Below are 70,834 nucleotides of genomic sequence, written 5' to 3'. Positions count from 1 at the left end.
GCCCGCCCGGGGGCCACACGCCGGGGGAGATAAGCCGTTTGACACTCCGGGAGGTGACCCAGAGAGAAATGAGCAAGTGACAAGAACCAAACACTTGCCTGACACACAGAGTGTGGGTATCAGAGCCCCCCCGCCCAGCGCCACGGGAGGACTTCTGGGATTCGGTAATTTGGGTAGAAATGGGCATCTTGGCCGAGCATCTAACTGCAAATGTCACTCCGCTTTCAGACAACAACCGCCCTTGGAGCTCGTGTACAAGAGTCTCTGCTATTAGAGGCAGTTTTCCTCCCTTTCCAGAGACAGTCACATTGTACAAAAACCAACGAGTGCGTGACTGAATTACTCCTGTTGGCTTCTAACGTCGCGTGTCTCGGAGTCAGAGCTGATAAAACAGACATCAGTGATCACAGTCATGAAAAGAAAGCGGGCCGGGCGCGGTGGCTCACGCCTGTAATTCTAGCACTCTGGGAGGCCGAGGCAGGAGGATCGTTCGAGGTCAGGAGTTCGAGACCAGCCTGAGCAAGAGCCAGACCCTGTCTCTACTAAAAATAGAAAGAAATTATCTGGCCAACTAAAAATATATATAGAAAAAATTAGCAGGGCATGGTGGCACATGCCTGTAGTCCCAGCTACTCGGGAGGCTGAGGCAGGAGGATCGCTTGAGCCCAGGAGTTTGAGGTTGCTGTGAGCGAGGCTGACGCCACGGCACTCACTCTAGCCCAGGTGACAGAGTGAGACTCTGTCTCAAAAAAAAAAAAAGAAAAAAAAGAAAGCGTCCACAACGCTTCTGAATGTGGCTGTGAGGTGCAGTCCTGAAATTTCTGCTTTTGATTAAATTTTAATTCGGATACAGAGAAAGCCCCCTCAATAGCCGTCTTTTCACCGCTGAGCTCACCAGTTTGGAGACGCAGACGGAAGAAATGTGTATTTCTCTCCACCAGGCTCAGAACCGTGAAGGCTCAGCCCTGTGCCTGGTCCCAGCCTGGGCCCCCCACGTGCTGCCTGGGGAGGGGGGTCGGGCCCACCTGTGTAGAACTATTTTAAGGTCCCGCTGGGGGACAAGGGACAAATAAGACCGTGCCATGGTTTCTTCCAGTGGCTCGTGACATTATACAAGAGGCAAGAATGTCTGTGAGTGAGAACACTAATCCAAGAGAGACAACAATGCACTGTGACAAAGAGATGAATAAACTGCTTTGGAAGCAACAAAGAGAGATGAATTCCATCTTGGGGAATAAAGGGGGGTTATCAGGGAGGGCTGCATTGAAGAGGTGGCCTGAAAAGTCAATATAAATATTCCAACAGACACGTACAGGGGAAGAAAGACGCTCCGTGGTGAACGGCTGTGGCCTTGGCCACCCAACACTGTCCTCCTGTCTTCTGTGCCGGCACCTGAGTCTCCCTCGGGAAATCGCGGTTTCCGGACCCCGGAGTCCCACTCGACACAAACCTCACCACCCCCCCGACTCCCCGGAGTCAGGGACTGCGAGTGAGGCTGGGGAGGGACGGGAATCGGGGGTTTTTATGAGGAACGGGCTGGGTGCTCTGACAAACCAAAGGGAAATTAAAAGCCGTATGTTTTCAAATGCTCAACTCAGAAATTCGTCTACACAAAGTATCTGTTAATCCTCGAGAACTCATTGTCTGCTCTAATTTCCGCTCAGGCGGGATGGTTGGGGGTTGATTGCAAGTTCGTTTTGATGATACTGCTAAAAACTGTTTGAAAAACATCGTCTCTTCTCTTCACAAGACGGGTTATATCGGGCACCACGAAATCGTGATTACATTGCACTAATTTTAGCAAAGTCAGACATCTTCACGGGAGCGTTGCTCATACTTGCCAACCGCTGCTAACGGAGTCAAAGTGCACCAGATTCTGGACAAAAGGAGAAACGGTCAACGTCCCCCTGTCCCTGTGAATGAGCTGCCACTGCAGCTAGGACAAGAGTTGCAGAACGGTGCCGCCATTTTTGGTCCCCACCCCATCCGTCCCTCCAGCAAAGAACCCGTTTCCAAGGACCCGTGATGCAAACACCAGCCTGTCTCACCGACTGCTCCCCAAAACTGGAGTGGACCTGTTATTCCTCCTCCGTGATCCGCTTTGAAGCACCTCGCAATCCTGAAAAACCTGCTCTGATGTTCCCAGACAGCGATGCCCGCAAGCTCTTTGGGAATCTTAGTGGTGGCTGGACAGTGGGGAGGGTGGCTTGTTTGTTTGGTTAGTTTTTCTGTGTGCTAATTACTGAGGCCGCTGAGAAGTTTCTAGAGGAGTACGGACGACCTACCCTGTTTCTTACTCTTCTGATTCTTACTCTGTTTTTTTTTTCCTTTCTCCAATTTTCCATGTATTTGTGTCCCCTGACATCAAACAACATAGCGAAATAAGCCATGGTAAGAAAATGCTCCATCAAATGTCCTAGGAACTATGATAATTTAATGGAATTAAGGAGTCTTTTTGAGTACAGTAACTTTTTCTTTTTTAATTATAAAAAGAAAGTCATAACAAGGTAACAGAAGAAAAATACAGGGAAACTTGATCATATCTATGTTCCATTTCCTTAAAAACTGTTAGGCTGTGGGTACATAGGGCTTTATTATAATTTTATTTATTCTTTGCTCTGTGCTTACTCTTAACTGATTTGCTGTCAGGTAAAGAGACTCAAGTTGTAACGCTTTGCATTTTATCACGGCCTCTAGCCTGTGGCCTTCAAGTCCTGTATAAACATCAGATCAGACTACCAGCCAATACGGTGCGTGATCCATTCTACAGATATTTCCACCAGCCGAGAAGTATCCAATTCAATAGAAGAACGGAAGTCTCGACTTTTATCTTTCCTCCCCACGGGCAAAACTACAATGTCATTCCTTCCAACTTTTCACTTCTCCTGAAACCTAAAAGAACACCCGTGACTTGTGTTCAGCCAAAATCTGTGTTCGCAGAGAGATCCTAGGATTCAGACTGGATTCCAAATCTCAGCGAGAAAGAAAGAGGAAGACTTTGACCACATCCCTTAACTTCTCTGAGCCTCAGTTTCCTCATCTCTTAAATGGGGGTAATTCTATCCCATAGCTATTTTTCAGGGTTTATGCGAAGCTCAAATAAATGAAATAACGTGAAGCTCCTTTGTATTCTGCTAAACCAACACGACTTGCAGGGAACAGGGAGACTAAAAGCTAGATTCTAACATCACCTGTCAAAAGCCGGCGGGGCATTATCAACATTATTTTAAAGACACAAATTAAGACCAGAAGAGCGCATAGAATTTTCTACATTCCTTCAGCCAACCTGCAGCACCACCTGCTAAGAAATGGCCCTAGATATGTACAGCCAGTCCCCGAGGCCACACGCATTACATACGTGTGTGGCACTTATCGTACGCCCAGGGAGAGGCTGAATTCTCTATGAGACAGAAACACAGGAAGAAGAAACAGCCCCAGATATCAAGACTCCACTATCCTGTTAAACCCAATACAATTAACTTCATCAATTAATTAATCAACCAGCCCTTCGTGGAACACACTATTGATACATGGTCCCCTCCGCCAGGGTGCGGTAGGACGAACATGCCTGCTCTGTAGGAATTGGCTTCCATACTTTAAAAAATGGGGCCGGGCTTGGGGAGTATTTTAAGGCCAGCACCAGGAAGAGGCAGGAATCTCACTGGAGCTGAGAAATCGGCCCCACCTAAAGCAAACTGCAAGGCGAGTTGCACCCACAAAGCCCCCAGGACAGGATGGTCACACGTTCCTCACGCTGCAGCCTGGCTGCCCTGTTACCTCGTGAGGTACGACCAGGGAGACGGCTACTCTCCCAGCCCCGCCTGTCACCCTGTGGTCACCCGCCTGGCTCCGTCCGTCCCAGTCATCACTCGAGAGGGAAAATCTGACTAGTCGTGGTCATCGCCGGATCCGTGTTTGAGCAGAGTCCCTCTAACCCAGGAGCTGCCTCTGAGGTCCCCGCCGACCTATGCTGACGCCACGGCCCTCTAGCCCGGCAACAGAGCGAGACCCCGTCTCTACCAAAAATAGAAAGGAATTATCTGGACAGCTAAAAATATATAGGAAAAATTAGCCGGGCATGGTGGTGCATGCCTGTAGTCCCAGCTACTCGGGAGGCTGAGGCAGGAGGATCGCTCGAGCCCAGGAGTTTGAGGTTGCTGTGAGCAAGGCTGACGCCACGGCACTCTAGCCTGGGCAACAGAGCGAGACCCCGTCTCTACCAAAAATAGAAAGGAATTATCTGGACAACTAAAAATATATAGGAAAAGTTAGCCGGGCATGGTGGCGCATGCCTGTAGTCCCAGCTACTCGGGAGGCTGAGGCAGGAGGATCGCTTGAGCCCAGGAGTCTGAGGTTGCTGTGAGCGAGGCTGACGCCACGGCACTCACTCTAGCCTGGGCAACAGAGTGAGACTCTGTCTAAAAAAAGAAAGAAAAAGAATGAGTTTTTCATCCTCGCACAGCAAAACAACCCGGTGAGTCAGGGACGGTAGCAGTTCTCTGTGGCTGTGGCTGTGTCCAAGTCCCCGGACTCCACAAGCCTTTAGCTCAGAGGACGCTCCGGCCCCTGCCCCCTGCCCCCCGCACCGTCCCCACCTGGGACGCGGGGCTGCCCCCGAGGGCCTGGCTCGCCCGCTCTTCCCACCTGTCTGTACCCACACGCAGCCCACAGAGCCGTTTAGCTGCAAATGAAGCATTTATCCATTAATCCTCAGATGTCTGTGATCTAAAAAAAAATAAAAATAACAGAGAAGAAAATATCCTGAGGACGTCAGAGGGAGAGAAATGTGCAGAGCAGATGCCGCTACTTGTTTCTGTCCCTGTTTTATCTTTCAAAATACATAAAACATGAGTAACTAGGGAGAACTAGTTCCAGCTTTGGGTAAAATTTTTTTTTTTAAAAAAAGGGTGTTTTATAACTTGGGTCGAACTTCTTACATTTTAAGTTGTTTTGATACTCAACTTACTCCACGGCCTCGTAAAACTCTAGAGCGGGAACGGGCCGTAAGAGACGACTTATTCCAGTGCCTGGGCTTTGAGTTGGTGAAAGAGCATCCAGGCCAGAAAAAAAAATCTTTTCTGTTCTGTTTTAAGTTTAGAAACTCGCCCGCCTCCCTGCGAGAGGCCGCCGTCCCGTTCAGAAAGTCAAAATGTGCTTCCTAGGAACGAATGTTCATTGACTCATTTTATTCATTTAGTGATCACTGTCAGGTGGCAGGGACACAAAAACACGGTTCTGGAGCTGTGTGCACACGATTCGTGTCACAGAACAGTGAGGGACACGACGATAGAGCCACCCAGAAGGCCGTGGAGTTGGGGTAGGACCTACACCAGAAGGAGGAGCCCTGCTTTAGGGTGTAGCTCACTTTAGCTTAATTAACATAAATACATAAACAGGACAGTCTCTGTTTATCATGCTTTAGTTTTTGTTTTTTGTTTTTTTTTTTTTTGAGATAGAGTCTCGCTCTGTCACCCTGGCTAGAGTGGTGTCAGCCTCGCTCACAGCAACCTCCAACTCCTGGGCTCCAGCGATCCTCCTGCCTCAGCCTCCCGAGTAGCTGTGACTACAGGCATGCGCCACCATGCCCGGCTAATTTTTCCTATATATTCTTAGTTGTCCAGATCATTCCTTTCTATTTTTTTTGGTGGAGACAGGGTCTCACTCTTGCTCAGGCTGGTCTTGAACTCCTGACCTCGAGCGATCCTCCTGCCTCGGCCTCCCAGAGTGCTAGGATTACAGGCGTGAGCCACCTCGCCCGGCCCATACTTTAGCTTTGAAAGGATCCTCACGACAGCTTCCTCATTCATTCTTACAGCAGCCACGTGAGGTAGGTCCTTTTGTCATGTCTGATTTATACACGTGGACATGAGGCCTGGATTTTCAAAAGCAGCAGGTGACTAAATGGGGGGCCAGATTCAAGTCTCGAGACTCCAGGTCCCTTGCTGTCTTCTCTCCTTGACGTCGCCTTTCAAAGCATAAGCTAAGGTTACGCAGCGTCTCTGTTGTCAGGCGCGGTGGTGTGTTTGCCTGAGGGAAAGGGAGTTGGTACAGAGACGAGTAAACCTTCAAGAAACTCATAGGCTAAGAGAAAAAGAACCATATGACCACACAGAAAGATAAAGCCTTTTTTTTTTTTTGGCAAAACTAAGTGCACCAGATAAGTGAAGCAGACGACGATCAGTACAGGAGTCCGGGAAGGGAGAGATGCCCAGATTCTGGGCTGGCTTGTCGTGGTCACAAGTAGAATGAACTTGGCCCTGAGCTGTACAGATGGAGAGCAAGACCCTGCTGCTTGGGAGCGGGGGCCAAATAAGAAAAGACACAGGGAAACATTAATTGTGCATGATGTTGGTTAGAAATGTGGGTTGTGGAGTCAGACAGATGGGTTTGAGTGCCAGCACGGTCCTTATTTGGGACTTTGTCACTCTTTAGTGACTTTCAGCAATTCACTTAACCCCTCCAGACCATACAAACACTACATGAAATCGTGCACATAAAGCATTTATCGTACGACCTGGTAGACACTAATTCTCAACAAGCCGTGGAGATGACGGTGGTGGTCATTATATCACTGCCCATCATCACCACCAACCCCCACCTTCTCAGACACCCCAGGGAGGGTCCCTTAGGCCAGAGAGGGGTGGCCTAACACCGTCACCTGCCACGCACAGCCTGGGCTAGTCTACACCACCTTCCTCTTCCCTTCAGCCCCTCTCACAGAACAACTCTTTCCACAAAATTGCCTTTCTTCCAGGCTCTCCATTTTCCAGAACTTTCTGTAGAATTCACACCCCCTGGAAAGGACAGACCTTCTTCCCGAGGACCCGGACGCTGCCGGCCACGTTTCCCAGGGAGACCCCCAGGAGATGGGAGTCAAGGGGGCTCGAGCGGTTGTCTTCTCTCCCCTGGAGGTTCTCTCTCTCGGTCTGCTATTACTTACTGCATAACTCTGGGCTGTGTTATTAACAATCAAAGGCTTTGGGGGACCCAGATGCCATGAAACAGACATGGAAAGAAAAGAATGGAAAGCCAAAAATGAAGTTCCCCAGCTGAAATCTGTGAAAGAGGCGATGTTTCTATTTAGAGTCCCACCACCTCCTGGCCAAGCCTCCACATACTCTTCTCCTCCCCCGGCCCATGTTCGCTCCATCCGCCTCCTGGTCTCCAACCAGTGGTCCGCTAATCCCACCCCGCCCTCCAGGAGGGGCCATCGGCGTGCCCTAAGGGGCCACGGGTAGGAGTCGGGACCCTGGGGTCCAGGCCGGATTCTGCCGATGATGAGCACAGATGTGCTTTCTTGACCTCGTTGGAAAGCAACAACCCTATTTCAGGATCAATCACTTTCACACTGTGGTAACCCACCCCCCTCTTCTGCCTCCGTGACATGAGGAGAACAAAATAGAGAACTTCTATTTCCTTGGAATATCGTCTAAAGCAGGCGTTCCTCACTTGGAAACTAAGGTCACTGAACAAACAGAGAACCCAAAGATGCAAGCACATGAAGCCAGTTCTGCAAGTCCTCCATGAGGAATAATTATTATTAGAAAAAAATTTTGCAAGAATCTATCACCAGGCCAGGCGAGGTGGCTCACATCTGTCATCCCAGCACTCTGGAAGGCCGAGGCGGCAGGATTGCTTGAGGTCAGGAGTTCGAGACCAGCCTGAGCAAGAGCGAGACCCCGTCTCTACTAAAAATAGAAAGAAATTATTTGGACAGCTAAAAATATATATATAGAAAAAATTAGCAGGGCATGGTGGCACATGCCTGTAGTCCCAGCTACTCGGGAGGCTGAGGCAGGAGGATTGCTTGAGCCCAGGAGTTTGAGGTTGCTGTGAGCTAGGCTGACGCCACGGCACTCTAGCCTGGGCAACAGAGCGAGACTCTGTCTCAAAAAAAAAAAAAAAAGAATCTATCACCTCCCTTCCCCTCCTGGCTCCTGCACGAGTGTATTCCAGCTCTGGGGTAACCGCATCACGGATTCGGTCACCGGTGCAAATCACACAATGCATTTTGTAGGACATGTCTCTGCCCACGCAAGCTTTGCCCATCTTGCTAGCACAATAATGGAGTCTTCACAAAGCCATGCTTCCTGATGCTTCTATGGGATGAAGTACAAAATAAGACCAGGGCGTCTTGTGGGCATGAAAGCAGTACCACACTTTGTGATTATAAAATTAGTTCTTGGGTCAGAAACAATATTGTATGGAATGCCGTACGGTGAATGAGACATTCCTACGTCCACGATGCTGAAACAGGCAAAAGCACTGCGGACAGGAAAAGCAAATTCCTGTCTGGAACACCTGTCTGTTCCAGTGAAGATAAAATGCTGCGCTCTGCTCGATGTCAGTGGTCCAGTGTATTCAACCCGCCAACAGGTGTCTGTCTGAGCAGTGATGCCTCATCAGGCTCAGACTTGGCTTCTGCTCTTAGCAGGCTGGGTGTCCAGCAGTGGCACAAGTGACATTAGCCTCAGTGAAAGGAAGACCCTGTTGTTGAGCCCACGCTTGACCTCTATGGTGACTTTAGTCATGGGTCCACTGAGCAAAACCTGGAGTGGCTGGAAAATAGGCTGAGTGACATGCACAGCAAGGGTCACCTGGTCCCCTTGCACCTTCCCTACCGTAGATGCCCGTTAGTAAGCTTTTACACGGGGCACAAATATCTTCTCATTCTATTCCCATTTTGGAGATTCACTCTCATACCCTTCTCTACACTTTTGTGACCCATCCTCCCAAGTCCCTGGTCAAAAGACCAGTGTCCACCCATGAATGGCATGAATTCATACCTGTGGACATCTTTCTGTGCAGCCAAAGTCAGTCATGTACTGCTTGAAGTCACGCCCACGGGACTCGCCTGTACTTTATTCCTTCAGCACCAACGCTGAGAAAGACCATCAAGCTACAGTCATCCATGTCCAGGTGATGCTGAACCTATCATGCAAAACTGCATGTAACTCGAGCTCGATTTTGCTTTCCCAATGAACTAATCCTGAAGAGTTTCCCACGGGTTCACAGAAATGTATCCCGAAAGAAGTGGAAGCCAAGCAGGAGACTATTGTGGCAGCTTGAGTCACCTGCTCGGGCAATGTATTTGTTGCCGTAGGACCTACTCGAACTCTCTCAACTACTTCAATCTGATAAGAATTCTGCTGCGTGTGCCTAACTTTATGACTTAGGGGATCAGATAATTCCTAGTTTGTGCTGAGCAGCTCAGGTTACACGACCACTTACAATATCATAATCAGACGTTGGATCTCAACCCTTACCCAGTAGCAAGACAAGACCATTTCTCAAAAGGAAACGGTATTTATTTAAGGGTGCATGACATTGCTCCAAAATCCTAGGTTCTCTTAAAAATTCTTAAGTTCTCCTAATTGTAGCTTCTCTTGTTAGAGCTTGACAAAGACACCACATGGCATCACCACCTACTTAACTTTTCCTACCTGTGGGTCCGCTGAGTCAGGAAACCCAAGTGGAGGAGTAGCTTGTACAGAAGCACCCGGACTAGCTACCAATCCTCCCCTTGCTCTGCCTAGACTCCCTCAAAATTAACAGCATTACAGTTTTTCCAGTAAATGGGGTCACAGGAATACACTCAGATGTGGTAGGTGTCATCTCTAAAACCCAAAGAGACTCTCTGTTATGCCTTTTTCTCAGTGATAAGGAGTGTAAGGTGTGGAGGGTTTTCCTTTCTTTATTTCGGAGCGGATTCCTTGACATTCTCCAGATCACCGGGCTCAGAATGAAGGCTCCAGAATATTCATGGGTTTATCTCCCACTCTCTGAGGTTTGCATGTAACACACCCAGCACCCATATCCAATAACCAGGATGGCAGTAACATGGTGGATGTGTGTGATATCCACTGGGATTGGGAAGCAGTCAAGACCCCTGCAGATAAATAACGGTTCAGAGACCCCCTGCTAGTCAAAAGAAATGGCTCCTGGTGATGTTTACTAATCGAAATAGAAAGAGACTTCTGGAAAGATGGAATAGAAGCACTTTCCCCTATTTCTCCCACCAAGTACAACTAAAGGCCCAGGACACTGTATATAAAAAAATACATAAGATGATTCTGGAAGGTGGAGAGAAGGTGACAGACTGTCTAGGGACCTCAGGAACCGGCACTGGTACCGTAGCATATTCCTGGGTTCTCTTATTGCTTGATATATCCCAGACTTGGGGAAGCCAACAGCTATGGAACACCAATGCGTGCAGACCCAAAACTCCCCCGACAAAAGCCTGTTCTCTCTAGCCAAAGAACCAGGCAAGGATAAACATAACAAGGCAGAAAACTTCTAGACAATAACTACTCTACTCCAGTCAAACAACACAAGAGGGAAAAAAAAACATAGCCCTCCCACTACCCAGGCCAGCCAGGGCCAAATGGGGAGCCTTGAAGTCACCTACGAGGCTACCGTGAGGTGTCTAAGCACCTCCGCTAGGATAAAGTCAGAGAATGGCAAGTGGAAAGCCAGGACTTCCACCTCCAGCGCCCATCATCAGTTTTGCGTGTGTTTGACAAATGCAATGTGTCAACTCACAGACAATCTTACGTGAGCTATAACCTTTCACTTCCCCCACCACTTCCAGAATATTTTGTAGAAAATCACATAAATAGTCAACCCATAAATATTTCAGTATGTATCTCTCAAAGGATTTTGTAAAAGCATAACCACAATATTATTATAAGGAATGCAGATGTGGTTGAATATTCAAAAAGCAAAAAATGTAACTTACTACATGAATAAAATAAAGGGAAAAAAAATAAATGATTATCTCAATAGATGAACCAAAGCATGTGACCATAGTCAACATTCATGTATGATTTTAACAAATAAATAAACTCTTGAACTAGGCACAGAAGGGAACTTCCTTCTGATAAATATTATCAATATCTTCAAAAACTTACAGAAAATATCATACTTAATGGTCAAATATTTAAAGTTCCCCAGCTAAGATCAAAACTAAGGCAATATTCCCTGCATCATCATTTCTATTAATTATATCAGAGGTCCCAGTTAATGTAATAAGGCAAGATAGAAAATGTCATAAAATTACAAAATGAAAGATACATTATGTTTTTTAAAAACCCTAATGGACCTGAAAATAAATTATGAGAATAAGAAAAATAAGTAAGGTCACTATATAAAGGGGCCAGTAATACATAAAAAAAAAAAAACTATTGTATTCCTTTATACCAGCAAGAATTATAAAATTAGATTTTTAAAGACAAAACTATTTTCAAAAACAAGAACATTAAATAGATACAAATAAATCTACTGAAAATGTGCAAACCTCTTCCTAAAACTACAATATATTTTAGAAAGAAATTAAAGAAGAGTTAAATAAATTAAGAGATATATCATGTCCATAGATTTGGAAGATCAATATTATAAAGGTGTCAATTATCCATATATTAATCTATAGGTTGGATTCTATCCCAATTAAAGTCATAACATTTGCTAAAAAATATTGTCAACTTACTTCTAAAATTCATGGAAGGACAAAGGGTCAAAAATAACCAAGACAATCTAGAAAGTTGGAGAATTAAATTAGTGGATATAATTATCTATAAAGCTACAGCCATTCAGAAGTGTGGGATTGGCAATGATTGATCAACCAACCGTGGCACAAAACAGAACGTCTAGGGACAGACCCAAACACATGGGGACATTGGTCTGTGACACAAAGGAGGCACCACAGGTCCCCAAGGAAAGAATGGTCTTCCCAAGACGCAGACGTCCACACAGTGAAAACAAAGCTAAGTCTAGACCTGCATTTCACACCAAACACAGAAAAAAATTTCAGGTGGAATATAGATTTCAGTGTGAATGGTAAATCAACAAAGCAAAATAACATCGTATCTAGAGTAGGCAAAGCTTCCTTAAACAGGACACAAATAGCATGAATCATAAACAAAAAGACCAATAAACTGTTCTCTATTAAAATTAAGACTCATATTTACCAAAAGACACCAGTTTAATGAAAATTACTACCCCCAAGGAGGTGCCAATATATACCTATCACAATGACTAAAATTAAAAAAACAAACAAACTGGTAATTCCAAGTGGCAAGGACGGGGAGCAGATGCACTGCCATGCACTGCGGAGGGTGTACATTAGTAACACTCTTCTGGGAAAGTGTCTTCAGGATCTACTAGAGCTGAATATATGCGTATTCAACATAACCCAGCAATTCCACTCCTAGATCTGTTTCCCAACAGAAAACAATTACCTGTGTGCACTAAAAGACAAAAATGATCACAGTAGAAACAGGAACATAGCAAATATAAATGGGAAAACATAAATGAAATAAGCCTCTCCACAAAAGCTGTTGGGAGAAACCAGCTTTAAACATGAGCCCTCTTTCCCCTATTATTTATTAATCCCCTGTCAGTTAAAGCAGTTAACGTCTTAGTTTCTTAAGACTTAAGCACCCTTCTGTGCATCTATAATAGGCAAGGAACCTAATTCTGGCCCCCAGGCTTCCTCAGATAGACTCTCTCTTGTCCCCAAGATGTCAGGCTCCTGTCCACAGCTCACTCTGCTATTTCTTACTAAAGGACAGACAGGTAACTAAGTCACCAGCCTTATAGCCTTTGTGTCAGTGAGACTTTTATTGGATGAAGCTATTGCAAACAAAAAAAATGATAGATGATTGGTAGATATGGATGGACAGATAGACAGATGGATGATAGATAGATAGATAGATATGCCAGACTTCTCTACGTGATATTTTGAAAAGACTCATGTATAAGAATCAAAAGGACAGGAACCGTATTTGATGCTTCCAGCTGAACCCCAGTCCTAACTGAGGAAGCAGAAGCAGGTCGCCTAGGTTTGACCGTACCAAGCACAGTCCAGGGGACATTGCATCACCCTTGACAAGACAAATGACTGCGAGGCCGTCAAGACACCGAAGCCATTTCCCGAGTGCACCTGGATTAAGCAGGGAGGCAGCCACAGGGTCCTTGGAAGGGATGGGACCTTGTCCCTTCTCCTGGCACCCTAGACCGGCTGTGGCCGCAGAGATCACCTCATTCGGCTGTTAGCTTACCCCAGACATTTTAATTTACATATTTGAAGTAAGTAGAACTCAACTGTCCTAGAGATATTCCTTACCAGGAAATCCAAAAAGTAAAGTGTGTAACTGGGGCGATGAGGGGTCTCACCTGCTCCCACCCTCACCTGTCTGGAGCCCGGAGGGGTCCCAGGGATCTAGTTTGAGGACAGCGGATCTGACCCGACTCCCTCATTTTACCCTAAGATGAACCCCAAACCCTGAAGCACAGGTGGCTCATTCATGATCTGAGGTGCCCGGTGGCAACTCCGACACCAGACCCCGGTTCTCACCTGACACACAGGTGAGTTATGTCCCCACGACACCGGAAATTCCTAAGCCGGGAGACGACACATCCGTCCCGCCGTAGCCAGTGAGGGGTCGGCCAGGGCGGCCGGAGCACCCAAGGAAACTGAGGCACATCCCAGAACATTTGCCTTACTCACGAGTTCCGCAAAGATTTGCAATGAAACAGATTCACGTATCCTACCGAGTAGAAGGCAGATTATGTGCAAAATTATTTTTTTTAAACCCATACAACTTAAAGAAAATGTTGAGCCTCCTGAGAGCCACTTTTGAGTTAAGTGGCAGATTCCCAGGAAGGTCACCTTCACGTCCCTCTGCCCTAACGGAGACTTCAGTTAGAAACGCCGTTAAGCGCCACTGTATACCACGCTGTTCTCATTCTCTCACCCTCAGTAGCATAAAAATGACCGGCTGTGTGACTTCGGGCAAGTTACTTAACCTTTCTGTGTCTCGATTTCCTCACGTATAAAATGGAGATGATCATAGTACCCACATCCTGGGATTGTTGCTTAGAACAATGCCTGGGGTATTGTAAACTTCCCAGTATAGAATATTAATGTTTTTACCATAGATATAGTTGATATTGATAATTCCTGTGCTACATATAACCAGCATAGAAAATCAGCCATATGCGATGCGGGGTACGCTTTAAAGCATCTTGAACGGGTAAGGCATAATTTTTTAAGGTAGTCGGCTCAGTCACTAGGCTCCAGTCGTGGATCATAAAACTAACACGGACAGGAGACTCACCCCTTATGAAATCCCGACAGTTGTTCTGCGTGGGGAATTGAGAGCGACCCAAATAGAATCCCAAGAGAAGAAAGATGCCTCAGCTTTAGATAAACAACCATACACAGATTTCAGTATCATCATTAGAGCCACAAATCACCCTTCAAAAACGCCCACTGACAATTCCCGATCCGGCACTGATGGGAAAGTAAACCCTGCTGGGCGACATAACTGGGGGAAATACGGCCGGATTAGATGTCATCCGATGAGTTTACGTTTCCTAATAATTCAAACAGCCGTTGGATCCGCGGGTCCCGCCTCATCCAAGCTGCAATACTCAGCATCCGATGGCTGCTCCCAGTTGCTGCCCCTCACTCCTCCCTCCTGGCCCGGGACGTGTTTGGAGAAGCTGGATTTCCTGGGTGTGATGTGAGATGAATGAGCCGTGCGGACGGTGGTCTCCCCACAGGCTCCCACCCGTTCCTTGCCCGCCCTGCCTCCTTCCACGTGCTCAGAAGCACATCCGGACGGCGACCCCGCCGCACCCAAAGCCAAGAACCCCTCGTCCTGCATCTGCTGCCCGGCCAGGCAGGAAGGACCGACTCGATTGCCAGATTGTACCAGGTGGCTCGTTTGCTGCCCAAGACGGCGTGAAAAGCTGAGAGGCTACTCGAGCGTTTGAGTCGGAGCAAAAGGGAAGGGCCAGGGGGACCCAAGCCTGTCTCCAGGGGGCCCTGTGGCCCGTCCCAGCTTGGCCACCTCCCCCTGAGTCCACGCAGCAGCCAAGCTGTCCCCTCTGGCCGCCTGGATTCATTCGTGGAATCCCACATTCCTGTTTTCATATTTAGCATCTCGAATTTGCTCTCTGCCTTCACTTTTGCCCTTTCCCATCTGTTCACGTGAGGCAGCCACATAAGCGGGAAGATAATTAGAAATTAGAATTAATTAGAAATTAATTAGAAATTAATTCCACGAAGTAAAAATTTACCGTCTCGGCTGCGTGGGTGGAACACGGAAGAAAGAGGGTGATCGCCGTGCAAGTCACTCACCGGGAACCCGCGGAGCACACGCACCTGGCGTCTCAGGTCTGGCGGGGGGCGGCGGGCTCGCTCTTCCGGAATCCAAACGGGTTCTTGCTTCTGGATCTGCGCAGCAAGGCCTTTCTGGAAGGCAAAGTCCACCGAGTGCTCACTGTGAATATCTGGGTCACTCGCTGTTGCCACCACCCCGGGGACCCCAGAGATCATCAAATCCAACCACGTCATTTCACAGGCGAGGAAACGAGGCCAGAGAAGTAATCTCTCTCCTGAGGTCACACACCGGGTGACCGGAGCCAAGAGCAGAAGCCTACCGCGAGTTTCCACCGTAACAAGCCCCCCGACCTGTGCACCCCGGTCTCACCCCGAGTCCCCAGTGGACTCGTGCTCAGGAAAGCCGCGTATTGTTAACCAGTTGATCATGCAACCTCTAAAGAAAGGGTAAGAAATTGAGGGTTTTTTTTTTTTTTACGTGATGCATAGGAAGTTAAGACAGAAAGAAAAAAACAGGACAGGTGCAATGAAGCGAGCAGAAGATGAACCCCATCCTGAATACACCCACTTTACGTTCACCTTAAAGACTACGGTCGACTTTAATTTTAATTAGGAAAAATCTTATTTAAACAAGCCAAACGTTCCTTCACTTCTGCTCTTGGAAAACCTCACTACCGAGAACTTCTCTGAGCCCAGTTGCCCAGGCCCTGAGATCGCTGGGCCCACCCCAGCGCCCCGACTTCTGTCCCATCCCGACTCCCTGCACCTGGGGGCTGCGTCCGGCTTCCTGTACCTGCTCCACATGTTTCCGCAGAGGAGCCGAGTTCCTGCCACAAACGGCCTGAGCACGGGAAAGCCCAGTGCTCAGAGTCGCAGCCTCCTTGGCTCCAGACGGACCCACGTGCTACCTGCCCTGGCCGCTCCTGGACTCGCCGTGTGGACTTTCTCTCGTCCCCGCCGGCATCAGCCCCTTCAGCTGGGTCTGTTTCCGGCCCCGTCCTCGCTCCAGCGTCCTCTAGTGGCTCCTCAACCGCAGGGGTTAGCGAATCTCCAGCCTTATGCCCCGGGGCCCTGACACGTGAAATCAATTGAGCTGGAGATTCCTGGGCAAAAGCTGACACGGGGGGGCGGGGAGGGGGGGGAGAGAGGCATTGGGGGGCCAAGAAGGAAAACTGAATTACCTGTGAACAGAGGTCAGCTCACATCCTCAGAGCACGGCTGAAAGTTGTCAAGCGTTTAAGGATTTTTGTTTAAAGAAATACTTAGCTAGGCTGGCTGAGCTTTAAATCAGCAAATTCTTTCCCCACGGACACAAAGCGTGGGGTCTCCCACACCTGATGCCACTGAATAGCTCCTGAAGACGTCACCAAACCTCAGTGCTTCGGCAGAGGGACAGGGCAGAGGGACAGGGCAGTAGGTCACCCACCAGGGGTGGTTCTTCCAGTCCTCCATCATCTGAGCCATTTCAGGAAGTTATAAAAGATATTTGGACATAATTTTAGGCACTTGTGTTTCTAAAGTTGTTTCTGGGCAATCTTCAAAGTAAGCAAGTGAGTTCAAGAAGAAAATCAGACCAGAACTCTTGAGCCAGTTGGTTTTCCCTAAGCCCCGGCCTTATGCAAAAAAAAAAAAAAAATTTTTTTAAATTTAAAAATAGAGCTTTCCCTCCAGAGAACTGTTAGATGGGCTCATCTGACAGAGGCAAGGAGAAGCCACAATGGAAAATGAGCATCATCGAACGGCCTCGTGTGAGAGGGGGCCGCGGCTTTAGTTTTACCCATTAAAATCATGTTAGCGTACAAATTCTTGGCAGGAAATTCAATGACGCTAACAGATGTAGATAGCAGTATCTGAGTGCCCACAGCAGTTGCTCTTTAACTATAATGAAATAAAACAGAAACCAAAAAAAAAAAAAAAAAATCCTTGTTTCTGAACATCTGTTTTTATCTTGAAACTGCCAGAGGCGAGAGGGTGAGACTGGTCTCTGGGCGTTGTGTGAACACGTCGGGCAGAACAGGGACGAGGGGACGGCTCTGGGCCTCGGGCCGCGTGGACACCCCCGCAGGAGAGACGCCCACCCAGGCTGCGGTCTGGGCAGGGGCTGGGCCAGCCCTTCAGAGTCACCCCTTTCCCGGTGTGGGAAGCTCAGCCCGGGGCAGCCGTGCTGAGGGTCGCGGACCGGGGCTGCTCCTTCTGTCTCTGAGTCCAGTGTCCTCGGGGCATGTTTGTTAGCACCTTCCCCAGCCTCAAGAAGGCAGACAGCACAGGGGCAGAAAGGCATTGGGGGCAGGAACGACAATTGAATGACCTGTGAAAATAGCAGCGCTGCTGTTCCCTGCTGCTGTTCCCTGCTGCTCTCCGGTGCCAGCTACTCCCAGGTTCGGGAATGGACCACGTGGTCCGTGAATCGGCGACCAGCACATAGCTCATTGCCAGATAATAGACAGAATATTACATCAGTTATGGTTTTTAAGACAATATGATTTCTGTTTTACATATAAATGCATCGACACCATTCTGAAAGGACGTGCCGGCCTGGTGATAAAGGCTCCTCTAAGCGCGTGAGCTCCGGCGAGGTGTCCATGGAGAAAGCGCTGCTCACCTGGCCGCACCTGTCTCGTTCCAGAGCCCAGTGTTTTACCCACTGTGTCACCCTGCAGGAGAAGCCAGGGGACCCTGCCCACTGCAGACATACTGGGTGTTTTGTGCTTACAAGGGGGACCGCTGGCCCTTTCTAAAAAGCCTCCTGGAGTCCCGAGTCAGCCCTGCTGCTTCCCGGCTTCCACGGGAGCGTCTCTAGGTCTAATACAGTGCAGTTGCCTCTGCAGAACATTTTCCTGGACATGACGTTGCTCACTTTGCCCCCAGAGCTGTGTGATGGTGAAGTTCATTGTCATCTGAGAGAGGCTGGTGGGAAAGGAAACCGGGTCCCAGGTCGGCAGGTGGGGATGGTGCCGCGGAGGAAATGCCGTCCCGCCGGCACAGGCCCCCGGGTGTCTGGACGCGTCATAAAACTTTACTGTGACATGCGCGGATGATGGCCCAGCTGCAAAGCCTCAGGCGTGTTTATCACGATCTCCCAGAGCATTCTGGGTGGCTCCCGTGGGACCCTGTTTTTGTGGCCTTGACCTGGTTGAGATGAAGACATCAAAATCACCCCGGGGTGCAGTCCTGCTGCGGGGCCGCGGTGGGCGTCCCTCTCTGAGCGTCACGGCTTGCCATGATGGCTGGACCCGCGGGGGGGAAGAGGGAATAATAGTAAGTGTTGCCACGAGAAGACAGCATCACCTGTGTTAAGTGAGTCTTCGCTGGTCATGCCTGGATCTGACCAGCTTTGGCGGTTGCCAGCCCTCAGCGAGGCCGTCGTACCGACCAAACTGTGCGGTCCAATGACATCTCCAAGCTCCACCCGGCTGCCCAACCCTGTGTGTGTGTGTCTGTGTGTGTGTGTGCGCGTGTGTGTGTTGTGTATCAGAGAATGAGACGTTCTCCAGGCCACAATAGTTCTACCTCCTCCCCTTATCCCCACCCGTCCCACACAACTGGGCCCCTACAACGAGTTCTGTCCTTGGGAACGATTCCTCTTTTAGATACAACTTTGCCTTTTTCCTTAAAGACCATGACATTCTCGACGGCTGTCCCTCCTCGGAACCACAGAACACCGAAAATGTTTTGAGTGACAGCTTTTTCTGCCTTTCAAGGGCAGCGCATAATTAGTACTGGTCTAGATGCATAGGAAAGACGTATACAATGTATACAAGTATACGAAGCATACAATGTATCCTTCACGCATGAGGGCTTCATTCTGTCCCTGAACCTCAGCTGAGAAGGGCTCACTAAGGCTTCAAGATTCGTGCAGCCGTAGAATGGAGTCAGGGACTATCCCAATGGAAAAGGCTCTTACAAGTTGTCCCTTCACACCCCCTTCTAGGCATGACTTCCCAGGGAGACCCTCAGAACTATCCAGCAAACTTCTGTCTGAACAACTGAGCCATCAGAGGTGGAAAACACCATCAAGCGAAGCCCTCTCTGCTAGAGGTTCTTCCTCTGATCGTGGTACAAAGGGTCACGACGATGAGGGTCCTTAAAAGCTGGGTCTGTGTCTTGGAGGTGGCCGGAAGCCATGACGTCCCCAGCTGTCCGCAGGGCCAGCGCAATCCCAGGCAAGCCCCCTGAGTCTGCCTGACTCCACCGTATTACTCCAGGGAGAAGCCTCCGCAGACTTGCTGACAAGCTTAGAAAACGAATGTGGAGCCGGCAGGTAGACGCCATCGACAGGTAACGCCATTCGTCTCGCTCACGGGGGCCCACCTGGCAGGCAGACAGCGCCCCGAGGGATGCTACTGCTGCCCGTGACCCCCCAAGGTTTCCTGCTACCTCCGTGGGTAACTTGAGAATACCCCATCGCGATGTTTCATCTTGTTTTCTCACATCAAGCCTGGGCTGAGGTTCCAGGTGCCCCGTTGCAGCCCGAAGAGAGATTTATGGTCCTGTTATCAGCGTCCGGCAGCGAGAGGCTGTGGTCACGCCGGGGGAAGAAGCAATAGCCCAGCGGGGAGGCTGCACGCAGGGCTGCCGGGCAGCACCTGGAGTCACCTGTGCCCACCCGGTCCCCACGGGGGGGGTGGACGGGACTGAGCATCGGAAACAGGACTGTCCCCCGGGTCCTGGAAAGGCAGCCCGCCCACTGCGCGCTGCGAGGGCTGCTGTCCCCGCGAAACCCCAGTCACGTGGTTCAGAAGCGTTAAATCATCCCAGCAACACAGAAAACAGAAAACCTGTCACAGGAGGTTGGGACTGAAGGGGTCGTGATAAATGGAGAAGGAGCGACAGGACCCCCTCGAGGCTTCCTCGTGCCCGTGTCCCAGCCACACTGGGGACATGTCATCGGCTTGTCCGACCACATGACGGATGTGAGCACCCACTCTCCAGGGACAAAAGTGACATTGTGCGGCTCCACTTCTAAGTGTCAGACATGGGAGATACAGTAACAGTTAAATGGCTATTGTTATTATTATGGTTGTTATAGCAACCACAGGTTTTCTCCAGCTCTAGCACCTACCACTGTGTGACCCCCCCCACCATTTCTAACAAATATTCTCCAATTAAATACAGTATATATCTCTCTCTCCAGTAGGTGTTTTAAAACACACATCCTCTCTGTGTATTATAAACTTCTGAAAGTCAGCATTTAGTAAGCGTGATACAAAACACAGCGCCGTGAACAGAATGAAGCCGTCTCTTCCCCATCCGTGTTCTGAACACGCAGCCATGACCGGGGCACACAGCAAGAGCCCCCCTGCCCCTTTCCCCCCCTCCCCCAGCCCTCTCCCATCCTCCCACCATGGGCAAAAAGGTGAGATCAGGCTCCAGGTGACGTCAGAGACATCCCAGCCCTAGGAAACGGGGAGAACCATCTAGTCCTTCCCGCCCTCCCGTCAGGCTGCCGGCGGACAAGTTCAACGCGCCAAAGGACTTTCTCCCAGTAAGTGCTGGGCTAAAGTCACCGCTTACCCCCGCGGTCTCCACGCAGGGATCACCGCCTGCTGAGCCAGGACCCGGGCGGACCGAGCTGGTGACCCCGAAGGGACGGTCCCAGCGTGCCCAGGACCAGCTGTGTCTCTCAGGGCCCTGCTCCAAGCACCGCTCTCCAGAGACGCTTCCCGGCTCTACCCCGAGTGACAGAGCAGGGGCTGGACTCCAACCAGCAGACACTCACTGAGTGTCTGTCACATGCAGAGCTTGAGGTCACGGAGCCATTTCAGTCCCGTGCGGTTCTGTCCCGGTTGGCTCGGAAGCTCTTAGTCGTGCGAGGTGGCGCGTAAGGGCCTCAGGAATGAGCTCTGAGCCGCACTGCCTGGGTCACCGTCTCTTTGGGTGTTATGAAGTCAAATGAGTGAATGTACCCAAAGTAATTAAAGGTCGTGGCTGGCACAAAACACACAGTCGGTGTTCGAGGACCGTCTGGAACGTTTCCGGCCACGTCACCTGTTCTCGTTACAGTAACTATGGCCGGATTCTTGCTGGACGGCTCTGATACATTGATCATCATGGTGACCACACAGTGGGTCCTCGGCTGGGCCCTGGGGCTGCGGTGACAGTAAGTTATCGTCCAGCCCTCTGGGACACACGCAGACCTTGGAAGGGAAGACCCTGAGGCAGAGCATCTGCACACGCCAGCGTTTGTCAGCTGTCCCACGCCGACACCCTCGGCACCTCACGGGTGCCCCGGCCCGTCACGAGCATGAGTGTGAGCATGACAACCGCCATGTACATCCGCTACGTCAGGAAGCTGAGCAGGGAGAGAACATTGTGCGGAGAGGGAACGGCGCCAAGCTTGCACCCCAAAAATTAGGCATGAATTCCCAGAAAACGTCAGGAGTTAGTTCTATCCAAACAGCAAGAGCACTCAAGGATACTCTGCATCTGCTGTTAACAGAATGCCCAGCTAACAGCGATGCAACGTAAGAACATTTTTTACCTGGCACAACAGAAAGGCTGCAGGAAGGCAGCCCCGTGGTGGGTTCGGCTGCTCAGTTACGTCCTGAGATCCCAGGCTCACTCCGCTTCTCCAATTTTCAAACCCAAGCCCGTTGCCTTAGCGTCTAAGCACCTACTCCCCTAAATGCAGAATGGCCCCCACAGTTCAAGTGCTCACAGGTAACAACGGCAACCGTCAGCAAAGACGTTTCCAGTGGTCTCTTTTTCAGAGTCACATTTCCCTCAAGTGCCATTTACCGATATGGACCCCCACGGCCATGGCCTGGCTCCAGGGAGTCTTCGGAACAAGGAGCCGACATTTTTAGCCTCTGGGTTGGGACATGAATTGCACCAGAAAAGTTGTCACCAGCAATGTCTGCACGGTGACTAAGTGCAGTGTCCAGAAACTGCAGATGCTCTTTCAAACATTGCCTTTCCTGTGTTACCGTCGTGATTCTGCATTAATTACTGTTAGGTCACTGAACATGGTTTGAAACACGTGATCCCTGCAAATCCGTGCAGCCAGACACTCTAGCGCTTCCGAAGGGACCACAGACGTGGAGAGGCTGAGCGCTGGTTTGGTTCACCGCGGTAAATGCCCGCATGCAGATGAAATGCCGAGGAGGGGACGGGAGAATCAGCCGGGGGATCTGTCTATGACCACATCCTCGTCCGCTCAGTGATTAATTCTGAACATCTACTGTGTATCTTACACCATGTCACACTAGTGAATAAGACGAGGTCCCCGATCTACTGTGTATCTTACACCATGTCACACTAGCGAATAAGACGAGGTCCCCGCTCTGACCACACGGCCTTTAGTTCCCAAAGCCCAGTGACTCTAGTGTCCCACGTCAGCAGGAGTTTTATTCCTCTTATCCTCTGTGTCCCCTCTGCCAGGACCTGTGTCCTCGTACTCTGCAGCTAGGCAATTGTCTCTCCTGTTTGTAAATATCCGTATACAGCCGACCCTTGAGCCACACAGGGTTGGTGTGTGCAGCTGCACCAATACATGGGTTTTCTTCTGCCTCTGCCTCCCCTGAGACACCAGGACCAGCCCTCCCCTTCCTCCACCTGCCCGGTCTGTTCAAGGTGAAGACAGCCAGGATCAAGACCTTTTTGATGATTCACGTCCACTTAATGAATAGTAAATATATTTTCTCTTCCTTATGATTTTCTTTATAACATTTTCTTTTCTAGAGCTTATCTTATTGTAAGAATGCAGTCTTCAATACACATAACATGCAGAATATGTGTTAATCAACTGTGCATGTTTTCAATAAGGTTTCCGGTCAACAGTGGGATATTAGCAGTTAAGTTTGGGAGAGTCAAAAGTTATACAAGAATTTTTGACAGTGCAGGGGGTCACAAACCCTAATCCCGCATCATTCGGGGTCTTGTAAAAGTGGGTCTTGTTTCCCTCAGGTCTGCAAAGGATAAGAAAAACAAGACGTCCGTTAATTCTGTGCACCCTTTAAATGACAAAGTGCAGGTCGTTCAGCTGACTCGCGGTGGCGATGAGTCCGGGTACAGACGTCTGCTCTCGTCCCAGCTTTGTCACTTACTAGCCTTGGGTAAGTCACTTTCTGAGCCTCAGTTTTCTCATCTGAAAACGAAGGCAAGGGTCATTCCTGCATTGCTATGTAACGTCGTGATCGCGATGCTAAATCTTGTTACAAAGCTTTGACACAACAGGCGAGCGGTAGCTGGCCTGGTGCAGATGCTGGGTGAGCGAAAGGCTGGTCCTCACTGCTCTCGAACCCTCTAGTCTCATCTGCCATTTGTCAAGTAAAGCAAACCCTCGGCAGCAGGTGGTCCGGGCGGCTAATTAATGCCTGCAGATGGCACGGTGATCTGCTCGTTGCTGGAGGCTTCCAGAATCTAAACTGGGGTGGTAGCTCAGCTGCCAAGGACTTGGAGTCCCCCTTGCCCGAGTCCCGCTCCTGAGAGTCCCGATGAAAACTCTGGTTCCCTGGAGACAGGTCAGCAGTTTGTGCTGTTAAAAATAAGTCGTTTGGATCCTGACGTGACATTTCTGTGGAAACCGAAGGCCCCTAGTGCCATACTGGATTTCTCTATGCCACCACCGTTAAAAAATACAGAACTTTTAAAACCTACGGAGATCCTGACCGTTTTCTCGTGACTCAGTTCCTTCGACCAACACCCAAATTCCTTGACCACGTGCGAGGTGAAGAGAGGCTCCAAGAAGATACCAGGACACTCAAGAAAATGTCAAACGCAATTGTTTACTCAAGCGGCAAAGCGAGGTGTACACTCGCCGCTACAAATCCGTAGACTTTTTAAATAACTGAGCATTTCCACATATATAAACAGACACTATACTTTTTTTCCTGATAAACAATCGACTCAGTCTCCCAGAAACTCAAGAAACCATCTGCTGTCTTGAGCGCTGTCCTCACAGATGTTCTTCCTGAGTGTCAAACCACGACCTCGGCCTGGGCTTCCTGCTAGGAAGTATGGGCAGCTCGCGCCTTGCCGGGGAAGAGCCTCGGTGCGTATTTTTTGCTTTGCCATGGTGACCTCGTGGCATGTCACCCATATATCAAAGCATCGATAGATCTCTGGCATTCTCTCCTGTGCATTCACCCTACGGGGTTGAATGTCATTAAAAGTGGGGGAGAAATGGACTTGGAGAAACAAATCAAGAGAAAAGCTCCCCTTTGCACCCCAACAGGGCACGAGTCTAGGGAGCCATGTCTTTTTCAATGAGAAAAGTAAGAGGAAGAGTTTGGGGAAAGGCCAAGCCAAGAGGAGCTGAGAGCTGTCTGTTGTTGCTCAAGACCAACATGGAGGGCCAGGCGCGGTGGCTCATGCCTGTCATCCCAGCGCTCTGGGAGGCCGAGGCGGGTGGATCGCTCAAGGTCAGGAGTTCGAGACCAGCCTGAGCAAGAGCGAGACTCTGTCTCTACTAAAAATAGAAAGAAAATTATGTGGACAACTAAAAATATACATAGAAAAATTAGCTGGGCATGGTGGAGCATGCCTGTAGTCCCAGCTACTCGGGAGGCTGAGGCAGGAGTTTGAGGTTGCTGTGAGCTGGGCTGACGCCACGGCATCTAGCCTGGGCAACAGAGTGAGACTCGGTCTAAAAAAAAAAAAAAAAACAAGGAATTCTCACTTTATCAAAGAATTCCTCCGACAGCCTATGTTTTACGGATTAAGAGTGGCCGGAACATGTGAGTGGGGAGGGTGTGAGATTCCTGCCCACTGGGGCGGTGTCAGCAACGAGGATGAGGAGAGATGAAAACACAACACGGAACAGGGTGGGTGGAGTTTGCTCTGTGCCCCACCTTGGGGGATGCGCCGTTACCAAAACAAGCCGATAATATCATTGATGTTATTCTTACTGTTGTCTCATACAACCCCATTTTTTTTTCCATTTAAAGATAAATAGTGCTTCAAGGCCATGGAGAGGAAAATTCTAGGGTTGTAGCTCCCTCTCAAATGCCTCACATAGCCTATTCAAGTCAGCCAATGTTTGTTAAGCCTCTACTAGAGGCCAAAGATCATTCTAGGCACCGACCAAGCCGAGGCTTCGGAGAGTTGATCATCTGCCCACGAACAGATCTTTCCCTCTCCCCAGCGTATGACCCGCAGTCTCGAGGTTGTGCCTGGCAGCAGCACAGGCCGGGACAAGCTTGTCCCAACGTCCCCTGTCTGATAAATCAGGGGGATGACTATAGCTCACGATAATCTACTGCATATTTCAAAATAGCCGGAAGAGAAGAATTCAGATGTTTCTGGCATAAAGGTAACTATTTAAGGTGATGGATATCCCAATGACACTGATTTGATCTTACAGGTTAAACGAATGTATTAAATTATCACACGCACCCTGAAAATACGTACAATATCATGTATTGATACATTTTTTTAAACTGACCCCTGCACATCCTGCTCCTTCCCCCTCGGGAAGTGCCCAGAAAGGACCCCCTTGTGTCCAGCCCTGTAGAATTCTCCGCCCGCTCAGTGTCGTGTGGAACACGTGACGTTTTCTTCTCCAGCTGTGGCAGTTCTGCCCTGAGCCAGCCACGCTCCCCGTTGCGACCACGGAACCCCACTCACAAGCCAGTCACCCAGCGTCGCGCTAAGGCAAGACTCACGTGCCAACAGAGGATCAGTCAGAGGAAAGGCTGGCAGGGGCGTCGCTGAAAAGCCCACCGGGCCCTACACCCCTCCCGGGTCTCTCCTCTTCCTCTCCCTGCTTCCTCCTCTTCATTCTCTTCTGCCTCCCCCCGACTGTGCTCAGGAAGGTCTGTGCGCCCCTCTTAGAGATTCCCGGTGAAAATCCTTCAGCAGAGAAACCTGCCTAACCCAGCACTTCCCAATGCATTTCTCTTCCTAGCCCTGCGGGTGGCTTCTCGGGGTGCCGACCTGTTTGCAAGGATTTCAGCCAGGTCACTAAACTGCCCCCATTATAACTCGGAAGGAGACAGTGTCTGCCTTCAGTTCCCTCTTATCTCACCTTGCGAGGAAATTCTCCTCGCTTTTGGCATCCACCACGCCCCGACTGTACCCCTCTCCGCCCCCTGCCCCCCAAAATTCAGGACATGAGGGACCACCAGGCCCTGCGCTCTCCGAACAGAACTTGCTCTGAGCTAGAATTTCTAACCGTGACCTCGAAGGAATACTCATTCTCAAGAAATTGTCGAAGAAAAAGAGAGCGTTCACAGTTGAATAAATTTGCATATTAATCCTCTTCCCAGAGACTGACGCATCACATTACTTTATGAAAGGCTCCGACAGTGTCCTGGATTACAGAAACTTATCAACTCTTATTTCCCCAAACACATTTGACCACAGCCCTTTTTTTCTTTTTCATTTTTCACAGCCGTCTTTTTAAATAATACTTGATAATGGCAGAAAGTTCTTATTCTGCAGAATGCGTTTTGAGAAACCATTGCAGAACAATTTTCTCTTCTGAGCCCCTTCTTTCCCATCAAATCTCCCCTATTCCGTGTCTCATTCTGCCGGGATAAAGCGAGATAATTGAGCTAATCGTGACATGTTGAGCTAACAGTAATGGCACACTTACATTGATTGTCTGTTTGGTACTAGGCCCTGCTCTCTAAAACACTGCCAAAAAAAAAAAATCATCCTCATTTTACAGATGAAGAAACTAAGATTTTAAAAAGGTAAAGGAACTCTCTCAAGGCCCACCTAACCAGGAGGTGTATAGCTGGGATTTGAGCCCAGGTCCTCTGGCGACTTCTTTTATACCAGCCACTCTGCCGTTAAGGGGTTAACAAGCTCTCCTTCCCAGAGCTGTTTACATTTTAAACTCACAGAGAAAGCACACGTTAATACCAGAAGAATGAGGTGAATCCCTGCTAGCAGCAATCAGGGGGGACTCAGAGGGAGCCAGGGGAGACAGGATTTGGGGAGGCCCTTTATGTCTTACAGGCCCCTCTCTCGGCCAGTGCCAGGAGGGCTCTGCCCGGGTGGGCTCGGGGCCTCCACCCTGCTCCAGGCTGAGGTTGCCGGCAGGTTCCAACGGCCACATACGTGTGTGCAGTGGGCACAGGTATGCACTGGGGCTGTACAAAAATAACTGGATATTCTGATGTGTGCAGCTGCATACTTTGGTGTCTATTAATGGCATGGTTTGTGATTTTTATTCCAATGGGGCTGAAGCGAAACCTACAGTGCTGCCCATCATACATGAAAATTTTCTGGCAAAAAAAATGTAGGTCCCTATAATGGTAGCTGTAGGAGGCTCAAGGTGCTCCCTTCCAAAACCTGGCGACTTACTGTGCCAGGTGCTTTCTGAAAATAACAATCCTGAAAAATCGGCACCCGCGTGCAGCATATATTGGGGTCCCAAGTGGATGGCAAATTCACCCAAGACCCCAGATCAGCATCTGGGGTGAGCTTCAGCTGCAGAGGTTTTTCTGGGCAGCTGTGTGGCTTGCAGTGGTTGTCTGTGATGATAATCTGGGCTGCAGAGAAACAGCGATGGAATCTCATTAGGCTCCAGTCCAGCTCTGTTTGTGCTTCTCCGTCACCTTTATTTGTTTAAGAGCCCTGACAAGCCAAACGCCCCTGATGTGATGTTTACATTGTAGCTTTCACTGGAGCTTATTAAACTCATCGTTACTTCATATAAGCTGCAGATAGGTGACGAGGGCCAGTTAGTGTTGACAGTAAGTAACAGACACCCTGCTACAAGGTAACATGTTTATACGCTCCATTGGATGCCTGGTGGATTTTGTCCCTGTAAAACTATCACAGATAATGAAGCTCCTATCAGATAAGTGACTATAATAAATGACCACAATTAGGGCTCTGGCTGATGAGAACGGTTGGTGGTCTCTCCAGCCCGACTTGGATAAATTCCAGGCTAAGTTCACTCGGGGAAGGAAAAAAAAAAAAAAAGGCATCAAAAATCAAATTTAAATGGGATTGACTCAATAAGACACCATTTGATTTCAAAAGAAGCAAGAGTTCAAGGAAATTGAATTTTCCTCTCCGTCCTCAACCCTCTTTGCCTTACTTTTCTTGCTACATGAAAAATGAACAAGTAAATAAAATGCTGAAATCAGACTCTTATAAAATCCAGAGCACTCTGTTTGCCCCCTCTGCGAATGTTCCCGCAGAATCTAGACGGGTGGAAACCACCGCGGGGCGTCTGAGCTGAGGACGCTTCTCCAGAAGGAAGGCCTCGTCTTGCTCTGTTATCGCATCCAGAAGAAAAACCGGACGAAACCACAGAGGGGTCTCGGCGTGGACTTCAGGCTGGTCGGGGACCCCTCTGGCAGCTCGCACCGCACGACTGTAATCACGTCTTTGAAGGGTTTTGTTTACACCGGGCGGGCTCGCATTACAGGATGGCGAAATAATAGCACCGAATTTAAGTGCTCGGATGAAAAGGTCTTTAAAAGACATTATTTTCTTGCACGGAATACTCATTTCCAGGGTGACTTACAGATTTACCGTGAGAGCAGAGAGATCTATACACACATATATGTCTCAAGAATGTGCTGAAAGGAGGCTTCTAGAGCCCTTTGAGGGACCTAAAAAAGATGACACCAGCAAAGTGGAAAATGACCGGCAGGCCGACATGCCCTGCGGGGCTCTGCGGGATTATTTTTCAGCAGTGACAACTATTTTGTTTATGTCACGTCACGTCTGCCTGCCCCAGCTATCTGCCCCCTCCTCCCTGCCCTGCTCCCCTCGTTCCCTGCCCCCGCCCACCCCAACCCCCCCACCCTCCTCTCTGCCTCCTGTGAGTCACAGCTACTTTTGCTAAATTTGGCTGGAGGGAAAGGGCTTTTCTGCGAAGGTGTATTTACTCTGGGGCTTCCCTTTTCATTGGATTTCATATTTCCTAATAACAGTTTTAGTGGGAATCACCCTGCAGGGCAGACTGATCCCCCCTGGGAATAAACGCTCTGGGAGCCGGGGTGGGCGGGGTGACGGATGGGCCGCTGCACCCCCGTTGCCCGGAGACCCCATAAACCCAGGCAAGCTGGCCAGGCATCAGTCTGTTTACCTTTTCACGACTTTAAAGGTGATTTATTTGACCTTTGAAAACCAGGATCATACTTCTTGCTGGAAACAATGCACATTTCAGCATAAACGGTGACTGTTAAGACGCTGAAGTCTCCAGTTCGAGGCCCTTTATCATTCCCCCCCCCCCGTTCTAATCAGAATGAGGGGTGTCTGCTGGATGCTCAGTACAGACATAGTGGAGGGACATTGTCTAAACACGCAGAGATGAGTGTGTGCTCACAGACCATATGGACGTGGAGTTTCCGTAACGGTTTTTCAGAAACTATTTATAAATGCCCTGGATACTGTGTAAACGGGAGGCAGCAGGGACAGAGAAAAAGGCTGGCGTTGGCGAGGGGCTCTGAGTCCCTCCCTGACCAGCTGGTTCACCCTAATTATATAATTTAGCATTTGACAAGCGAGAACTCTGCGTCAGATTCCCAGATCCACCACCTACCCGCTACGCAATCTTGGCAAGACACTCAACCTCTCTGTGCCTCGATGTCCCTACCTGTAAAATGGAATAATAAGAGTGCCTATACCTCACAAGGTTGCTGAGAAGATTAAATGGGTTAAAACATGCAGATTGCTTAAACGAATGCTTGCGGCGCAGAAAACAATGCATGGGAGTTATTATTATTGCGTAAAGGAAATAAAATAACCACGCCCACAGCAAACAATGTCGGAACCAACACGAGTCGTGCACCCTAACGCCGTGCACAAGGTAACCAGCAAATGCTGCTCAGCCCCCGACCTGAAGACCTCTGTTCCCGTCACTGGAACGCAAGGCTGCGACCAGACAGGTTTTCATACCTTTTTAGCCAAACTACGAGGCAACACGGGTCATCGTTCTTACATATGAAGAAACTAAAAGTCGAAACAATGAAATTACTTACCCAAGGTCACATAGCTTCTCAGAATACAGTATCATGTGCATTCTGATTAAAATTCTATGGCATTACGATGTTATTTGTCACTGAGTAAGGGACACCATAACAGCGGTGGTTCCTCAGGGTCACGAGGCCGGCGTCCCTGCGGGAACCGTGTCCCCTTCAGAGGGACCCAGTCGGCCGGGGCAGTGGCTCCCGGGACAGAGTGAATGTCGTTAGCCAAGCTCAGGTTCCCCGAGATCTAACGGTCCGGGGGGGAAGTGAGGAAAAGCGCCCAGCGGCACAGACTGCAGTAACAGAATTGCTTTACCAACTGTGCTCTTGCTTTTACTTCTTAGGGCCATCGGGAAGGATATTTGGTATAAACAAGATTGTTATTCTGAAGCATTTTATGCCTTTGTAGAACTCAAGCCGCCGATGGAAGAATGGACAACGGCAAGGCGAATCCGCTCTGTTAAAGCAGAACTGGGTTTGTTTCCGCCGCTGACGTTGCAACCTTTCCCAGCAACTGGCCTGGAGGACAGGGAGGGGACATGGGGGTGTTCAGGGGGTGACGGGGACACATTGACGTTGGGACCACCACACACTTTGCAAGCCCAGTGGGAACTGGTGGTGATTTTCTGGAAAGTTCCTGGAGCCCCTCAGGTGCTGGGTGGGGACTCAGGATACATGAATTCATACGGCCTAGAAAGCGACATTTAATGGACAGAGGGGACAAGCCTTCTAGGGCATCGGAAGACAAGTCCTTGGGGTGGCCGAGACTGTCTTCCCGGGCCCTGCGGGCTGGTAGCCATGAGCGGCTGTCCCCCGGGACCAGGCAGAGGCCATTTGTTCTGGGAATAGACCCCCTGCTTCCAACACTCACGAGTAGAAACCGCTCCCAGCTCACGCTCTCTCTACGATCCCAACGTCCCAACCTCGGCTGCAGTCCCAGAGGTGCCAGCATGAACAGAGCTGCGACAAGGTGCCACCCTTGACCCTGCTCATGCCTGGCCCTAAACCTCACGAACTGGGGACCCTGGAGGTGCCCCCCACGCTCTGCGCTGACAGCCCATAATTTATTAGCCCCTGCATTGCTCCTCAGGATGTGACAATCACACGTGTTCTAAGGGGAGAGCTGAAGGCCCATCCATCTTCGCCCTGCTGGGGAAGAGACCGATGGTGAGTTAATTGGACTGGATGGGTGCGGTAGATAGAGAAGCCCGCAAGGCACAAACGACAGGATTATTAACTGCGCCCGGAGCCGTGTGTTGGCCAGGCAGCCTCGGCGCACGGGGACCGGTCGGCCAGACGCGAGCCCAGGCTCGAGCAGGGTTTGCAGAGGGGGGTTCCTGGCGGCCGCGGGCAGCGACCAGGCCCCGCGCGTCCAGGGAGAAAGCCAAGGACTTTGCGGTTAGAAGAGGGACTCGAGCTGCCACCCGCTCAGCAAGCGGGCTGGAGTTGAAAAGGCCAGGGCGAATTCAGAAATGTTTCTCTCTTACACCCACAAAAAGGAAACGCTTGAACTTAATCACCCAGGTCCCCCCCTTCGAGTCCCCCCTTGACCGACCTCCCATTCCGGCTAACTCAGTTTTTCCTCCCGTCCAAGTTGGTTTGAGAGGCTGAGCTGCAGCGCTTTGCTGAGGGGAAAGGAGTTCTCTGCCCCTGCCTCGCCCAGGCCCTGGGGACCCTCACAGACAGTGTCAAAGAAAGCCCGGAATTCACTGTCGCTGCTTGTCAGCCTCCGCCACGCACAGACAGACCTGGGGACCGGCTTCCGCCCTTTCCAGAGTCCCAGCTCTGTGCCTGACCCCACCCTGATCCCAGCCCCGTCCAGCACCTGCCTTTGCCGACCGCCCTGCCCGGCTACAGACAGGGGGAACGGCACAGGTTGTCCCAAACGCCAACAATATTTGTGTTAAGAACCCGACAGGTGTGGGTGCTCAACGCCTTATCATTTACAAAACATCCCTCCCCTCTCAAATGACCCTCACTTCGCCCCGTATGTGGGCAGAGCAATTAATTTCTCCGCTTAACAGATGAGAAAACAGAGACTCAGAGGGTTGGGTTTGCCAAGGAAGTAGGAAACAGGACAGATGCTGGCATCCCTGTCTGAGTACTAATTTCACCTTAGTGTGTGTGTTTGTACACGTGGATCTCTCTGTAGCAGACACTGTTAGTTCCCTCTTCGAAAGGCGTTGGCCCCTCTTTCCTTATGCACAGAACCCGAATTCTGTCCAGTAGTGGCCAGAGATACTTTGGTCTCCAGAAGTGGACGCAACCTCTGCTCCAAGGATGGCTGTGTGCGCCATTTCTGACCTATGAAATGAAAGTTGTCTGCTAGACGGTTTCTGGGAAGATTCTCCCCCTGGGGTCAGAGGAAGGCACATGAAGAAAAGCTCTCTTGCCCCCCCCCCCATTGCCCACTGTCTCCTGCTTTCAGCCACGGATGAGTGAGGCTGTAATGGCTGGAGCACAGGCAGCTTTTTTGCAACAATGAGGCAGAAGGCCACGAACGTCAAAGAGATAACAACCTAGAGCCTCACAATCTTTAAGCTGCTAAACTAGCATCGGTAACTGCTTATCAATACACTTCTAGTCGAAGCCATTTTTAGTTGAGCATTTTATTTACGGGAGCCAAAAGCATTCCCAGCTAATACGCTGCCCCCACCAGATCATGAAAAGTTCAAGGACAAAGACTACATTTTATTTATGGTTGAGTCCCCTCTGGGATTTCATCCAGAAGTAGTCGCTTAATAAATGTTTGCTAGAATGATATAAAGAAGGGGCCGGGCGAGGTGGCTCACGCCTGTCATCCTAGCACTCTGGGAGGCCGAGGTGGGCGGATCGTTTGAGCTCAGGAATTCGAGACCAGCCTGAGCAAGAGCGAGACCCCCATCTCTACTAAAAATAGAAAGAAATTATATGGACAGCTAAAAAATATATATAGAAAAAATTAGCCAGGCATGGTGGTGCATGCCTGTAGTCCCAGCTACTCGGGAGGCTGAGGCAGGAGGATCGCTTGACCTCAGGAGTTTGAGGTTGCTGTGAGCTAGGCTGACGCCACGGCACTCACTCTAGCCTGGGCAACAGAGTGAGACTCTGTCTCAAAAAAAAAAAAAAAAAAAAAAAAGAATGATGTAAAGAAGGGAAAAAAGAGGGTACTCCTCACAGATACACCTTAGTGTGATGGACTTGTCAAAACCAGCAGGATAACACTTTGGGTCTTTGTCTTCTTGCTGATATTCTACTTGGTTCTGCGTTACTATGGGCTCAACTGTCCCAAGGACTATTGCCATTATCTGCCTTCTTTCCTGGAACTGTTATCACTATTTCTACATACTCTGACAACTAAAAACATGTGGTTTGGGGGTTTTTGTTTGCTTTTTTAGAGACAGGGTCTTGCTCTGTTACCCAGGCTAGACTGCAGGGGACCACTCATAGCTCATTGCAACCTCGAATGCCTGGAGTCAAGCAATCTGCCCACCTCGGCTTCCCAAAGCGCTGGGATAAAAATATATTTTTTCATAAAATAGAACAAGTTAGTAATGTCTTTCTATGATGAAGGCATTTTTTTCTATTTACAAATAGAAACACCTAAAGGTGACATTTGAAATCAGTAAGAAAAAAAAAGACGATTATTCAAAAAACGATGAAACAAACTAATAATTATTTGAAAAAATTAAATAAAATTTCTAGTCCTACACACCAGATTAAATTCCAGATGAATGATGGTTCACTATATATTCAATAAATAGTTGAATATATTCAATAAATAATTATTGAATCCTTAAAAAAATCTAGAGAACATATTAATGAATATACACTGTCAGCTCTGGAAGAACTTTGGAAGGCAGAAACCATAAAGGGGAAAAAGTTGAAATGCTGAGTACATAAAAATGTACATTTTTTTTAATATAAAAAACCAACATGAGCAAAATTAAAGGAGAAATAACACTGAAAAAAATATTTACCTACATACAAGGCGGCGCTGTGTCTTCACACTTGTGGGGCGAGTTTAATGGCGGCCACATGCCAGCCAGAGAACCAACCAGAGCACAGAAGAGGGTTGAAATAGCCTTTATTCCAACCTCCTTGTTTTACCTATGGGGATCTGAAGCCCAGAGGAAAGAAGAGACAAACTTCAGGAAATATTCCCAGTTACTTGCGTCTAGAACTCAAGTCTCCACACCTCTTGAGTCATTGGAAGAGGAAATTCCACCCTTAAAGTGAAAGCAATATGGTAAATTAGGAAAAAAAAAATTAGAAATTACAAAGAACTTGCTGGTAGGGAAACATGGACTTTTGGAAATAAGATGCTTTAGAAGCTATTTTTTTCCTTCCAAGAAGAACTGTCCACGGCAGGTTTTTTTTTTTTTTCCCCCCACCTACAACTACTATCTGGATCATCATAATACAAGAATTAATGAGGAAGATACCAAATTATACCTGAGATGCTGTCAGAACAGTCACTCTGAAATGGTGGTTTTCATTACGTTTTTATAACCACATAGAAAAGACAGGCCTGTCTTAATTTAATTTAATTTAATTTTTTTTTTTTGAGATAGAGTCTCGCTCTGTTGCCCTGGCTAGAGTGCTGTGGCATCAGCCTTGCTCACAGCAACCTCACACTCCTCGGCTCAAGCGATCCTCCTGCCTCAGCCTCCCGAGTAGCTGGGACTACAGGCATGTGTCACCATGCCCAGCTAATTTTTTCTATATATATTTTTAGTTATCCAGATCATTTCTTTCTATTTTTTAGTAGAGACGGGGGTCTCGCTCTTGCTCAGGCTGGTCTCGAACTCCTGACCTCGAGCGATCCTCCCGCCTCGGCCTCCCAGAGTGCTGGGATCACAGGCGTGAGCCACCGCGCCCGGCCAGGCCTGCCTTCATTTTAAACACAAAGCTGGAGGGCTCAGCCCAAAACCATTCCAGCTTCACCACGAAGGATGGTGAGTTTGGGGAAGTCACTTTACTTCTCCCCATATTGAATTTCCTTAACTGTAAAATGAAAACAACCATCTCTACGTAGTAGAGATTATTTCTGACCGTTAAATCAGCCGCTGCGCAAAGGCCTGGCACACGATAGGCACTTGTTAAACATTTGTTCTCCCTCCCGTTTCCTTCTCTGCACATTATTCCGAGTGTGTAACCAGAGCCTGAGGAAACTACCACCACCTGCTGTACGGGGCTCACAACTGCACGGGCAACGGCCAAGGTGCAAATGCAGCCTCGGCGGAGGAAACTGCAACAGGGAAGGGCCCAAAGAACTAAAGCATCATACGTGGAACACATCAATTACATGTGAGACAGAGGCCATTGGAGATTCCGGGACGACGGATAGATCTCATCCCGGCAAACTGCCCGGAAGGGGCACATCTTATTTTGAAACGCGAGGGGGGAAAGGGGGATGTGGACGGATGGGAAAGAAGGAAGGACATTTTTCTGTGCCAAGTTGGTTAAAAAAGAAATCTTGGAAGGGAAAGAAGAAGGTCTTGCTGGCAAACAGTGTCAGCTGGCGGCTTGAGCACAGCCCTGCCTGTGACGCCGTTAGGCCCCAGGGTCACAGAAGAGCCAGAAGGGCAGGCGTGGGTGGCTGGACGTGAGTCACCCCACTGCGGGGCTGGGACAGCCGGCGGGTGGCATTCAACTCTCAGCAACTCTAACCTGCGACGTCAGCCCTCCGTCCAGGACGTGCCTTAGTGGACAGCCGGTGCTGGAGGCAGCCACGGGGGCGCATTCCCCTGCCCAGCCCCAGAAAGGGTGGAAACGTGTGGCTCCGGAGACCCAGGGGCCGTCGGCCGAGGGAGCTCCGTGAAGGTCGCAGTCCTGCCTGGCCCACCGTGGCGTTCCCAGCAATACCTAACTCAGAGCCCGGTACCTGGAGGAAGCTCCGTGCATTGCCATTAAGTCAACTTTCCAGGTGGCGGAGATACGAGGTTGCGTTGTGCAGCCAAGTTCCCGGCCCTGCTCTCCTCTCTGCACGCGTTCCACTCATGCTGGGATGCTTCACGCCCCCTCTTCCTCCAGATCCCGAAAGCGGCTCCTCCTTCTGCCTTGAAAACGACTTCACGCATCCCATTTGAGATGTGGCATCTCCCAAAAAGCCTTCTTTGACCCCCTGTAGCACCCAGTAATTCCCTTAAAGTCCTAGCGTGGATTGTCACATTGTATCATGATTTCTTGTCCTCTCAGCTGCATCTAAGTCACTCTGAGTTCCATGAAGACAGAAACAATGTTTCTTTCATTGGTTACTGTTTCCCAAAGACCTAGTACAGCGCCTGGCATCGTGAAGGTCCATAGTGAAGATTTAAGTTGAAGTTAGCGGTATGTCCAAAACACCATCATCTAAGTGGTTCTGAGTAGCCTGGAAATGAAGGAAGCCAGGAAAAAAGGGGCCCCCTAGAAGCGAAACTTGCAGCTTCCCTGAAGCTTGTCTCTGACACTTCTTTGGTCCTGGCCAGTGCTGTTGGTATAGATTATTTCTGATGATTGAATTAGCTATTGTACAAAGCCCTGGCACATGATAGATAGGTACTTGATTAAAGATTAGTTCTCCGTTTCCATTTTTCTCCTCTGCCAGTTGCCCAGAATGTATAATCAGAGCATGAGGAAACTGCCTGCCTTAGTGGGGCTCCCTTTGGCCACTGTATCTCCACCGGCTCTGGGATCGCGGGGACCCAAGATACCCCCACCCTGACCACCCTTCCCTGTGCTGAACAGCCCTGGCCACTGAGCTGGCCACGGCGCCTCCATCACAAGGCTGGTCAGGATTGGTCAAGGCCGTGCACAACTGTCTCATAGAATCCACTGCTTGAAATGAGGGCAGAGCTCACCCCGGTTCTCTGACTCCAACAGAGAGCAGACAAGACCAGGAAGGGCTCAGGCAGGAAGGACTCACCCTCACAGGACCCAGAGCCCAGAGCCCTGGACGGTCACAGGGGGCCCTTCCACAGGTTCCAGGTGACCTCAGGTTGAAAGGAACATCCAGGATGGTCCAGGAGTGGGAAGGAAGACCCCTGGGCAGCTTTTGGGGGGGAAGGACAGAGGAGTCCCTGGAAACGGGCGACCAGGCGCTATCAGCCAACTGCTCACACGTGGGCCTGGGCATTTCTGGCACCAGCTGCCGAGGTACCTGCCTCCTCCCGCACTCGGCTTTTCCTAACCTCCCAGGGGTGGCAGCTTAAGACCCCCCGAGGCAGAAAGGCCAGCAACGGTCCCCCTGCGGTGAGGCCCTAAAACCACACCGAATACGGGGACTTTCCTCTGGCCTCTCCCCTTCTCCCTCCTGTCGGCATCGGGAAGAAGACAATTCTGTCTCCCCAAATACAGAGGATGCACGACGGTGTCCCCGAGAGGGAAGAGTCTGTTCCGAGGTGCATGACCCGTGTCCCCCCCGGCACACTTCAAAGTCAGCCTTGTTCCCGTGTGACCGCAGGAATAGTTTTCCGTCCTTAAATTCAGCTCCGTTATGTAATAACGTGAACTCACCATGCATGGCCCCTCGGGGCGCACCCTTCCCTCCGGGGCCTGTGATCTAGGTGGCCCGTGTCTGCCGGGAGACCTCACCTACCCCGTGCCGGCACCAGTCGTATCGGTACGCGGTTCTGCAGCCTTTTATCCCCAGACATGCATGCGCGGTGGCCGGACTGCGCGATCAGGGCGTTGGGAAGCACCGGCCGCCGCGACAGAGCTCGGGACTCTTGGATCCCTCGTCCCGATACGCCCATCCCTTGCAACACCCGGCCCCCTAATTCCAGACGTGGCCTTCAAAAGTAGCCCATGGCTTTGCCCAGGCTCTGCCTCGTAGACTGTTTATGACATCACTCCTCTCGCCCGGTGACCACGGGTCCAGCGAGCCCGATCCTCCCGCTATCGATTCGCCCTGAGTCACTTATCAATAGGGTGGCTGACTGCCGGTCTGGGTAAGCTCGGGGAGGCATTTCATCGGGACATTTGGCACCTTCCTTTGAGGGGGAACGACAGGACCTGTGAATGCCCCTGATTAGCATCCAATGGCTGCGTGGTCCCCCCTGAAACTGCCCCTCCATGGAGCAGCTCTCAGCAAATCCACGGTGGGGACCTCTACCGTTTCGACTCATTTATCAGCAATTCCATCTGCTTCGTTTGGGGCCCTCCGTGTGTCTGCGGGTCTGTCGTGTCTGCCTGGGGCCGAGTCTCCGGCCTCCATGCGAGTCCTAATCCCCACCTGTCGTCCTTCCCAGCTGTCGCTGCTTCCTTGACAGCGTGGACGTTGCCAGAAAGCCCACGGGTCCCACCATCCAATTTCCATGCTCGGAGCTCACTCTGTGCACGCATGATCTTTCCCTGAAACCGCAGGAGGGGACCACGTTCCTCTACCTCTTACACCAAATTGATTTAATGTCGTCTTACGGGGCGGTGAGCTCATCTCTGCTCCCATTCGACTTCAAAGGCCGGCGGTCTCATTAACCCAGTTGCCCGGCTTTAAGGAACTTGCTTAAGTTACCAATTAATGGATGGCCGTTTCTGCCCAAACAAGACGTTTTAAAGCATTCCCACTGCAAAGAAATCGCTCTCAACCATGACAGATGAGTGTCTCCCTTCAGAGAAGTATTCTCTTAACAATCGTTAGAGTACACAGGCTTCGAAGCCCTGAGAAATTTATAAAAGAAAAGTACAAATGACAAATTTATATAGAACAAACTGTGGAATGCTCTGTCGGTGATGGCATTTTGAAAAGTTTGTCATTCGACCAGGGTACACTAAATTATAAAGGCAATTAAATGTCAGGCTTGTAGAACATTTGTCTTTTGGGGGGAAAAAGAAACCCTCAGGAAAAAGAACGCTGGAGCTATCGGTAGCCCCAGTTGGCCGCATTAAAGCTAATAAAATTACTAATGACAAATTCCTTGTCAATGAGGTGTCCCTGCTGTGCTGCTTCTGCCTGCGTTGGTCCCAGCGAAGGGGGCCGGGAGATTGAGTTATTGGCTGGATTCGTTTTATTGGTTTGAGATTTCGGGGGGGGGGGCGATTATATGGGAGATTCTTTTTATGTTTTGCTTTTTTTCCCCCTCGTGAAGCAGCTGGTTTTGTCCTTAGTTTCAAATGTCAATAAAAAAAAATATCAGGGCAATCATTAGCAGGCAGGAATGTGGGCATGGGTGCTTCGCAAACACCTGATGTCTATCCCAGCTGCCGCGCCAGGAAGGGCCCCCCGGGGGGAGACACGGGCGGGGAGATAAAGGGGGGCCGCAGGCACAGCCCCAGGTGGGGCCTGCAGGACGTGGCCGAGAGGAAGGAGAGCTGCGAAACCCGCGGGCTGGGGGGCTGCGGCCCCTTGAGCTCCCTCCCCACGCTGAAGCCAGACCCCCGTCCCTGGCTGATCCACGCTGGGTTGTAAAGTTCTACGAGGAGATGGCAGCTACGCCATGCAAAGGTATCGCAGTCCCACCTCGGGGTTTGAGACCAGCGTGGGCCTCCCGAAGAAAAGACGGGCAGCCTGAGTCCCTGGGGATGGGACCCCCTGACCAAGAGAGGGCGGGCACTGGCTTCAGAGAGTAGTTTCCGGAAGCCTGGGCTCCTGCCACCGTTCTGTCCCTCTAACGCCAACCAGATCAACAGCCTTTGTCCACCGCAGACCAGGGCCCTGGGGACGACCAGGAGCGATCCGGACCCTGGAAGGAAACTCTGCCCCAAGTCTCTCTGACGATTCCTCTTAACTGCAAGGGCCCAGGTGCAAGACTCCAGGAAAACTTCGGAGCGTGTGTCTGCGTGTCAACTCCAGCAAAAGATGCCCCTCTGAGAAACGCTGCCCAGAGACCGGGCAGCGGTCACGCTCACAGGCCGACAGGGGTCCGGTACGCGTGCCCCCTGCATGCTGGTTTCCCTCCAGATCCGCTCGCTGCCCCATCCTGCCCCGCGCCGTGCCCAGGAGCTGCCCTCCTGGGAGACCAGAGAAGCCGAGACGGGAGTGGCTCAAACGCAGGCTCAGGAATGCTGGCAGCAACCAGAAGCTGGACGAGCCAAGGGACATATTCTCCACCTGGTGCCCCGAAAAGGAACCAGCCCAGCTAACACCTTGACATTAGTCCAGGGAGATTCATCTTGAAGTTCTGGCCTCCAGAACTGTCAGAGAATACATTTCTCTAGCTTTTCTTTTCTCACTAAGTGTATGTTCATTTGCCACGGCAGCCTAGGAAGCTAATGCACCTCCCCAGCCTGCTGTTGCCAGTGGCAACATCACTTGCTGGTGACCACTTCTCTGCAAATAGTCTTTCAAGAAAAAGTCTTTTTTAAAAAATCCCAGCTGAATGTGGCTTCTGCTTTCTGCCAGAATCCTATCTGATACGTTCTGTTTCATTCCAAAAAGAATTTAAGATAGTATATTTTTTAAATGCTACCATAACATTTTTGCTTAATGTGAAAATCTGGGAGAAGAAAATAAGGATAAAAGAAATATGAAGCCAAGACTAATATTAGTATCTAAAATTCATGCCATATAAACCTGAACACTTTTCAAGAATCAGGCCTGTAGATTCTCCTCTAAGCTCCCCGGTAGCCAATACAAAGAGAACAAGCATAATCTATCCTAGTTTACTGTTTCCTAAACTAGCCTGGTAACAGGAATTACCTGAATCCTTGCTAGACATACAAATATCCAGCCATCAACTCACCCAAGACCTATCAGATCAGAATCTAGTAGGGAAGCAGTAAAAATCTGCATTCTAACAAATATCTGAGATGAATCAGACAAGTCACAGAACCCGTGAGATAAGAACACAACATGGGGATTGTTCACAAGAGGAATAATGTTAATAATATGAAAAAAAAAGCCATCATCTCAAGGCTGGAAAGATATCTCCAACTGTAGATCCTTCTAGCATCAGTCAAAGCCCATACAGCACACAGCTTTATTAGTAGGGTTGCAAAAGGAGTGATCTACTCGTCAGTAATAAAATTCCAACTTCACGGTGCCTAAATGGAAGTGCGTACTGTAGCCGATTCCTGTATCATCTCTTTAGTTTCCATTACCTGCTCCCCTTTCCAAATAACCTCCCCATGTCCATTCAGGGAGTCCTTTGGTCAGGGGTAAATCAGCAACCAAGGCTACTGCAACTGGGGTGTTCCAGGCCCCTGACCCTAATGACTGGGCAAGGAAGGGTATGTGAACCACCCCGATCCAATCCGGTCTTTTCCTGACGATTCTGGGTTATAGTCAGTTTCTTATTCTAGATGGGAGAGTACCTACCTTGATACCTTGAGGGAGGCCAGACTGAGCATACAGTGGATACAGAACCAATTGCAGGGGTGAGAACCCCACAGAAAATAGAGCCAGAGCCCCGATTCAGCCATGCATGAAACTCACTCCACCACTTCACTTCCTCAACCATGAGAAGCAATAAACTCACTTTATTGGCTACGCCGTCTTAAGGAGGTTTTACTTTTGCTTGCCTCTGTTAATACAAGCATCCCACGCCGTATGCCCCTTGTATTTAACTAATTTTCTCCATTGGAAATCCACCCATAAGAAAAGTTATAAAAAATGAAACCCGGCCGGGCACGGTGGCTCACGCCTGTAATCCTAGCACTCTGGGAGGCCGAGGCGGGTGGATCGCTCGAGGTCAGGAGTTCGAGACCAGCCTGAGCGAGACCTCGTCTCTACTAAAAATAGAAAGACATTATATGGACAACTAAAAATCTATATAGAAAAAATTAGCCGGGCATGGTGGCGCATGCCTGTAGTCCCAGCTACTCGGGAGGCTGAGGCAGTAGGATCGCTTAAGCCGAGGAGTCTGAGGTTGCTGTGAGCTAAGCTGACGCCACGGCACTCACTCTAGCCTGGGCAACAAAGTGAGACTCTGTCTCAACAAAAAAAAAAAAAAAAAAAAAATGAAACCCGTGGAGAGGGATAAACTACTAAAAAGAAGCACTTGATTCTTTTTAGTGACTACTGTTATTTTAGGGAATTTCTTTCTCTCTTCCTGCCCACCGTCCCAAAAGGATTGCTAAGTGAGGACCCTGGGTATCTTGTTCTGATGCTTGTCCAGATCGCTAACTGTCACCAGGCCTTTCCATGCAACCAGGGACAAAGCTTGAACTAATTTTCCTGTATCTACTATTGTACCATCAGCCTTTCAAGCATTTCTCAGAAAACGTCATTTCAAAGACTTGGTGACCTCACTCACCAGCCGTCACTAACTCCCTAGATCCAGAATCAGCAGTGGCCTGGGGAACCCAAGGATGTGGCCATTGTCTGGTCAGGGAGGGGGCCGGTAGGGTCTACAGGGAGATAGGGATAAAGATAGAGAAATCAATGGAAATGGCATATTCAATGAAACTTGATTACATTTGGAACTCCGGCTGTCTTTCCCAATCACTTCAGCTATTTTGAATGACTGACATTGATTTCTTAGCCGGAATGATTAAGTTTTACTTAGTCAAATAGTTCTGATCTAAAGCATAGAGTCTGATTCACATAAACACAAAAATATTACTGATGGGAGGGGGTTATTTAATGAGTATAGCCTCAGTTTTGCAAAATGAAAAAATTCTGGATGTTAATTGTACAACAATGCAATCAGTACTTAACGATACTGAGCTGTGAATTTACCCTCTTAAAAATTATTCAGAGGGTAAATTTTTTTTTTCTGGTCTAAATTTATTAGGCCTAGATCAGGTGTCCCCAAATACTCATTGGTTCTATTTTCTAAAATGCTATCTGGGCCGGGCGCGGTGGCTCACGCCTGTAATCCTAGCACTCTGGGAGGCCGAGGTGGGCGGATCGTTTGAGCTCAGGAGTTCGAGACCAGCCTGAGCAAGAGCGAGACCCCATCTCTACTAAAAATAGAAAGAAATTATATGGACAGCTAAAAATATATATAGAAAAAATTAGCCGGGCATGGTGGTGCATGCCTGTAGTCCCAGCTACTCGGGAGGCTGAGGCAGGAGGATCGCTTGAGCCCAGGAGTTTGAGGTTGCTGTGAGCTAGGCTGATGCCACGGCACTCTAGCCTGGGCAACAGAGTGAGACTCTGTCTCAAAAAATAAAAATAAAAATAAAAAAAATAAAATAAAATAAAATGCTATCTGTACTTGCTTAATTTAAATCTTAAATGACAAAGAACCAAAAATATTAGAGGAAACATTAAAAACATACTGTGCATGGTGTTCTAGCCTACTAATCACCCCACGATCACTTTTGAATAGATTTAAAGCTAATAAAAATAAATGACATGGATTTTTCTGGTAACGTCCCCTCCCCCCCCATGAGAGAATAAGCTTCTTAGTGTACAAATCAGATTCAAGGCAGCGTCTTGCATGCTGTGGCTCTTGTCACACATGGCATTTTGGTGCCCTCTCCAAACCTGGTGCCTGCAGAGATGAAAGTATCCCCTCCGTCCCGTAACAGTTGACTGGTTACCTCTCAGTAAGAGGGGAAATTTTATATGATTTGCATTTTACCACTATACACACACACACACAAACATATGTATGTGTGCGTGTGTGTGTGTGTGTGTGTGTGTGTATATATATATACACATATATATATATTACTGAAAGCGGAAGGGAATTAAATTTTATTGTCACCCAGTAAGGTTTGCACTTCCGGTAAGCAATAATTACATCTAACATATACATAGTAGTAGTTGCAATGTGCCAATTAATGTTTCTTAAGGGCTTTTCACTTACCTAACTGACTCCTCAGAACAACCCTGAAGGAGAAATTACTATTACCACTACTGTGATATTTCCAGTTTACCGATAAGGAAGCTGAGCCGTGGAGAGGTTTTGAAACCGGCCCGGAGTCGTCCGGGCTGAGCCGAGACACCTGCCCACTCAGTTCACCCCAGAGTTCGTGCTCTCCACCGGCAGCTGCGTGGCCTCTTTCTAGCTTACGCCTGGGATCTACGACCCCATCTTACAGCAGCAGGAACTGAAGCTCAGAGTCGAGAAAATGGCCCAAGATTATGAAGACCGCAAGTGCAGAATCCAGACACAAATATAGCCTTTCTAGTTCCAATGCCTGGTGTGCAATCTAGAATGTTCCAAGGCAAGCATCTCAAACACTAATCCTCAGAATGATAGAAAATGCTAATGGGCAATGTTTGTGTGATTATGTCTGTCTGTACCCACAGCCTAGGGTAGCGCTGTGCAGTGGAACTTCCCGTGAGACGGGGGAGGGTTCTATATCTGCGCTGTGCAGGGTGGCGACCACCAGCCACACACGGCCTTTGAACAACAGAAACGTGTCTGGTGACACTGAGAAAATGAATTTTTCATTCTATTTCATATTAATTAATTTAAATGTGAACAGTCACACAGCACAGGTATAGCGACAAAACCAAAACATACTTTAAATGCATTTTCTTTTTTGAGACAGAGTCTCACTTTGTTGCCCGGGCTAGAGTGAGTGCCGTGGCGTCGGCCTCGCTCACAGCAACCTCAAACTCCTGGGCTCAAGCGATCCTCCTGCCTCAGCCTCCCGAGTAGCTGGGACTACAGGCATGCGCCACCATGCCCGGCTAATTTTTTCTATATATTTTTAGTTGTCCAGCTGATTTCTTTCTATTTTTAGTAGAGATGGGATCTCGCTCTTGCTCAGGCTGGTCTTGAACTCCTGAGCTCAAACGATCTACCCGCCTTAGCCTCCCAGAGTGCTAGGATTACAGGCCTAAGCCACCGCACCTGGCCTTTTAAATGCATTTTTATCGTGGTAAATTATAAAGCCCAAACATTTGTAAAAACTACAATAGGCGTCCACTTTCCATAAGCCATCAGAGCTGTGATGTCACCACACCTAACGTGGCCTCTGGGAAATGGCCTTGCACACTTGTGAAAAAGGCAATAACCTTTTATTGTGAAAATAGTTTTGACCTCAGGGACCCTCTACAAGGACCCTCAAGGGGCCTAAGACCACACTTTGAGTCCCGGCTCCTCCCTGCCCAGGAGGAACAGGCCTCATCCACCCCGCGCGCTGCGGCTCCAGCCTCCCCTTGCTGTGTGACATTCTCTGGGCGTTTGGCGTCTCTGGTTCCGCAGACCGAGGCCTTTGGTGCTGGGCGGCGCGAGGCCCGAGGGCACAAAAGCCGCAACGGTGGCTGGACCTGCCGGGGCGAATTTCCCCGCTGAGGTTCCGAGTCCCCCAGGCAGGGCGCTCGAACCCACAAGTAGAAAGAAACGCGCAAAGTGAAATTCAAGATGCTGGAAAAGATGGAAAGGCCCCGTCTCCCTGGGGCCCCGGCTTCTCCCCTCCTTCCGGCGGCCAGGAAAGGGGAGGCCGCCGGGGGCGGAGAAGAGAGGGCTCCGCGGGGTCTTTTGGGGCAATTCAATCAAAGAAATTATTTTCCCACAGACGAAGCCAAGAATATCTTAATGGCTTTTCCCTGATTGAGGGATAAATCTTCTGCTAATCTAAGGCCCAGCCCCAAGGCGGCTGTGTCAACTCGTCCACCCCTAAACAATGTGGGAAATGCTTACTTTTTATGATTTCCGTCTCCCAGTCCTATTTCTCCGTCCTCTTTTTCCACTCAGTTCTTTCGTGCTCCGCGGCAATCCTCTCACTCCTACCCGGTCAAGGCCACGCCCCGACGCCAGGAAGGCCTCCAGGTGCGCCCAGTTAGAGGTGCTAAAGCCTCGGACGCGCCGGTGAAGACCACGGGGAGGATAATTAAAGGGCCGCGGAGAAAAGCGCTTTTGGCCCGAGCGGCCCGCAGTGGGCGCTTTAACCAAGCCCGGGGTGCAGCAGAGCCTCGGGGTGCGGGGGGTGCGGAGACCTGGCCCCCCCCGCAAATCAAAAGAAAGAGAGAAGCGGGCGTCAAAGAGACTCGCAGTCACTATTGCCGCCGTGTCACGAGCAGGCCCTGGGGGTAGTTGCTAAATGGCCCGTGTTTGTCCACTCGGCCACCTCGCTTGGCTGGGCTGACCCCAGCGCTGGGGCGGGGCACGGGCCCCTGCCGGAGGAGGGAGGTCTAAAAGTGGGTACACCGACCCCGGGTTTCTGCGTGACTCTTAACGCTGGAGCTGAGTATTTGTTTCCTTAGTACTTTATTTATTTATTTTTTTGAAACAGTGTCACTCTGTCGCCTGGGCTAGAGTGAGTGCCGTGGCATCATCCTCGGTCACAGCAACCTCCAACTCCTGGGCTCAAGCGATCCTCCTGCCTCAGCCTCCCGAGTAGCTGGGACTACAGGCATCAGCCACCATGCCCGGTTAATTTTTCTATATATATTTTTTCAGTTGGCCAGATAATTTCTTTCTATTTTAAGTAGAGACCAGGTCTCGCTCTTGCTCAGGCTGGTCTCGAACTCCTGACCTCGAGCAGATCCACCCGCCTCGGCCTCCCAGAGTGCTGGGATTAACAGGCTGAGCCACTGCACCCAGCCCGTCCTGGCTGGGCCTGTTAGTACTTTAGATGACCTGGATAGGGTAGGCCTGGAGCGATGTCAGTTACTCCCAAACCGACTCCTTAACTTTGTGCCCTCAGGCAAGTTAATTTCACTCTTAACCACAGCTTACTTATCTGGAAAGTGGACACAATGTAACTAAAGACCTAAGTGGAATTTGGTAAAAAGCAAATGAGCTGATACATACAAGTTTCTAGAACATACCTGCCCCATGGACAGGCAACAACTTACTACTGTGTACGTTGAGAAGTTGCGCCTGGTGTTGGAAGTTAAACGGCTGTGCAGTCACCCTGTGTGACACCAGCTCTGGTGACAACACGAGCAAAGGGACCCAGGCGATGCTGACGGCGCAGCTTAACGCACAGCTCCTTTGTGCGGACGTGGCCCAGCGCGGGGCGCGGGGTCAGTGTAGACGTGCTTCGTGTCTACACTAACCCTACGAAGTGAACTGCGAGCAGCGGGACCTCTAGTCTCCCCCCACAATGGGCTTCCTGCGTCCACATTGACTCCCGGACCATCTTCCCGCTTCCGCTGGCAGGGAAGGCCCATGGGGTCTCTCCTTTGCCCGGCCCAGGCGACAAACCCGAATCAATCTGTGCCCCAGGGGCGGGAGGCCAGGGTCTAGGTCTCCAGGTGGTCCCGGTAGGAAGCGGGCGGGACACCCGGGGCCCGGTGTCACTCTCCCGGCCATGCGCCCGGTCGCTGGGCCTGCGGTCCCACCCCGCACCCTCTGCGTGTGATTCCAAACGGTCAGTGTAGACGCGCCCCCCCACCTCACCCCAGCCCACCCGGGAAGGCAGCAGGGCCCGGACCTCCCAGCGTGTTTTCTGCGCTTGTCCTGCGCGGTTGGGGCGGCACGGCCTGCACCCGCCTCACGCCTGGACTTTCGTTTTCAGCCCTGTCCTCCCGGGGAGGTTCAGGTCCCCCGCGCCGCGAAACGGAGCGTCCCGCGGGCACCAGACAGGCCGCGGCGCCTGCGGCCCCAGCCCCTGGTGCGCGGGGCTCTGGAGCCAGAAAGTGTACACAGACCGTAAATTTCCCGCCCGGCTCCGCTCGGCGCCCGAGGTCAGGGGCCGCCTACCTCCCACCGCCTCCGCGCGACCGGGTGACTGCGGCCCGCGTAGCGTTGCTGGCGCCCGCAGCAGCGCGGGGCCGGGTCACGTCGCTGTCCCGCCGCGGCCCGAGGATCGCAGTAGCGTTAGGACGCGGGGCACAGCCTGCGGGAGGCTCCCCACCGCCGCCCGGGACGCGGTTTGGGAGAGCCAAGAGGGAAGGAGGTGAGGCCGGGGGGAGGCCAGGTGAGAATGGAAAGAGAGGAGGGTAACCAAGAGCAAGGAAAGGGAAGCTTCGTGGCTTCCAGACCCATTCGGATCTTTCCATCCTGAGGCCCGGGGTAGGGGCTACACAGTAAGTGCACGTGGCGACCATCCGCCCAAAGATGTTTCCGCAATGGGCCTTCCCTTGGTTCTGTCGTCAACCTTGCAAACCGCACAGGGCGTACCAAGAACGCTCTTTCCCTGGGGGTGCGTCGAGCCAATTCTTAATAGATTTATCTGTGGTTGCATCTACGCTCACACTGTCAGGTGCATATTTAAAATACTGATCAGAATAATTCATCAAAAAATGAGAACAAAGCTTTTCTTTGAGTTTTTCTTTTCCCCCGGCCGAAGAGAATCATTACTGCCCACCAATTTGGGAATTGGGGCAAGCAATTTGCATATTTTTTGAGTCGGAAGCTCAGCCACGCCCCTTACCGGTCGCGTACCTTGATCAAATCACCCAACCTTCGTGCGAAGGGGTGACCTGCAATCTAGGAAGAATTAAACCTTCCGTCCTGAGTTGCTGTGAAGGTTCAAAGGAAACACACGACTTCACGTCTTGTTTAAAGAGTGAAGCTCAGGTCGCTTTCCTCCGTCTCCATCGGTGATTTCAAACCGCTAGTGCGGACCCCTCCCCAGCCGGAAGGAACTAGCAGTGCAACGGTGACAGTAGCGGTGATAGTTTAGCAACAATTCCCATTTATTGAGCGCCTTCTGTTTGCCAGACCTGTGTCTGCGACCGTGGTCTGTGGCAGGTATCGCCCCTGACGCCATGAACTGCCCCCAGGGTAGTGAGCAAACTTCTGGGAAGAAAATGGGAGGGCACAAGGGGAGAGCAGGAGGGGTCACGGAATCGGGACGGGGGTCCTCACGACCATTCCTCAGCGGGAAGATATGCAAAAGAGAAGCGAGGAGAAAGAGGCGAGGATGGTTGCTTCCGATTGGTAAAACTTTTGGTTGGGAGGACGCGCCTCAGGGCGCCCTGGGATCGCTCCGGCGGGACATGCTGAGGCCCCTGGGCGAGAACCCCCCGCCCCCGCCGCCCAGCACGCAGTAGGGGCTCAAAGGACGCGTGCCTGAGTGTGTAGGTGTCACCCAGACTGCGAGCGGCCCGTGCGTCGCGGTTGGCTTCTACACAATGCCTTTGGGGAGGATGGCGCTGCTGCGGGGTTCCATATATATGGGTACATATATGTATGTATGCAGATATATGTGTCCATTCGTTTTTTAGTTTTGAAACATCGCTGCCTTTCGTTGCATTTTGGGCCACGGGCTCCATCCCCTCTGGAGCAGCCTGACGCCTGTGGCCCCTTCTGTCTGCTCACACACCCCGTCCTCCGCCGCGGTCGCCCGGCGCAGGGGAGCCCGGTTCCACTTAAAATCCTGAGAACCCTGAGCAGTCCCAGGAGGAAACCAAGGCCGGGCACAGGGAGCAAGGAGGGAAAAACGAAAAGTGGGAAAAGGTGGGAACCGCAAAGCAAGGAAGACCGAGGGAAATGGGAAAATTCAAATTTCAGTTGACATTCGAGGCAAAAATTGTTTGTCACCGAGCACAGGAGTCTTTAGTTTGACTCCTTTTCTTTACAGATTTTCAGCCTGTTGGGTGTTTTTTTGTTTTTTTTTTTTTTTTTTTTTTTTGCCACCAAACTGAGCTCTTGGCCTAGGATGGTCGTCAGCACAGGCTACAGGGACCCTGGAGGAGGAGAGGAAAGAGGGACCTGGCCCAGATCGCTGCAGGCGACCCAAGGCGGGGTCCAAGGGACATCCCCTGGGTGCTCCTGACCAGCACGCAGCACCAGGCTGGCGTCAGTGCCAGCGGGGAGAGGCCGAGGCCCGAGGCCCACGCTGACTGCGGACTGAACGTTCCGCCGCCGCCGGGTTAAGGATCTGGGACCGCGGAGGATGCGGGGGCCTCCCCTAAAACAGAAGCGGTGGCGAACAGGGCAAAGCCAGGTGACCTCCGCGGGTACGAGGCTTCAGAGCCAGATCTGCGCCCCAGACCGGGACAGCCGGGTCTCCAGGGCACCCCTTGGAGGGCGCGCAGCCTGCGACTATGGCCGAGCGGAATTCAGGCCGGGATTGCTAGATTGAACAATCCTGTTTGCCCACCAGTTGGCTCTTTTGTTCATTCATTTGCTCATTTCTTCCGTTTCCACCCCGTGCTGGGTGCACCCTTCTCCCCGAGTCTGAGAAACAGCAGTAAACAGCCCTGACAAAGCGAGGCGAAATGTGCAGACTGGGAAATGCGCGCACGGGGGGAGCAGGGTCCAGAGTGGCTGCGGAACTCGGCGAGAGGAGCAGGCGAGGTCAGACGCTCTGAGCGCCCGCTCGCCTCGCCTTCTCCCCTGCGCTGCTCTCTCTTCCCGGGTCCAGGAGACGCGCTCTGTGCCGCAGGCCCTAGTGGGCCACGGCAGAAAGCACGGAGAGCTTCTGGCTTCTGGCTTCTGTCCTTACGTGGACCGCTGGGGGGGTGACAGTGGGCGAGTCATTCAACCTCTCCGCGAATCGGTTTCCACCTACAAGATGAGGTCAATGAGGCCCGTCTGCGCTCCGGATGAATGTGGCCTGTCGCGAGCTCGGGCTGTCTGCGCGTCGTCCCACTCGTGCGCTCATCCTCTCGCTGCTCTGCGATGGCCCCGCAGCACGGAAGATCCTTGCGAGTCCTCAGCCAGATGACTGGGGCTCCGGCTCCTGGGGTCGCCACCTGGGAGCTCCTATCTTGCTCTTAGCTTCCTCCTGCGTTCATCATGCTAACCACATTGTTTCTGAGGATTCATTGGTACTAAAAATAACCACAAAGGACACAATAATGATGTTAGTCATTTTTTCAGTGAGCACTTTTGGGGGCGCATTCCCGGTACCCAGCGCTGTGCTGGGCACTACAGTTTCTCCAAGCACGCAGCAGAGCCCAGCCCAGCCCTGTCCTCAGGAAGCTGAGGGTGCCTTTCCCCTTCAAAGGGATCATTCGTGTCTTGGTTCTGTTCCCAAGACCTACCCTCATTGTAATAAATTAAGAATCTAACAAAACTTCCCAAGTGCCATCTGTCCTGACATCATCCCCACTGCATAATTTTCCTGCCTGGGACCCCAGCCACTTGCTTAAGCGTCTCTCAGATCCTCAGTGTCAGAAAACTAGCTTTTCCTTTTCCTAATTCCCAGGAACTCCCAGCCACACCTACGAGCATCGTGTTGAGCACCTGCTGTGTGCGCACCGGGTGCTGGGTGCAGAGTCAGGAGCATCCGGAGGGAAAAGTGCCAAGGGGTGTCTGATGGAATCGGTGGGGACACGCAGCAACCCCTGGTGTCACGGAGCAGCATCCAAACTCTTGGGGCTACTCCTTAGGGGGCTTCCTGGGAACACTGGGCAATAGGGTGCCAGAGATCTAATGATTTCATTTCTTGGAGAGTAAGGGTGTCTTGCATTCTTTTTTTTTTCTACTGTGCAAACACTAACAAGGACCTCAATAAATACTGCAATGAATAAATAAATAAGTTAAGGAACATAATAGCATCTAAGCCTATAACTCTGATAGTATATCAGCCTCTGTTTTCATTTTTCTTTTTTACTGCAATTAATCCCAGCAATTGATGAGTTAGTAACTTTGATTACATCCTATTACACGGTGGAGGAAACTGGAGCCACATGGTTAGACGAATTTTCCAAGGCCATAGGGCTGGTTATGGGTAAATGAGTGAATGAATGGATGTCTCTGGGGCCAGTTTGGGTCCCCAGGGCCTGGCTGGGGTCCGGCGCACTCCCCCCTGCGCACTCTGCTCTCGACTCCACCTGCTGGCTCCTTCCCCCACCTCCCCGCACCCCGGGAGTCGCTGGAGATCAGCCAGAGCCCCGAACTAGGAGAACGCATCAGGTGTCGCTGCTGCCGCCTCTGTGGCCTCTCCCTCTGGCTCCTCGCCTGTGGCGCGCGGCGGACTGCGCGACGGAGCGAGGCCGGGTACCGGCGGTGGCTCCGCCGGGGAAGAGAGAAGACGCCAGCGCAGCGGCTGCCCGGGCGCGACTGGGCCTCAAGCTCAGCGTTCTGCCCAGAATCCCAAGTGTCAGACGAGCACCAGGGACGACCGCCTCCTTCCTCAAGCAGGGTGTGGCCGGGGCCCCAGACGTTATTAAGAAAGCTGCGCTTGTTACTAAGGCGACACAGGTGTGAGGCTGGGGTGTCCACCCGGAGGCGGCCCAGGCCTGCGCCTTCCAGAGGGACATATCTCTGGAACCACCGAGGGGAAGAGGAGGGGCTCGTAGGAGTCCATGATCCCAGGCAGCGATTGAATCTCATGCTCTTTTTAAAAATCCATTGATAATTCGGGTCAGAATCGGTTTGTCAGATGTGTTGGGTAGCAGCTTTCACGTTCTTACTTACTGCAGGAGGAGCTGACCCCAAGGCCCATGCATGGGGTCCTGGCTCTCACTCTCCAGGGAACCCTGGGCAAGTGTCCTCACGTCTCTGGGCCTCGGTTGCCTCATCCCTAAAATGAGGGAGTCGGGAGTAGTCGCACCTGACTTCTCAAATGACAGAGGGCAGGGCCAGCGAAGGGACCCAAGAGCCAGAGGCTCCCCGAGCTTTCTGCGGATCCCCCCCCCCAACCTGCTGCTCCGTTAGGGCCCGAGGGGGTGGAGGAAGCGCACCCCGCACTGCGTGAGGGTCGGGATTCCCCCAGGGCTCCTGCGGCGGGGGGTGGCGACGCGGGCTCTAACACCCTGGTGTGTGGAGAGAAGCCCCTTAGTCGGTCTCTGGAAGCCGCTCAAAGCCATCGCAACCTCGAGGATGCTGCTGTAAGCTAGATGTGTGCTTGAGTACAGTTAAATCCGTTTCTTCCTTTCTTTCTTTCTTTTTAATCTCCCCAAACCTGCAGTTCAAATCCTCCTTAGAAGCGAATGCTTGCATGCTCACAAAGACCAGGAGTGTGTGCAAGGCCTCCTCGCCCCCCAGAGGCTAAAGAAAGCGGGATGCTATTTCCCTCCGTGTTTAGGGTCTTCCCGGCCACCTGTAAAGCAGCATCACCCCATCCTATGGGGGGGGGGTGGCTGAAGGCGAAGTCCCTCGCCCGCTTTTCCGCCCTCAACGAAGAGAACCGGGAGCCTGGGGCGCACGCACGTGGGAGGAGGAGCGTCGACCTGGGCCCCCGGCTTCTCCTCCGCGCCGTTTCTTGTTCTAGAGCCGTCCCAGGCCCGGCGGTCCCGCCGAGGGGGAGTCTGAGCTGGCGGCGGCTTGAGGGGACGCAGCGTGGGGTCCAGGCTAGGTTGAAGCTCAGCAGATTGAGGTTCAAGTCTCCAAATGCCAGCAGCAAATGCCCTGCTGCGGGCCCCGGTTCCTGCCCCGCCCCTCTGCGGGCCCCAAAGCTCGGGCGTGGAATCCAGGTTCCTTCTGCGGTTACTTTGGCCTCTGGTGCCTTGAAGGGGACCCCGACGTGCGGGGCACTGTTAACTTCGCGGGCTCCGCGCTCCCTACCACCTCCTCGACCCCTGCCGGCGGCCCGCTCCAGACTGGGGAAAAAGAGCGGCCAGAGAAAAGAGCCCAGGGCGACCGAGCTTCCTTTCTGGTCCGCTCTGAGGCGGGGAGGCGGCCAGAGGGATTGTGAGAACCCGGGTCTGGGCGACTGACCCGCCCCCTCGCCCCGCGTCCGTAGAATCCTTGCGGGGAGGGACAGGGAGACGGGTGATCTCGGCTGGCCTGACCGCCCGCGGCAGCACCTGTCCCCCACGTGCTGCGAGGCCAGACGGCTGCGACCTCAGGGGGCCTGGGCGGCGAGGGCGACACGCTCCCTGCCGTCGAGGTCTCTGCCCGCTCCCGGCCGAAGCGCACAAACGCAGGAGGACGCGGCGCCGGCCCTCAGCGGTTGGGTCCGCGGGGCTTGGCACGAGGGGACCTTTCTGCTGAGACGGGCGCCCAGCCCGCCCCCACGGGCAGAATGGAGCCCAGTGAGGCTCCGCACTGTGCGGTGCCACGCGGAGGAGGACGGGGACGTTTATTTGCGTGGTTTTACCCACAAAGAGCTGCAATAGCCCGTGTCCTGTCTGTCTGTCGCGTGCCTGCTCGTCTGTGCGTCTCTGTGTGTCTACGCGAGTGAGTGTGGGGGGAGGGGGCTATTGCGTCCCTCTCCCCACCCCCGCAGCAGAACGCGTCCTGGTCGGGTCGCCGTCCCTCTTGCTGCCTCTGTGCGCCTTGCTCAGCGGGCTCGGCGGGGACAACCGCGGCGGGCAGGGCAGACCTCTGCCCCCAGCAAAGGTGACGACTGCTCGGTCTTTGGCGGCGTGCGGGAGGTGCGGGGGCCGTGAGCACCGTTTCCTCCGAGCCCGGGCCGGGGCGGGTCTGGTGCCTGCGGACCTCCCGCGCTCGGCCTTCCCTTCCGTGTCTGAAAACTCTCGGTGTTGGCTGAAGAATTTCTAGCTGCCCCGCCGCTCTTGGGTAGCACCAAACCCACCAGGAAGATTCCAGTACCCGGGGTCGAGCACGCAGCTCCGGGATGCGGCTGGCTGCGGGAAATGCGGCCTTTCTTCCCGGCCACCTGCGGCTGCTCTTCTTCCGAGTGTACTTGGAACTTCCCCGGGGCTTGTGATATTCCGTTTCGGATGGAAATGTGTAAGCATTCCGCTGCCCAGGGTAAAGCCTTGGATGCGTTTCACCGGGTAGACGTGGGCGGCGAAGCCAGGGGGCCTCCTGCGAGCCGGAGAGGAGCGTCCCACCTCCCGACTCCCGCCCCAGGTGCCCGCCGCCCTGCTCACCGGGTCCGCAGGCCCGCAGCTCCGTGCGGGGCCCTGGCCTGTCGAAATCTGGCTGAGATAAGGCCGATTTCTATGTGAAGTCCTACCCTTACATTGCCCAGGTGACGGCTTCCTTCCCTTTCCAAGCCCCCGAGGCCTCACGGTGCAGAAATGCAGCCAGAGTTTGGCGGCAGCAGGAACATCGAGGGCCCCGTGAGGGTCCGGGTATAAAGCACCAACCCCTCCCCGCCCCTCCCCAGCCCTCTCCACTCAGCCAGGCGTACAGGCCGCCGCGTTATTCTCTTTAACGCCAGAACGGAACTTATGTGCCCCAAAACTCGATGCTTTGGGATGTACTAGTTCCAGAAGTCAGAGGGAACGAATGTCGATAATGAGAGCAAAACTGAGGTACAGAGAAGTCCCGCAGTTGGGGAGCAGAGCCTGTGGGAGGCACCATCCCAGCACGGCCCGGAGCCCACGGCAGGTGGGGAGGCTGCCCTGGGCCTCAAAGTCTCGTGGCACAATTAGGGATAACAGGCGGCTCGTCTTCCCATTGAAGTTGGGGCCCCTTGTGGGGGGCAGGATCTACCTTTCTTTTCTCTTCCCTCTCCCTAGTCCCTTCCTCCCCACTCTTAAGCTTGATCTGGGGTCTTGGGAGGTGGGCTGGGGCAGGAAATGCTGATCCTCGCATCCTTGTGCTGGTTCCGGGACCTGCGTAGGCAGCTGGCTGCAGCCCTCCAGGGGCTACATCTGCCCCCTCCCCTGCTCGTAAAGTCTAGAACAGAGGTCCTGGAATGAGCTCCAGAGGAGTGAGTCAAAGTGGAAAGAAGATAAGCAAGATTGAAGAGCTGCTAGGAACCTTCTCACTCTGGTCAGAGGACTAGGCTGCATCCTAGGTTCCCTGTATTTACAGCTGCTCCCCATTGCTCCACATCCCCCCAGTCCCGTCCGTGGAAAAATTGTCTTCCATGAAACTGGTCCCTGGTGCCAAAAAGGTTGGGGACCGCTGCTCTACCTCATCATCTCTCCGCAGCTCCTTCTGCCTGAGAACTGGCTCCCAGACACAGATGCCGGGGCTCTGAGAAGGCTTGTGCCCTCCCTGCAGTCAGCGCCAAACAGATCTGGCTGCTCAGCACTCTGACATCTGTTTTTAAATCTCCCAAAAGAGCATTTACCAATTCTGGACATTTCTTAGTTTAGAGAGAAGAAGAGTGGGGGAGGCCAGGTCTCAAAGAAAGGTTTGACCAGCTAAAAAAAAAAAAAAAAAAAGAATGACAACAAAGAAACACTTCAAATGGCCCATCCTAGGAGCAGCATCAAGGTAAAATAGGTTTACTATTTTCCAGCCTCAGTGGGATGGGAGAGCTGCCTCTCAGCTCCCGAGGCTTGAGGGGAAAAGAACTCCACTGGGTGCCTCCAGTGGCCAATTGCAAAGGAAAATTTTTGTGTGAGGAGGCGAGTGCAGTTTCTAAATCCATCCCTGGCCAAATGTGGGGTTAGGAGGTCACAGTTCTGATTTGGGCTCTGCCTCTGCTTAACCTTGAATAAGGCACCTCCCCGCAGGACAATTATTTTGGCATCTTTAAAGCCAGGACCCTGGCACTCTAAGACTCGGGCTTCCAGCCCTAACCACTGTGATATACTTGTCTGTTCTTGCACAACAGTACAGACCTGGTGCCGCTGGCCCATCCGTGAGCAACGGGGAGGTTTGCACTGGGAAAGCCCCACAGTCCTGGGCCTGGCACCGAGCATGGCCGTGCCCGATTAACTCCACTCCAACTCTGCATACTCTGGTGCCAAGGACGGGGCGCACCCATTGCATCCAGACTCCGGACGGGGAAACCATCTGCTTCGTGGGCCTGGGGGATCCTACGGCCTACTCGGCTCTCAGGCCATGTCAGGGTTGCAGAGCTGAGGCGCTTGGTGCTGCCTAGGTGACCTCTGGACTAGGTGAAACCTCTAGGCCCCGCCGCCGCCAATCCCTGCGGCAAGGTGGCTCCGAGGCTGAGCCACTTTCCCCCAAAGCTCTCGCCTCCCACCTTCAGCTCCTGTTCCGCAGGGCTCCGGGGCTACGGTCCCAGGCTGGAGATCTTGAGCCACAACGATGAATCCAAACGCATCACCCCCAGCAAGGCAAGCGGCCTTTACAAACTGTAATAAACATTTTATTTACAAGTTTAAGGCCTCCTAAGTGCAGCGCCCCTTTGCGCCAGGACCCCAAGCGCCGGGAGGCATGGTTTCCTCTAACACTTCGCAGCGCAGGCGGAGCTGCTTGTATCCAGGGGAAAAGTGTTCGACTGGCCACGGGAGCCTTTGGCAAAGGGACAGAGTCCCCTCCGCCCTGGGCCGCATGGGCTGCAGCCAGCCAGGGCATCGAGGGGCGAGGGGGACCGTGTGAACGTCGGGAAAGACCTTCCCCGCTGCGTCCCCGGCCCTGGCGCAGCCGCCAAAATAGGCAAAAAATCCACGGCGAACAGGAGGCTGCACGCGGGGCCGGGGCTCCTCCGCCCTAGTCCAGCCTATACGCCGCCCAGCGGGGCTGGCGCGGGCTCGGGGCTCCTGGGAGCGCTCAGGGCTGCGGGCTGGGGCGCGGGGAGCAGCTCCGAGGCGCCGCCGCTGCTGCCGAGGCTGCTGGCGCTGCCGAAGCTGAAACCGCCGCCGCCGCCGCCGCTCCCTCCACTCCCGCCGCTGCCGGCGATGAGGACGCCGCTGGCCGAGGCCTTAATGACTGTTGTTTGGTGCGGAGGCCGCTCGGCCCCCTCAGTCCGCTCCGTGTCGCTAGGGGCCATGTCCAGGGACTCGGAGTCGCTGCTCTCGCTCTCGGCCTCGCCTTCGGAGCGGCTGGGGCTCCTCTCATCCCGTTCACCATCCGCAGCCGGGGCTCCGCCCGGAGGCTTCTCGCCGGCCTCCTTGTCCTTGTCCTTTTGGGCCTGGGCCTCCTTGGAGTGCCGCCACTTCATCCTCCGGTTCTGGAACCACACTTTGACCTGGGCCGCGCAGCGCGGGAGACGAGAAGGGACCCCGAGGTGAGGTGAAACGCAGGCTCGTCCTGATCCGAGTGGTGGCACCCACAACCCACCACCCAAGGGGGGAAAACACCACTTACCATTCCCCAGGCCTCCACCAGGGGCCAGGCCCTGTGCTAGGTGTGGGGGCCGAGGGGAACAACAGGGCCAGGGACCCTCACCTGGGGAACCCACTAAGGCGTTCCCAACATGTGGCTGTCCCACCTCGCACCTGAAATGTCCTGGGTGCTTGTTGGGAAGGCAGATTCCTGCACCCCACCCCCAACCTCTCTCTCATCTAAATCGAAATGTCTTCACCTCACTGGAGTCAGGCCCCTCATGAGACTCTGATTAAAGCTAAGAACTCCTGGCCCAGAAAAATGCACATATGGCCCAAGGCTTTGCACACAATTCCAAGGGTTTGCTGAGCCAACGTTAGGAATTCCTGCTCTAAGTTGGCCCTCGCCTCTACTGCCAATACCCAAACCAAGCCATCCATACAAAAGCAATTCTTTTTAAAACAGAAACTGCAGAAAGCAGAAAGGGGAAAAGGGGCTCAAAGTTAATCCCAGTGGAGTGGAGGTATTGCTGGACTTTCAGCAGGAGAACATTTCCTTGGCATGTTTGTACTCAGGAGCTGATAAGGACCCTGCCCTGCCAGCGGTAAACTAATTCTCCTGGAGGCTGAGAAAATGCTGGAATTAAATGTGTGCAACGTAGAGGAAAGAGGTAGAGATGGGGCAGAGAATCTACATAAATATATATGATCCCCTGGGAGACCCAACACACTCACACAAGTTCCAGCTTCCCTTTTAAAAATAACATCCACAGCTGGTGGAAACCGGCTGGGCTCCTCCTCTGTGTGTGTGTGTGTGTGTGTGTGTGTGTAAGAGTTGTGTAATGGAGGACAGAGAGACAGCAGAGACAGCCATCAGGGGACCAGTGAGCTCAGAACCAGAAGTCTGCCTGCCGCTGGCTTTGGCCCTGCTGGGGACGGTCAGCGCCAGGCAGCGAGGGCCACTGCTGTGGGGAGTGGAACATCGGGGCGTCTTCTACAGTCAAAGCTTAAAGGGAGGAATGCAGTTCTTGAATTTAAGAAAAAGGGAAAAAATCAGGCACACTAGATTTCCTATTGTCTTGAAAAAAAAATCAAATAAGCAGAACCTGCTGAAATGCCCTGAGCATTCTAAGAAAAAATTTTTTTTCTTTCTTTCCCTGCCCCCCTTCCCTGCTCCGGAAGATTTTCTTCAGAGCCTAAGCGTTGGAACATCCTACTGGCTGTGGCCGCTCCAAGCGGACTCCCCGCCCTACTAGAGCTAAGCAATTTCGTTTGAAATGATATTTTCACTTCCTCACAACTGGGGATTTCACAATCCAGCAGCAGCAGCAGCAGGAGGAGGGAGGGAAGGAGGGAAAAAAAAACCCCAACAATAATCTCTTGCCTTTGTTTTGTTTTTTTTATCTTTTCTGAAATAAACTGCCTCCTACAGCTAATTGCACTACAGTTGAGCACATAATTATTTTCTCCCGCGGCCTATCTGCTTTCTCGGAGGTTCTTCGGTTTGTCCGCCAAAATAAACAAGCAGTGCTTGTTGACATCCATCTTCAGGGATGTGCTATTCTCCCTGTCCTGCTCCCTCACCCCCACCCCCACGCTTCTCTTCTGCTGCCTCAAGTTTTGAAGCCTCATGAAATTCAAGACCTCGAGTTTGGACCGCAGGAGGCGAGTGGGCAGTGGCCGGCGAGGATGTAGCCTCCCGGGGAAGGCCAGGCCGCGGCCTGCCCGAGGGCGCCCTGCGCTGGAGGACGAGCTGGCTCACCTGAGCGTCAGTGAGGCCCAGCATCGCCGCCAGCTGCTTTCGGTCCGGCTTGGTCACGTACTTCTGGATCTCAAACCTTTTCTCCAGGCCTTTCCTCTGCAGGTTGGAGAAGACAGCGCGGGACCACGAGCGCTTCCTCTTGTACGTCTGCGGCATGGTGTCCTTGGTGAGCACAGCATAGGGCCCTGTCACCAGGAGGGAGAGAGGGAAGAGAGACCAGAGGGCCGCGTTAGAGCCCAGGGCCCAGCCCGCGGCCTGCAGGCCTGGCTCACTGCGCTGCTTCAAACTGATTTGTGTGAACAGCTGGCTCCACCCTCATCGCAAGCCCTTCACGCACACAAGAATGGCCTCTCCGAGGAAAAATTTTACAGCTAAGATTTAGCGGGCAGGCTTAAAGTGCAGAGTGGAGACGCCGGTCGGTTAATGCAAAGGAAAAATAAAAACCTGATGCGTGACAATTAGGCATGCGAAAAGAAGGCGAATACGGCCCTCTGGTCTGAATGATCTACAGATGACGGCGCGTGTTGTGTATGTGTGTGTGTGTGTGTGTGTGTGTCTATGCACGCAGACTTAGCCCCGAAAGCCTTTGAGGTCACCCCCAAAAGTGTGTATGTCAAAAGACAACAGCTCTTGGTGGCCCGTGTTCAAACCGCCCTCCGGGTGCAAAGGTAGGGAAAACACTCCGTCCTCCCACGCGCACACTTTCCCGGCCCCCCAGGCGGCCCCCATCCCTTTCCCAGGCGAACCATCCGGAGCCAGCACTAGCTTCCTTGAGAAATCTTTCGGTTTCTCTCTCCTGACTTCGTAGCCTCCAGCCCCAACGGCAGATTGCGACACCGCCGCCGCCCCCTGAGGAGCCAGTCTGGAGATAAGTGGGGCGCTACCCCGAAAGCCTCCGTACCTGGAAACGTGTCTTGGAACTGGTGCTGGACTGAGTTTCTCGGGTTCGAGCTTAAGGGACTCAGGATGGCAGAAGCCTCGTTAATGGGATCCAGAGCCGCAAAGAACTGGCCGGCCGAGGGCTGCAGGCCGGGGAGGTGCACCCCCGCGGGCCGCCCGCCGGTTAGCAGGGACGTGAGGTCTGGGGTCGGGGGAGAAGAAAAGCGGGTTACACCTCGGGCAAACGCGCACTCTCTCGGGGGGTTGGTTCCCCCCCATCCCCTGGCCTTGGATTCCTTCGTCCTGAGTGAAGTCAGGAGAGACCCCGGTGTCTGCGCTGACACCTCCCCCGCCAGTGGCCAAGGGCGACCGCGGAAAGTTCCCCTGCGCGTCTCGCACGCCACGTCCACGCATAGAGCGAGGAAGGGCTTTCCATAAATCGGCCTGAGACCGTCACTTTCCGGTGCCTGCCACGAATTCCACCGACCCCGAACCTCCAGCCCTGGGCGCCCCCACTCTGCTCTCTCCTCTTGGGAGTTTGGACCCTCAATTTTATCTCCGTTTCTTGGGAGAAATTTTGCTAGAAATCAGATAAATGAAGGGGAACGTTTTCCCAAAAGGGCTTTCCCTATCAGAAAATACAGTTCTCTCTTCAAATATGTGGTTCGAGAGACAGATTATAGTCATTTTAGCCAATATTTACAACCATTTTAATTACTATCGATCCTGTGGCGTTTGTTTTTAAAGCCTCCCTGGAGCCGTCTGTTTTTACGCAGAGCAGGTGTTTTTAGACCCCAGGTTTCATAGTTTCTTATCATTTGTTTCCTTCTTCCCAGTTTTACAGATCAGGCCTTACTTGTAAAACTACTCAAGGGCACCCCAAACCCGCCCGGGATCGGGGAGCGCGTCGGGGCTGTGGTCAGAGAGGCCTGCAGCCTCCCGCCCAAGACCTACCTCGCAGCGTGTTGCCTTCCTTGACTTTCGGGTCAAATTCCGCAGATAAAATGCGGTCGATTCCGAATTTGAGGTCCTTGCTGGAGGGGGCCGGGGCGGAGCCGCTGGGGTGGGGGTTCGGGCCCGCGCGCGTCCCCGGGGTCGGGGGCTGCAGGGCGCCGGCCCGGGGCTGCTGCGGGGGCTGCGGCGGCGGCGGCTGCTGCGGGGGGTGGCGGTGGTGGTAGGCGGCCGAGAGCGGGGACAGGCGCTGCGGGAAGCCGCCGGGGACCTCCGAGGGCGCCACCACCGGGGTGGGCCGCAGCGGGGACCTGGCGGCCGCTTGGAAAGAGGCGTGCGGGTGCACGGAGCCCAAGTGCGCCGTGAGCGCGGCGGCCGAGGCCCCCGCCAGGCCCTCCGGGGCCGCCCCCGGCTCCCCGGCGCCGGCGTGCAGGATGTCCGCGATGCAGAAGGACGGCTTCTTGCCGGCGGCGGGGTCCAGCGCGAAGGCGCAGCCGCCCGGGCCGGCCGGGGAGCAGTAGGCGGCCGACCAGAGGCCGAGGTTGGAGGCGTAGAAGGGAGCCAGCCCCGCCGCGAACATCCCGGCCGGGCCGGGGGGCGGGCCGCGCCGGGCCCCGAGGCCGCCCCCGCCGAGCGCGGGCCGCTTCCGCTCCTCCGCCCGCGCCGAGGCCGCCGCCGCCGCCGAGGGAGACGCGAGCGCCGGTCCCCGCGGGCGCCGCCCCGGTCCGGCCGGGATGTCCGCGCCGAGGGGCGCCGGGCGGGCGGGGGCGCGGGCGGCCGCGGCCGGGACCGGCAGAAACTCCCGGACGGCGGAGCCCCGGGAGCTAAATTTAAAACGACAACAATAATAATCCGTTAGTTAAAAAAAAGGAATAGGAGGAAAAAAAAAACTCCTCGCTAAAAACTCCCAAAGTTTTGGCAGGAGCTTCCCAGTCAGGCCCGGGGTAGGGCCTCGATCTGGGCGCTCATTGGCCATCCTCGTGGCCAATGGGAGCGCGGAGTGCGGGGCGACGGGGAAGGAGGGGCGTGTCCCGCCCCGCAGGCCACGCCCCGGCCACGCCCCGGCCACGCCAAGCTGCTCGCGGCGGCCGCGTGGGCTGCGCTGGGCCGGAGGCTCCGGCGAGCGCGGACTCCCGTCCACCCCGGCTCCGAGCCGCCGCCGGCGCGGAGACCGGCCGAGGATTTCCCGGGGCCGGGGCTGGGGCCGGGGCCGGGGGTGGGGACGTCGCCCTGCGCGCGGCCGCGGGGCAGAGCCCGCCTCCCGGGGACGGCGCGGGGCGCTGGCGGCCCCGGCTCTGCACCCCTTTGCCTCGCTCCGCGGTCACCCCGGGAGTCCGAGTTGTCGCCGGAGCCCCATAGTTCCCCCTGCCGGGACCTGACGCCCGAGTCCGCCCACGGCCTCGCGGGAGACCCTCGGGGAAGTGGGGAGCAGGGGCGGCCGCAAACCAGCGTGGCTCTGAGCTGTCGCACAGTGACAGCCTGAACGAGTGACTTTGCAAACAAAGTAAGACGGATGACTCGGACGCCTCCCTTAGACGCAGCCGAACCTTCCCCGGAGCCTGCGCGACAGCACCGCGGGCTGCCCCCGGCGAGAGCGCGTCCGTCCTCGGCTGTACCTGGTAGGAAGCGGCAGCCTCCCTCCTCCGCCACATCCCGGATCACGTGGGGCCCTTGTTTTGCCAGTGCCCGCAAGAGCAGGTTTCCGCGGGGTCCGACGCTACTTTCAGTTTAGCGACAGTTGCCTCAGGACCCCCTGGGGCCTGGTCGCAGCAGGAGCTGCAGGGGCAGCCGGCGTCCGCCGCCCGCGCCCGGGGTCTTCAGGACGCAGGGCGGGCGCAGTGGGGGGTTTTCTGCAACACCGACGTCTCTGTGTTAAGAATTCGTTCTCATTTAAATCATAGTCAGAATGGATTTCCCCACCCGCTCCCAAACAAACCGCAGGCCACCCAGATGAGCTGTTCTTGCACATTTTCAGGAAGAAAATAAAATAAAAACAAGAATGAAACCACTAAATCTTTTGTTTTCGATTGTTCTAATAAGCATCTCCTGACAGAGCTCCCGTAGCGTTTTGATTGCCCCTCGGCACTAAGAGCTCTCACCAGATAAACCCAGGCAGGCAACGGCGCTTGCCATATCTACCTCGAGTTCAGGATTTGGGCTCATTAAATTAATTTCTAGTGGTTCCTAGTGTCTTGTTGCTGCCATTTTAAGCTTTTGCCTTTCTCCTGGAAAGCAATCAGTCGCTTGGAACCAACTAGCACCGCGATCTCTCCCTGTCCCTCCCCCCCCCTTCTTCTCCCCGCCCCCATCTCTCTCTTTTACTGAACAGTTTTCCTGCCCTGCTCCTGGAAGCCGGGGAGAGGTGCTGTTTCCACCGAGATGGATGGGTGTGGCTGGCTGAGGACAGGGGCACCTGGGGCGAGAGAGACAGGAGAGAGACCAGTCCTTCTGGGTCCAGCTGGAGGCAAAGGAGCGACAAGGCCAAGGCCACTGGAGGCCTGGCCAGAGGGTTCTGGAAAGACGCCTGTAGGGAGGCAGCTTCTCTGTGCCCTCACAGCCTCCAGGTAAAGCCACTGGCGCCAAGTGTGTGTAGGGGTGGCCACGAGCCCTTTCCTCTCTTTTCTAGCGACGCTCCCCATTCGGTGGTGATTCCAATTTGACCGCAAACGTTCAGGCCTCGGACTAAGCCCAAACTCGCGGTTGTAGAGGAGATGCGTTTACGTCTCTCTCTCTAGAGGGCCCTGCGCGACTTCACACCCTTCCCTAGAAACAAGACACCCCCTTTCACCCATTGCAGGGTTTGGGACCCTCTGGGGCGGGTGGAGGTGGGTGGGCACGGGCCGTGGACTCGGGGAGACACGAACCCTCCGGGTCTCCTGCAGCGACCACGACCCGAATCCGCGGGGCCTCAAGGCCCGGAGCGCCGCGTAGACGCCGCCAAGGCGAGGCCCGGAGGGCGGGTTTCCCCGCCGACTCCCGCCCCGCGCGCGCCGCCCTCTCTGCGCGAGGCCCGCGGCTGGATTGCGAGTCGCAGCGTGGCCCGCGCGCCCCTCTGCCATCCCAGGCAAGCGCGTCAGCGCCATCCAGGGCCTACCCCGGCTCCCGGAGGCCAACGCGAACAGGAAGCCTTTGGAGCGACCCTCACCTCCCCCTCCGCCCCTTCCCCAGGCCCAGGCCTCGCCCCGTTTGGAGCCCGCAGCCTCCCCTCCTCCTCACCCCCCACCCCTCAGAGCCCGGAGAGCAGCAGGAAAGCCCGGGCTCGCCGGAGTTCAGGTCATCTCCTGTTTTTTGATGGACTCCAACTCCGACTAAATGAGCGGATGTGCCTGCGAGATTGGTCTCAAAATAGAAGTGGCCTTAGTATTTTAGGATACTGCAGAAATCCTTATTTCTTCCGGAGAAAAACTCTATAATGACTCCTAGCACTTCCCCTTTCAATATTTGTGCAACTTTATCTCCACCGGCAAGTTGCTCGGGTGACGCAAATCCGCCCTTGTGTATTACAACTACCAAAATAAATGCAAGGAAATCGATTCCCTTCTAGCAATGAAAATATAAATATACAGCTGCGACTTTCCCCTTTAATCTTTGCTTTCCGAGCTGCCCCGGGCTGGGGCGAAATGAACCGGCCCAGAGCTATTGAGCCGGGCGGGGAGGGAGTGAGGGCCTGTTAGCCACCAGGGTTGAGCCACAGCAGAAGAGAAACGGGCCTGACTAAGCCAAAACGACTTGAACTTGGTCTACACAGCTGTGACTGACTCTAAGTGTGGCCGCGTTTTTGGAAGATGCCGCATGGGCTGGGGTTTCTGATCCTTTCTGACCACTGTCTTTAATGCTTTCAACCCTCCCCGTCACTTGTCCTGGGTAGACACAGCCAAAGACTATTTCATCATACAGGAAATAGACAAGATCAGAGAAGGCCCATTTTACAATTTAGCAATCTAGCTTAGGGGGATTTAGGATAGAAAGAAGGGACCTGAATCAGTAGCTATGCAATGACTGAGGCAAAACCCGGGTGGCATCATCCTCCCATACTCCCTGTCTTTGGAGTCTCCACGGTTAAATCATCAGTTCAAATTTTTGCCAAAACCCCAGAGACACAGATCCATGCTGACTGAGCATAAAAGGTCAATGGCAGTGAATGCTGAGACTGGCTTATTACAAGAACTTAACTCTGCAAGGGCTTAAAGCGGCCTATACATCTGCTTTTACTTTTTCCTGTAGACTGTGGGCAAAATAATGTGCAAGGCAGTTGCTCTGTGAAGTTGGGACCCCCCCTGCCCAATTTTAAATATTCTTTCAAACATGGAAATAACTGCATTTTCACAGTCAGACAAAGAAGGAAACACAGGTTACTCAGCTATTTGAGAATCTGAGAGGTTTGCAGCCGTGGAGGAATCTGTGTGTCTTGTGCCTGTCATTCCGCCAGCTGGAGATTTACAGACTGCTGGGCCCACACTCACCTTTAGTGGTGGCTGCAGGACTTGTGCTCCTTGTGCGTGCCAGATCATAGAGTTTAGGGCTCTGGGGACCCCTGTAGACATACCTCCCCACACACTGTACACACACGCTTGCACACACACTCCTTGCATTATTCCTTTTTTTTTTTTTTTTTGGCAGAGTCTCACCCTGTTGCCCGGGCTAGAGTGCCGTGGCGTCAGCCTTGCTCACAGCAACCTCAGACTCCTGGGCTCAAGCAGTCCTCCTGCCTCAGCCTCCCATCTTGCATTTTTCTAAAAGGCCATGACTCTCTGTTCCCGGAGACCTTACAGTTATTCCAGACCTGTAGCTCCCGAGTTTTGGAGGAGAGTTAGACTTTGCTAGGGCGTGAGAAAGGCAAGTGCAATAGGACCGCAAGCATTCATAGCCATTTTATTTATTTTTTTCCCTTTCCCCCTTTTCCCAGGTGTGACACACTTGCAGGTGGCCGCCCTCTATGTGACCACGTCCCTGCCCTTGAACCTAAGCCACAGGTCTGGCTTCAGAGCCTCAGACGGCCCCTTGAGTCTGATCCCATTTGCCCTTTCCCCTCTCAGAGTTCCTCACATGTACCCATCCCCCACTGCTACAGCACTTTAGGGACATTTACCGCCTCTCTCTCTCTCTCTCACACACACACACACACACACACATACACCGTCACACACATGCTCTCTGGGAACCTTAGACACGGCGCTGGGAGGTGGCAGGGCCGGCAGCTGGAGACTCGCCCCTGTGGGGAAGAGCTGCTTCTCTGCTTTTCCAAGTCACCTTCTCTGCATCCAGCCCTTTGGGGGTAAGAAAGACCCCAAACTCCTAAAACCTACAGCAGAACCCACTGCAACACGGCACGTTAGAACACTGACTTGCATGTATTTGCAATGAAATCACGTCCCCGTAAGAGCAAAATATGAAAGACCATCTGTAACACATCAGAGTGTAAACGCTTCATTCCGCCGGCTTCTATTGGGTAGCTGCGAACAGCGCCGTCCCACTCCCGGTATGTTGCCCATTTGCCTCGTAGGAGCTGCATTTGCTGCCTGAATTATTGAATCTGAATGGCTGGTGGCTAAGGTGGGAGAAAGAAGGGCGAGTGAAAATCATACACTCGCAAGCACCCTGGTGTTGGGAGGGAGAGGTGAGAGTCCTCCCCAGAGCGGTGCTCCTCCGAGCAAACAAGCAAACCGGCCTTGTCTGGGAGACGCATTTTCCAAGTTCCAGCTCTGAGGACAGAAGGGGAACACAGGCCCCCACGAAAAGGCAGGCGTGGGAAGGGACTTTCTGAAAGGGGGGGGGATCCTGGAGCCACCGAGAGGGATTTTGTAGCTAGAGCCGAGGGGTTGTCCCCATCTCGGTGGTCCCAGTCTGCCCACCAGCCCCCGCCCGCGTTAGCGCAGCCTGGATTTAAGGGCAGGCCCCGCCCGGCACGAAAGCCGGTTCTCTGCTGACACCTGCTGGACGGTCTCTGCATTGCGTCCTGGCCGCGACCCTCCAGTGCCAGCGAAACTGTGACGATCCAAGTTGACTCTTCCTTTTGCAAAAAATGCAGGTTTCCAAAACTGGCTTGGACCGGCAGCTGTTTCCGTCCATATTGTTGACAACGTGGAAAGATCTAGTGTTATGTATTTAAAACCACCGGACAGGGTGAGGGCAGCCTTCATCCTTCAGGAATAATACTGTATAATTTATAGATCTCAATGCCCGTTCACATTTATTATCTCACTTATTCTTTTTTTTTTCTTATTTCAGCATATTGTGGGGGTACAAAAGTCTAGGTTACGTATATTGCCCTTGCCCCCCAACCCCCCTGAGTCAGAGCTTCAAACGTCACTTATTGTTTAAAAGAATCAACCGTGAGGATGCAGAGGAGGGATTTTTATCCCAAATTGAAATTAGGAAGCTGATCCTCAGAGAGGTTAAGTGGCTTGCCCGAGGTCACACAGTTAGGAAATGGCACTGGAGGGAACAGAGGCGAGGTTTTCTGACTTATCAACCACTGCCATACTGCCCGGGCAATTGCTTCAGGGAAATAGTTTATTCAGGGGAGAAACCCTCTGCATTCAATCAGAATGTGCACTGGTTTCAGGCAAGGAGCTGGAGGAGAAAAGAGTGTCTAACCTGGAGATTGTCACGCAAATGCTCCTAAACAAGGGCAGATTGGTGGCCATATCATTAATTTGGGAGTAGAGGTATGAGGACGACCCTGAGTTCAGAATGTTTCTCTCTTTTTTATTTTTTAAAGTTGTTTTTATTTCAGAATATTCCGGGGGTACAAATGTTTTGTTTACATGGATTGCTTTTGTACTGCTTGAGTCAAAATTGTAAGTGTGCCCATTTCCCAGATAGTGTACACTGTACCCATCTCCCAGATAGCGTACATTGTACCCGTCTCCCGGACGGTGTACATTGCACCCATCAGGTACGATTTCACCCATCCCTCCTCCCCGCTCCCACCTGCTTCATTTCTGTTGAGTTTTACTTCCATCTGTGCCCGAGTGCTGATTGGTCATTCCAATCAAATCGTGCGCACATGTGGTGTTTGTTTTTCCATTCTTGCAATACTTCACTTAGGAGAACGTTTCCAGTTCCATCCAGATTGTTACCAAAGGTACGAAGGTACGAACTCTTTTTCATGGCTGAGTAGTGCTCCATGGGTATACATATGCCACATTTTATTAATCCAGTCATGAATTGATGGGCACTTGGCTTGACTCCACGTCTCTGCAATCGTGAGTTATTGCTGCAACAAGCATTCTGTTGTGATGGCAGATGCATGGTGTAGATCTGAGCACGTCCTGCAGGGCAGGTCTGGTCTTGACAAATTCCCTCAGTGTTTGCTTGTCTGAAAAAGTTTTTATTTCTCCCTCATGTAAGAAACTTAGTTTGCAGAAAACAAAGTTCTACGCTGATCATTATTCTGTTTAGGAAGACTGAACACAGGCCCCCATCTCTTTTGGCTTGTGAGGTCTCAGCTGAGAAGTCTGAGTTAACCTGATGGGTTTTCTGTGTAAGTTACCTGACGTTTTTGCCTTAGGGCTTGCAGGAATTCCTCCTTCGTGTTAACTTTGGCCGGTTTGATGACCGTGTGTCCTGGTGCTTGCCATTTTGCAGTGAACCTCCCAGGTGTTCATTGAGCTTCTTTTACCAGGCTATCCAAATTTCTAGCAAGACCAGGGAAGTTTTCCTCAATTATTCCCTCAGATAGGTTTTCCAAAATAATTCAATTTCTTTAGTGAATTTTGCATTCATTACCTGAATTTTTTTTGGTGGTTCTTTGTGTTGGTTGTCCATTTTCTCTTGTATTTTGTTGGGCTTACTTATGATCCATATTTGGAATTCTTTATCTCTCGTCTCAATATTCTGATTTTAGTGGGTGTCCATTGCTAGAGAGCTGGTGCTCCCGTTTGGAGTGACCTTTCACTGTGATTCTTCAGAGTTCTTTTGCTGATTCCTTCTCTGGAGCAGCTGTTGCTTCTTATTTTGGGATTTTCTTTTGTTTAGATAGGGCTTTTTCCCCTCACCTCACTCATACGACTGTGTTTGTAGCATACGTTAAGTAAGAACCTTTGGCTTTGCTTGTGGGTGCTCTGATGGTGGTCTAGGACCTGGATGGATGCCGTGGTTCTAGATGTCCTTGGTGAGGTGGTTTTCTTGGTTGCTAGTTGTCTGCAGGCCGTAGGAGTGGTGAGCTTCGTGAGTCCAGAATGTTTCTCTTCCTGTTTTTTCAGGCCAGCTGAGATTCTGCCCCTGGAGGATTCCTTCTCTGGCGTTGAGGCCCTTTACCGTGAATTACTATATCTGACCCTTTTTATTGCACAAATACTTGAGGAAAAGGAGCTGCTTGGACAGGGAAAAGACAAAGGGGTATTCTGAGCATGAGGCGCAACCAAGGAGACAGGCTCTTGTGGGACACACAGGGAGCAGTGTGGGAGCCTTGGGGATCGGGCGCCTTGCAGGGTTCTAAAGAGGGATATGGGACGATGGCATTTTCAGGTTGTCCTAGGGTCCATCTCCCCCGTCTGTGAATGCTCTAAATGGTGAGAGGGGAGCAAAGATAGATGCCCCAAACCCCAGAGCTCTGACATCCGTGCCTACCCCAGCACCAAGCAGGATTTCAAAGCCGTATTGAGCTACACGGTAAGAACACTCTTTCACTTTTAAAGCTCAGAGTGACTCACCAGCATATTTCACGGCCTGTGGTGCTGACGTCTGAGTCTTAGGTATTAAAAATGTCCCTAATACTAGTCTTTATGGGTCTTGGAAGAAAACCAGAGTCTTGCAGAAGTGGAAATGCAGGCCCAGTGTCATGAAAGGCTTTGTAGGACCTCAATTCTCCTGCTCACCGGTCCCCGCTTAGCTCAGCCTGGCTTCAGAGACTGTTCCCAAGAGAGACAGGGACAGCCTAGACTTCAGCAGGGACGGTGGGAGTGAACAGAGATGAGAGGGATTTGAGACGTGTATGAGACAGGATAACAGGCTATTGGATGACTTCATCTTTAGACTTTCCCTGATAGAGAACATGTAGTTTTAGAATATGCAAATAACCGTATTCTATCACACATGTGTAGACGGAGCCCCTGATGGTAATTTAACACCCAACTTTATGGCTTAGTGTTTTTTCTTGTGTGGCTGCTTCCTTCATTGGGAGATGCTAACAAAATGTGCAAGATTCTTCAGTGATCAGTTATGTCAGAGTTTATACTTTTGAACCGAAGGCTAATTGTTATGTGTGTTTGTAATTAGGCACACATAAAGAAGCTGTTGGGTTCAAAACAGAACTATTTACAAAAGCACAATTTGGGGATTTAGGATGCTCATTAACCTGTCCAAGAAGGCAAGATTGGGACCATAATACTACCATAATATTCTCACTTTGCAGACAATAAAACACAGGGTGCATTTAATCTCTAGGGAGTGCATCTTATTTTTCCTCTAGTGGTTGGCTTTAACAGAGCTTTACCAGGAATATGAAAAATCACATCACTTTGACTGTATCAGGGCTCCTAGTGATGAGAATGATCACAAAACCCACTGCCATTTGGGGACATTAGTTCCTCCCCTTCTGTCCCTTAATGAGCCTCACTTTGTTGGTTACTCATCATGTTTTTTAGAATCCACAAAAGAAAGAAGTTTTGCTTCAAGAATACTGCTTTCATTCCCAACGAGAGCTCGTCTTCACCGGGAAACCTCGTGAACAGGAGGCTAACGACAGAAATTCAACTCGCAAGCACAGGTGGGCTTCACACAGGGAAGAGAGTGAATGGTTCTGGGAGGCCGAGGCGGGAGGATCGCTC

The 70,834-nt window shown here is 52.1% G+C and overlaps 1 protein-coding gene across 1 annotated transcript; it reads right to left on the bottom strand.

Moving 5' to 3' along the window:
- Positions 1–56,603: 56,603 nt before the first annotated feature.
- Positions 56,604–61,642, bottom strand: HLX (H2.0 like homeobox). Its single transcript, XM_069484587.1, has 4 exons — positions 61,065–61,642; positions 60,133–60,312; positions 59,232–59,416; positions 56,604–57,393 (listed from the first exon to the last, which is right to left on the bottom strand). Exons 1-4 carry the CDS (start codon positions 61,639–61,641, stop codon positions 56,926–56,928), a joined length of 1,410 nt encoding a protein of 469 aa, XP_069340688.1. The 5' UTR covers position 61,642; the 3' UTR covers positions 56,604–56,925.
- Positions 61,643–70,834: the final 9,192 nt, after the last annotated feature.

The sequence above is a fragment of the Eulemur rufifrons genome, chromosome 11 (assembly GCF_041146395.1).
Source record: "Eulemur rufifrons isolate Redbay chromosome 11, OSU_ERuf_1, whole genome shotgun sequence".
Taxonomy (NCBI): Eukaryota; Metazoa; Chordata; class Mammalia; order Primates; family Lemuridae; genus Eulemur; species Eulemur rufifrons.
Note: the sequence above shows the minus strand (reverse complement) of the source record. Positions and strands in the feature narration are given on the sequence as shown.

Bases quoted from the DNA above. Each gene is read 5' to 3' on its own strand.
- HLX (XM_069484587.1), bottom strand. From the start codon at position 61,641: ATGTTCGCGGCGGGGCTGGCTCCCTTCTACGCCTCCAACCTCGGCCTC. The intron at 59,417-60,132 runs GTACGGAGGCTT...TCCTGGTGACAG, and splicing joins GTTCCAAGACACGTTTCCAG to GGCCCTATGCTGTGCTCACC. The intron at 57,394-59,231 runs GTGAGCCAGCTC...TGCGCGGCCCAG, and splicing joins TGGGCCTCACTGACGCTCAG to GTCAAAGTGTGGTTCCAGAA.